This window comes from Lygodium microphyllum, chromosome 12 (assembly GCF_053477565.2).
Source record: "Lygodium microphyllum isolate KBCC chromosome 12, Lygodium_microphyllum_v1.1.10, whole genome shotgun sequence".
In the NCBI taxonomy this organism is placed as follows: Eukaryota; Viridiplantae; Streptophyta; class Polypodiopsida; order Schizaeales; family Lygodiaceae; genus Lygodium; species Lygodium microphyllum.
In genome coordinates this window covers 44,291,795-44,363,883 of record NC_141146.1, presented here as the reverse complement: position 1 = coordinate 44,363,883, position 72,089 = coordinate 44,291,795, and the positions used below count along the sequence as shown (strand labels likewise).

The 72,089-nt window shown below is 39.8% G+C and overlaps 1 protein-coding gene across 3 annotated transcripts; it reads right to left on the bottom strand.

Annotated features, from left to right (window-relative positions):
- Window positions 1-21,554: 21,554 nt before the first annotated feature.
- On the bottom strand, window positions 21,555-34,230 carry LOC148027695 (uncharacterized). 3 transcript variants are annotated; one of them, XM_087689387.1, is made up of 5 exons: window positions 33,822-34,227; window positions 33,508-33,553; window positions 28,204-28,322; window positions 21,855-21,908; window positions 21,555-21,753 (listed from the first exon to the last, which is right to left on the bottom strand). In XM_087689387.1, exons 1-5 carry the CDS (start codon window positions 34,187-34,189, stop codon window positions 21,708-21,710), a joined length of 633 nt encoding a protein of 210 aa, XP_087545513.1. In that variant the 5' UTR covers window positions 34,190-34,227; the 3' UTR covers window positions 21,555-21,707. The 3 variants fall into 3 exon arrangements, with proteins under 3 accessions (XP_087545513.1, XP_087545514.1, XP_087545515.1); XM_087689388.1 differs by lacking the exon at window positions 21,855-21,908 and having other exon boundaries at window positions 33,822-34,228; XM_087689389.1 differs by lacking the exons at window positions 21,555-21,753; window positions 21,855-21,908; window positions 28,204-28,322 and adding an exon at window positions 32,905-33,423 and having other exon boundaries at window positions 33,822-34,230.
- Window positions 34,231-72,089: the final 37,859 nt, after the last annotated feature.

Below are 72,089 nucleotides of genomic sequence, written 5' to 3'. Positions count from 1 at the left end.
CTGTTTGTTCAATTAGCAACCCACTGGAAGCTGGTAGACAGAGTGTTTTTCACAACATACACTGTTGAGACCATCAGAAGCTGGCATTACTATGATGATGGCACCACCACAATGCTCAGACGTATGCATTTTGACACCTTCCGAACCGAATACCTTCCTCTGTGCAGTGGCATGAAAGCAGAATTCAGGGACGTTGAAAGGAAAGAAGTAGAAGAAATGTTGGCAAGAGAGTCCTACAGAGACTGAAACCTTCTGTTGACCCTCTGTGGAGCACTAACAACATAGTGGAGCCAACCCCCTGATGAATGACGCAATAAAAAGGCAAGCGTTAGAACGAGTCCAGAAGTACGTGAGAAGAGAGAAAGCAAAAATCAAGGCTAAGAACGAGCTAGCAGCAGAAGCCGCCTTTGACGCCCTTGCAGAACTCTTTACAGAAGTCCCAATGGCACATCAAGCCCTTCCTCCTGCTGGAGGTCCACTTCCAAGCCAGATCCGTCCTGGAAATATTGATGACAGGCAAGCGAATGTAGTTCCATTGCCAGTTTTTAAGGGAGAGTACAATGAAGACCCCGATCTTCATGTAGCAGAGTTTATGGTAGCATGTGTGGCTAACAATGCTAGAACCCCCTGAGCATTGCTTGAGCACGTTGATCGTCCTCTATATCAACTAGATTTGCAGAGTTCACAACTCTATTGCCTTGAATGAGAGGCCAATACCCTCTCTCCATCATTTTGTATTTTATAAGTACCTGCTATGGGTGGAAATCTTTGCCATCAAACTTTCGAATTTGAGGACGGACATCAACATATGCTGTGGTCATTGGGAAGGTCTTACCACTTGTTAGGACAAAGGCCGTGTCTAGTCCCTTACAAATTTTCCACTGAATTCGGAAGCAAATCAGACAATTTGAAATCAAAGTTGCAATGAAGAGAAAGGTTGAAAATCATACAAATGTAATATTTCAAAGTATGATTGTGGTGGTCCTTTCTTATGTGCAAACTTCTTCCGAGGTTTAATAGTCTTTTTAGGTTTTAATGAAGTAAACCTAGACTGGACTTCAGGCTCCTCCTTGTGGTATGGCTTAGTGGATGAAGCTTGTGTTGGACAAGGTTGGTCTATGATCTCAATGCTTGTTTGCTGATGATTCCGAGGAGAGTACAATGACACTCATCCTTTTGATTTCATTGACCAATGTACTTGAAACAAAGTCACTCAAGGTATGCAATACACTTCTAGTGTATAATGGTCTATGTGTTTATAATCGTACACATAACCTTACAACAATATATGAAGAGGAATAACACTCACTAGATTTTAGTAAATACCCAACAAGAAAATGATTAGATGATTAATGATTAGTGTTTAGAAACACTAATGTCAAGCTTAGTGAAATGCTTGAATGAAACCCAGTTGGAAGTCGGCTTCCCGATGCACTTAGTAATGTCCATTGAGCATGCCCAAGAGCTTTTAGATCTGGAATAATCTTCAGAGAATATGCTTCAGTGATTAGAATCACTGTTAATAAAGCTCATAGTGAAAAAAGTGAAAAATGCCAAGCTTAGAGTTTGCTGGCTATGGCTACCACAAGATACATAGTTAGGGTTTGGCAGAGATCTCTCTCTGTGGAAGGAATTTCTTGAAGCCCTCTTGTGGGAGGATGGCCCACTAGGGTGTCAAGATTGTGGGAGAGAAGGAAGGAGTCTCGCTTGAAGCTTTCTTGCTTGCACAATGGGGGAAGACACACAAGGGTGGAGGCTGAAAACAGTTTTTCTCTTCTTAGTTGTGTAAGCCAAAAGAACTCAAGTACAAAGAAATAGAAGAACCCTCTATATGGGTCTCAAACCAAACTCAACTAACTAAGGTGGCATACTAACTGAGCCACGAACTAGAGTAGATAAGGATAGCTATCATGTAGCTATTATTCATGGGCGGTGTACCAACCGCATCTGTAACTAACACGTCGGTGACATAAATGCACAACGGTCACCCTGGCGTATCACGAGTGGAGCTCGATATCTCAACACTCCCCCTCGAGCTCAATCCCAATTCCTGCACACCAAGCAGGTCTCTGAACTTGCGCAGCTTCTCTGCGCCCAATGCCTTCGTGAATATATCAGCTACCTGATCCTCTGTGCTGACATAAACTAGATCAATAAGACCTAGTAAAACCCTCTCTCGCACATAGTGATAATGCACCTCAATGTGCTTTGTTCTAGCATGATAGACTGGGTTATTTGCCAAGTGTATACTACTCATGTTGTCACAATAAATGACAACTGGCCCATCTGTAGACTGATGCATATCATAAAGTAGCTTATGCAACCAAGCTACCTCACATGCAGCCATTGCTGCACCCCTGTACTCAGCCTCTGTGCTCGACAAGGCAACTGTAGGCTGTTTCTTGCTGCTCCAAGTGACTGCAGCACTCCCAAAAGAGAATACATATCCACTGGTAGATCGTCTATCAGAAATACTACCAGCCCAATCAGCATCAGTGTATCCATGCAACTGTATCTGAACCCCAGTCTCATAAAATAGTCCATACTGCAATGTGGACTTCACATACCTAAGTATGCGTCTAGCCGCATCCAAATGTGGTTTCCTTGGAGCCTGCATAAACTGACTTACCAATCCAACAGCATAGCTCAAATCTGGCCTGGTAATAGTCATATAAATCAAACTTCCTACTATGCGTCTGTACATAGTAGGGTCTTCTAGAAGCTCACCTGCATCTGTGCTCAGCTTCACATTTTGCTCCAAAGGAACTGAAATAGGCTTACAGCCTGTCATCCCATATTTGGACAGCATGTCCAATCCATACTGCCTCTGCAAGAGCTGTATCCCACTTGGTGATCTAATCACCTCAATGCCCAAGAAATAACGCAGCTCTCCCAAATCCTTCATCTCAAACTTCTGCTTCAATAGCATTTTCACATGAAGGATATCTTCATCACTATCACCTGTCATAATCAAATCATCAACATAAATGACAAGCAGCATAATACCTTTCTCTGTTTTTCTCACATAAAGTGAGAAATCTGCCTTGGAAATCTGAAAGCCAATAGTGACAAGATACTGTCCTATCTTGTCAGACCATGCTCTAGGTGCTTGCTTCAAGCCATACAAGGCTTTCTTCAACCTGCAAACAAACTCAGGATGAACAGCATGCACATAACCTGGTGGCTGCTCCATATAGACCTCTTCTTGCAAATCACCATGCAAGAAGGCATTCTTTACATCCATCTGATGTAAAGACCATCCCTTTGATGCAGCCATAGCAATGACTGCTCTTACGGTTGCCATCCTTGCAACCGGACTAAATGTTTCTTCATAGTCAATGCCATATGTTTGTGCATACCCCTTGACTACTAATCTTGCCTTGTATCTGTTCACAGAACCATCAGCATTGTGCTTCACCTTATAAACCCACTTACAGCCAATTGCATTCTTACCTTTAGGCAAAGGTACTAACTCCCATGTAGCATTTGCTTCCAAGGCATCCATTTCTTCATCCATGGCTTTCTCCCATTTTTCTTTTCCCATGGCTTGCTCAAAAGATGTGGGTTCTGGTTCCTGTATCACTTTGACCATATATGCATAGTGAATGGCTGTAAATCCATCATATTTCAGCCTATCCACAGGATACCTAGCTCTTGTAGACCTGCGCAAAGTAGGTTCACTCCCAGGTGCTCTCAAAACATCCCTGGTCTTCCTTACTCCAGGTGTAACAATAGAAGGAATACCCAACTCATCATCAATGCTCTGTTCTGAGCCACTGGATTCACCATCCACATAAGAGTGACCTGCATTCACATCAAACATGGGCTGATCAACCTTCTCTTTTCCTTTTCGTGATACCTGCATACCACTATCTGCATTGCTTTGAGAAGATTCTCCTGATCTCAATCTGCCTGTCCATGGCGAAGAATGTGAACCACTGCTAGGGGACGCTCCAGGTCCACTAATATTTTGTGACTGCTGCTGTGAATTCTGTGTAGCATTACCATTTTGTGCATCTTCATCATCAATCACATTTACTGGTTTATACCAGCTACTCATCTCATCAAAAACAACATCTCTGCTCACTGTAAACTTACGAGTAGAAGGGTTATAGCATCTATACCATTTTTGCTGTAGAGAGTAACCAATAAAGATGCACTTCTCAGCTTTTGGATCCAACTTGGATCTCAGCTCATCTGGCACATGTACATAGGCAATGCAACCAAAAATTTTCAAATGAGAAATATCTGGTTTCCTACCAGTATACCTCTCCTCTGGAGTCATTCCATGTATTGCTGCAGTGGGAGTCCTGTTCATTATGTAGACTGCTGTAGCAACTGCTTCAGCCCAATAAAAATCTGGCAAGTCTTTTTCATTTAGCATGGCACGAGATACCTCTCCAATATGCCTGTTTTTCCTTTCTGCAATTCCATTTTGTTGTGGGGTATAACTGCATGAATATTGCTGCTTTATGCCATGCTCCTGCAAGAACTTTGCAAACTCATTTGAGAGGTACTCTCCCCCTCCATCTGACCTTAGGCATTTTATCTGCAAGCCTGTTTCTTTTTCAACCATAGCTTTAAGAGTTTTGAAATGCCCAAAAACTTCACTTTTCTTTTTCATAAAATACACCCAAACTTTTCTGCTATAGTCATCAATAAAACTGACAAAATAATGACAGCCTCCAAGAGATGCAGCTTTAGTTGTCCACACATCAGAGTGAATTAATTCCAATGGCTTCTCACTCTCTTGAACATGTCTAAGAAATGGTTTCCTTGCCTGTTTTCCAAACTGACAGGCTTCACATACCTTATGCATTTCTGCAACCTTGAATTTGGGCAATCCTGCAACAATATTTTGGACCTGCATTGATTTAAGTCGCTGTACATTAACATGACCAATGCGTTTATGCCAAATATCAATATCTGCAACTACACCGGTCCCATGTGCAAACATTGCTGCACTCAATTCAGACATGTCTGCATCTAATGTAAACATTCTGCCCTTCTTCTTTCCTTTTGCTATCAAGCGACCTTTATTTTTCATATCCTCAACAAAGCATCCATGAGGATTAAATCTGACCTGCAAGCCCTGTTCAACCATTTGACCAACTGAAACCAGATTCTTGGTGATATTCGGGACATGAAATACATCGGACAGGTATTTCTTTTTCCCACCCTGCATAGACAAGGGAATTTTTCCAATCTGCACAATAGGATGTGCAGTATCATCACCAGTCTCCACAAATCCTGGTTTTTCCATTTTCCTTGCATCCTCCATCCATTCTGCATGACCTGTCATGTGGTTTGATGCACCTGAGTCAACATACCATACATCATTGCTTTCTTCTGAACTTGTCATAGAATTGTTCATGTGCTGCACCATGAACAAATGCTCATTTCTGTCATCACCCTGTCTACTAGAAGATGCATAATTCCCTTGTTGCAGTTTTCCATTCATGATGTCATTCTGCTTTTTATAGCAGTCTTTAGCCATATGACCCATTTTACCACAATAGTAGCATTCAACATTACTGTTTGCATTTTGGCCTCTTTGCCATCCACCACGACCTCTTTGGCTCCCCCTGCCTCTAGAGTTACCACGTCCTCCTCCATAGGACTGGTTTTCTTGAGTTTGCTGCATATTCTGATTTCTGCCACGGCCTCCAAATCGGCCTCCTCTACCTCTGCCTCTACCTCTTCCAGCATTTGAGTAGAAGACAGCTTCTTTTGAAATTCCTCCTGAAGAAGATGCACCACCATTTCTCTGTTCCTCAGAAATTAGAAGAGCAATCAACTCCTCAAAATCAGGAAATCTTTCACGAACTGAAATGGATGTCCGAAACTGTGCATAATCCTTTCCTAGACCATTCAAGGTCACGGAAACTAAATCATCATCTTCCACTGGCGACCCAATGGAAGCAAGTGCATCTGCAATCTTCTTCACCTTCATGTGGTAGTCGTTGATGCTCATATTTTCTCTTTGCACATTGTGCAACTCTTGCTTGAGCTGCATTTTCCTGGCTTGTGTATTTGTGCTATACATTTTTGACAAAGTATCCCATGCCTCCTTTGGCGTACTTGCATCTTGAATATGCACAATCATAGAGTCTGAAATGCTGATAGACAGCCAGTACATAACTTTCCTGGCTCTCTCATGCCATGTTTTAAATGCCTGCATTTGTTGTTGATTGGGAGCATCAGGAAGAACTGGTTCTTCTTCATTTCCTGCAACAAATTCCCAATATCCTTTTCCCATAAGGAAATTCGTCATTCTAAACTTCCATGCCTGGAAGTTGTTCTTGTCAAGCTTTTCAGTGACAATCTGTGAAAGAGAATCAGATGCCATTACAGAAGACTGCAAAAAATTCTGTCACTGCAAAAACCACAGCTTCAGCCTCACAAGGGCAAATCTGCAAAACTGGCGAAAGTGGTATTTGACCACACAGTCACTTCCTAGTGACGATTTTGCATAAACAGGAACCAAGGATGATTCTGAAACTCCCAATGTCTCTGCGCACAAGCATACGATGCAATTTCTACAGTAACTTTTCACCGACCTGTAGAACAGTGGTCGCACAGCATAAAACTGAGCCTTTTCTTGAGTGCGTGCAGAAAACTTCCGTCTGCAAAACAGGCCCCGAAATGGCCTCAAATCAAAAAAACAAGGTCGCCAAGGGCTAAAGCCCTCTCCCGCAGCATATACTACCCTCTTGCTTCACCGCGAAGGGCGTCTCAACCTGAGACAATGCACTCCTGCAATTTCCGGCTGTGCTACCTGCAGAGATCTGCTCCCAAAATAGGAAATGAAAGCAACACTGCTCCTCTTACCAGACCACCGCGAGCTTGGCTTGCTTTCTTGAGCTCCTTACCACGAACAAGGCTCTGATACCATGTCAAGATTGTGGGAGAGAAGGAAGGAGTCTCGCTTGAAGCTTTCTTGCTTGCACAATGGGGGAAGACACACAAGGGTGGAGGCTGAAAACAGTTTTTCTCTTCTTAGTTGTGTAAGCCAAAAGAACTCAAGTACAAAGAAATAGAAGAACCCTCTATATGGGTCTCAAACCAAACTCAACTAACTAAGGTGGCATACTAACTGAGCCACGAACTAGAGTAGATAAGGATAGCTATCATGTAGCTATTATTCATGGGCGGTGTACCAACCGCATCTGTAACTAACACGTCGGTGACATAAATGCACAACGGTCACCCTGGCGTATCACGAGTGGAGCTCGATATCTCAACATAGGGGGGCTATCAAAGCTCCAAGGTAGCCGGCATTATTGCGCCCTGTACCAGACAAGCTTCAGCTCAAACCAGTCACCTACAAAATCTGCACCAAATCTGGAAAAACACGCAATGTGAGCTCCTACATCGACTAATGTCCACCTCTGTTGCGCCAGGCTGAGTCGCCCTGGGATTGACAAGACATCCCTAGAAGAAATTAGAAGGAGATATGGCCTCCTTTGTTCTCCCCAAGTCCTCCAATGAAGGTAGGTTGCAGGCAGCTATGGAGGAAAGAATGATAAGATGAAAGAGATGATAGCTCATGTGCACTTAGTGATAGCTGAGGCTGAGGGAAGCTAAGGAGATCAGATATGGTTATGATAACATGTTAGAAATCAGAGTTGCAGCATTGGAGTGTGTGCACAAGAGGGAGAGGAGAGCTCAAAGTACAAGAACAAAATCTTGCTTACTAAGTTGCTTAGAGTATAACTTGGGTGCACTCTCCCACACTTGATAGTGACCCATAGGCTATTTATATAGCCTCTTCTAAGCTAGGATTAGGGTTTCCCCTACCCCTAGGACTATTTACACTCATCTTCCCTTATACTCCCTTGCTTATAGTGGATTCTTATGCCTATCTTCTAACATTATGGTCATGGATTCTCTTCCTCCAGAGCTAGATACTTCCTTGCATACTCATCTTATGTTTTAGTATCAAACAAAATAGATATCAAATCCATAGCTAGATACAAGAGAAGAAAGTTTTTACGTTACAGAGGAAAATTTCCTGAGGAGGATGAGGATGTAAAGGCTCTTAAAAGCTATCCATGTATATAATATTTTGAAAATAGTATCAGTATTTTAGATTCCACCGCATTTATTGTGTTCTCCATCGTTGAAGTTTTCTTCAAAAAAACCAAGTGAATAACTCTTCAAGGGCATTGGTTTTTGTTGATCCTCCTCCATGTCTAGTGCTTTGAAAGAAACACAAACATGCTTGGTAGTGAGATTTCTCCATACCTTGGCTACTATAAGTTGCTAGGGGCCCTTGCTCTTCCACAAAATAAGGCCCATGAATAAGAAGAATATGCTGTGACAACCCAACAAACAATAATCAGTTTAAATCATGAAACCTTATTTTCAAAGCAGAAAGGTTTAATTTTATGTCTATCTTACCAAGTAGAAAGCAATATCCTTTTCTCCCCAAGCTTCCTTAACTGCTTGAACAAGATTCACAATTGAACGTTTGTACTCTTCTGAATAGTTAGATGTTATCTTTTGTTCCCTGAGCATTTTTTAAAATATGCCAATGTGTCTCCAAACCTCCATTCGTAGGAATGCAATTCATGGTGTGCTTGCCACATTTTTTGTTGTTGAAAAATGTGCAATCACATCCACCATAGCCTCTTTGTATGGGACAAACAAGGCAAAGAAACAAACTGCAAATAAAGCCTTAGACTAGGTCATGTATGCACGGTTTATTAAAACCACGGTTGTTGAATACCATGGTCCCTTTTCACCTACCTTCACCTACCAATACCACCTACTATAAGCATATAAAAGGCACTCATCCCCACACTCATTCTATCAGTCATTATCAATCAGTTGTACTTGCATTATGCTTGGATAATATTAGTTGTTCTTCCTTTTCAATGCTTCTGCCTCATTATGATTGTCTATTTGCTCATCAGTGATCCTCCATAGTATGCATTCTCATAGTTGTGATTGCACACAACTCTCTCCAACACTCCCACAATGCATTCATTTGTTTACCAGTATGATTTCTTAGAAATCGTCTAGCTTTTGCACCCCCCATAGAGACATCTACTAAGACCTCTCTTGTTTTCCCTAAGGCTATTGGATTCTTTCTTAGGTGAACTTGACCTCCATGAAAACCCATTTTTGATAGTAAAGCCTCACATTTATCAACGTAGTCATCTGACAAAGATACTGGTTTTATTGAATATGCATAGTCAAGATGCAATCTAAGCAACTTATCAATTATTCTAATATTTGTATGTTATGTACAAATATGAACGTTCCTTAGAGAGATTGAGAGAATAGGATCCATAAGCCATCCACATTTTTTAACTTGCTCAAATCTATAGAGTTATGAGTTGGAGCTCTTCTTGTTGGCCGCAAAGTACTCCATTCTTTGGATCCCAAACTCTCCATGCAATAAATACAAGGATATTTTGCATTGGCCCCATTACTTACTCTAAGCATACATTTGATAGTTTTTAAGTCAGCACTCATATGCCATTCAACATTAAAACTACCAACACCATCGACTATCAACATTTCACCTTCACTTTGAGACTTTATAATATCAAGAATACATGTATGAGAGAATAACAATTTCAAGATTTCATGACTTTCAATTGGTACTTGGGCCGCACCAATCCACCAAAGCTCCATCTTGGATTATATCTTAAACTCTTATTCTTGCTCCCTACTAGTAATGTAATCCAATGCCCTGTTCATGATACAGATGCTGACTCTTTCTATCTATTGTCCCTTTTGAATCTATGCTTCATCCAATTTTAGTGCAAACTTAAAAATACCACCACATTCTTGGACAGTAAATTTATACATATGGACCATTGCAATCTGGACTCTTTTAAGATCAATCCAAATATTATTAAATGTGTTGTATTCAAAAAAGGCTTTTGTTTTATGTTTTTCATAGGGCATAAATCCTTCTATATGGATAGACTCCCCCAAAAACATCTAGAATACTACGATTCATAGATGTCCTAGCAATTGAAACTGCAAGAGGCCGAGGCAAACCAAATGCACTTATTCTATGACATTTAAGATTTTTCTAAACCACAATTTAGATAGAGCATGATAACCTCTACGACTGATACCCATATTGTCACATGTCTCCACTATTTCATTTGGTTTAACTGTTCCTTTTAAATCTTTCACTAACTCTTTCAGAGTTTGGCTTCTCAAGTCTACATTTTCAGGTGATTTAAGAATCCTTATAATGTCTTTCTTTGTCATGGTTTCTTTAATAAGCTTAATCCTCTCATCATTCTCTCAAATATTAATACCTCAAATATTAGAGACACATCTCTTTGCAAGATTTAATCTCATTTTCTTCACCCGACTATAACAAGTCCATTATATTTTTAAGTGGTCTTTTTCTCTATCTAAATCCTATTGGAGTTTCTTTCAAGTGCAGTATTTTTTCTTGCAATGACGGATTAGAGTTTTCTAGATTATCAACCTTGTCCATTAGCTCATAAATTATTTTTTGGTGCCAATGTTAATGCTTCCTTCATTTCATGCATTTGTTCTCTAAATGTAAAAGATGTATAATATAACCTCATGCAATAGCCAAGCATCCCATCACAACCATCTCCAACATACCGATGAAGTTTTGAATATTGTAAAAAGGAGGATGTTTACCCGTAGAAAGGTCCGGAGGATAAATATTTCCATCCACCCATAAGTCTACATGCTTTTTTCCTTGTAATCGCAACATATTAGCTTCATCCTTGTTGCCTTGCTACATTATCAAGTAGAAATATAGTAAATGGAATTGGATAAGGGTCTAAGATTGTAGCTACATTCAATTTCCTACAGTCCACACACACCCTAATCTTCCCATTTTTCTTATGTACTATTTCTTATTAGGGAAATTATGGACTCAAAAAGGTCCCTTTAGCTTAAGAGCTAATGATTCTTCTATTGACAAGAGATTTGAGGTGGACCAATGGGAGAGGGGGTGGTGTGCACATTTTATCCACTCCCCTTTTCCCCTTGTCATTACCACTTATAGCCTTATCCCCCCAATATCCCCTTTTATCTCCCCCCACCCCCCCCCCCCCCTTTACTTTTACCACCCCATGTCAGGTGGTTCCCACTGGGCATCCAAAAAGATGACCCAAAATTTAAAAAAAATTATCCCCCCTCCAAAGATGGCTTTTTTCCCCTAAAACCTCTTCTTGACATGTATAGTCAAAAAATGCATTTTTTAATGGCTTTTTGTAAGACATGCTTTCAGTTTGTCATTCTCTTACCTCCATTCCACAAATCTTCTTAGTATTTCTATACTTCCAGCTTCTCTCAACCATAGCCACACAACCCCTAGCTTCTCTCAGCCATTAGCCAAACAACATCCAGCTTCTCTCTTTCTTCCATGGTCATTCTCTTACCACCATTCCACAAACCTTCTCATCTTTCTATCCTCAAATAGCCATAGCCACACAACCCCTAGCTCCTCCCAACTATAGCCACATAGTACCCAGCCTCTCTCTTTCTTTTGCGCATGGCCATAGCCACACAAACCCCATATTCTCCCAGCCATAGTCACCAAGCACACAACTTTTTCTCTTTCTTTCATGGTAGTTTTCTTTCTTCCATTCTATAAATTTCTCATCTTTCTATGCTCACACAGCCTTAGCCACACTGCCCTCCTTACTTCCATTACCATTCCAATGGCATCTATATATCAACAAAGGTGACCCTATGATATCATATTAGTTGTTTATGTACATAATACAAAGGATGAACATGGTAAATGGGATTGAGCATTAGTCAAGAAGGATTCATAGGTTTACATGCAACCTTCATCAATAGGGCCTCATTGAGTTCATCATCATGGTGTACTATAAAATCATTGAAAGGGAAAATTTCTTGGGTTTCGATTTCATCATCATGGTGTACACATCAGTTCAACATGTGTATGGTGTAAAGGACTTGAAGCTACCTCTTGGGCCTACTCAATAATATTTTCTCTTGAATTATAAGTTGTTGATTTTGTGTTCTTAGCTTCTCATATGTTTCTGAGGCGTTTACTTCTTCTCTCTTGTCATGCATTTTCCCTTCAAATCTTGTTAAGGATCAACCCTTGGGAAGCTTTTCTAGGATATACAAAGCTTTGCATGTAGATGTGGGTGAGACAATGATGATTGGAAAGTCATCACAATATCTTTTACATTGCAAGATTTGTTTCTGTAAGTTCATGTATGTAGTGCCTACATCAGTTGATTTGTATGGTTCTCTTGAATTACTTTTTTGTCCACCTCTCAATTCTTTGGAATGGCCCATTCTAGATGAGTGGATACTTCAAGCATTAAAAATGAAAATCATATATGAAATTTATAGCTTGTTGAGATTCGAGAGAGCTTCAAGATCAACGGGCCTTTCATGGTTTGTGTACCAATTCATGTTTTTACATATATCTTCAAAAGCACTAATGTGCATCAATGTCCCTCCATGTTCATTTGTAAGGACATAAATGAGGACTTTCTTAATTCCAACTTTGGAGAAGGATGGAATGAGGTGGATGAGATACACAAAGGTGATGTTTTTTTGTGTAGAGTGGTGGTCTGTAGTGTTACCTTTCGTTTGTTGATTGCACATTCATCATTGTACATATGCTTCTATTACTAATGTTGGATGAAGAAAGTAGGCCAATGGATTCCCTTGGAGTCCACTCAAGATACGGGGCAATCATTCAATGTTAAAATTCATATGCCAAGTGGAATGATTGAATCGATCACAATGAGTGATTGTTCGAGTCTCCTAAATCTATGGGAGCATCTTGTCTTAATGGAAAGTGTTTGTATGGAGAGCTTCAACTTCTGTATTGGTGGTGGAAAGGTGAGGTTGAGACATAGTATTTCGAATCTTTTTTTTCTCTTTCAAAAGGAGCAAAAGAATGGAGAAGAATTATATGTTGTCAAGTGCTTTACAACAAGTCAAAATTTGTGTACAAAATGATGTATTGAAAATTAACAATGAATAGATCATGGGATTTTATTGTTTAATGCTACTCTCCAACCACTTCTCCTCTCCCAAGCACCCTTGCACTTCCCTCCTTCACCCCTTTTTCCATGATGGGTCGCACTCTTAATAGCTTCATGGGATCAAATCTTTACAAGTTCTTTCTTCCCAATATCAAGTACTATGATACGTTATTGTGGCATGGTCCAAGCTTGCAATAACCTATCAAGTACATGAACACGTACTTATGAGAATATACTATTGAGTTCAAGGATTCCAACAAGGAATGGGTGTCTTGAAATCTCCTCAAGTACATCAATGGCATGGAAGCATTTCGAAAACAACTAGGTCATTTTTGTGCAAATCTTATCCCCGCCTACTTCAAGTGAACACGACTTTGATTAGCATCGCACTGACTACCTTTCATGGACTACTGCTTTTATTTTGTTATCAAATGAAGGTGAGGACCCCGCTACAGTCATAGTGGATGCTGAAGATCAAGTGGGAGGCATATTGAAGGATGTCCCTGATCCAAAGCATTCACTAGTGTGGAGAATGCTAGAGAGGTAGCAAGGGCTGTAGAAGAGACAAAAGCTCTAGACATTATAGCCGATAGAGTTATAGTTGCTGTGGATAGCATCTTAGGAGGTGGATTAGGTGAGAAAGAAGCTACATTCTCTACCATCTATGCATGAGCAAATTCTTCATCGACAAGACAAAGAATTCGTGTTTCTCGATAATGTGGAGAAATTTTTTGGAGTGAGGGAGAATGAGACATTGTCAATACTGGCAATTGCAAATGACTTTGCCCTTGTGTCTGATGATCTTCCTATGGAGTACAGCAACCCGAAGCTAGAAGACATAGACGATATACTCATAGTAGATGGAGATGCCATGGATTTAGTGGAGAACACCACGGTTGGCACCCAAGAGTTTGAGGCAGTGCAAGCCAACTTGGTGGCAAGACATTGCCCTTGGAAGAGCAACAAGCCCTCTTGATCGATGAGTCCAAGTCAAGTGTATACTTGACCAAACCCTCAGAGATTGCAATCGATGCTAAGTAGGAAGTAAGTGTATCGACAATCCATCTAGACACTTTACTATGTATACTATTTTGAGCTAACTTCATGTCAATGTAGATCATGCTCGACATCGATGATTTTGCAAGTTGCTAGAAGGACTAGGGAACATTCAAGAGAAAAATGTATCCATAGGGCACTACATTGGCCAAATCCCCATTTCTAACATAGCCATTGTCCATACCACCTTCATCCCAGACAGACAAGCTAAGCTCTCTATCTTGAAGGATGTGTGTCAAAAGTGTTATGTGCATCCACCATTACCTCAAATGTGCACAAGATCATTCTTGTTAAAAAGGAGTTGGTGAAGCATGTCTTTGGTAGACACCTGCGTAGAAGGATACTACAAGTCGTCGGGATTGGCAAAGCCATAGGAGAGTAGGTGGCCATGCAGGAGAGTATAAAGGTAGGGTTGCTACTAGAGGCCAAGAAGAGACAGGAGCATGTCCATGAGAAAATCAGGCACTTGAAGATGGCCTAAAACTTATATTGAGCTTTAAGATTCTAAGCATAGCCCTATAAATAAAAATCCCTTTGTACTTTGCACTATAATACAAATATATTTTTCTTATAATCTATCTCTCAAGCATATTATCTATTTTTTTAGCATTCAAATGTGATAAGATTGAAGTATTTTATGAACTAACGCTACGTGATACTAGTAAGAATATTTTCAAAGTAAAATAGACGTAAAAAATACAATTAAAAAATTATCCATCAAAAATTTGTGGTTTGGCATACTAGAGGGCCTAGTTTTGGCCCAAAAAACCCAAAAATGCCATCAGAAAGGTGATCTAGGCAATGTAGGATGCCCTAGACACTGCAACATGTGGATGGGTAGAGCGGCACTCTACTCACTCACACACCATAGCGGCACTCTGCCCATTCACAAGTTGTAGCATCCATGGCATCATGCACTACCTAGATTACAAAATTTACTGATAGATTTTTAAAAATTTTCCTATACTTCATTGCTTGTATGATGCATGCTAACTTGTCATTCAGTAAAGCAGAAACATTAACTAGAATATTGGCTTGATAATCAATTGCTTATTCTACTTAATTGTCGAGTTTCAATTGATGTTGAAAATTTAATCATTACATCGTCATGCACAAATACAATATGAGATATTCGAGGCACAATAAAAAGCAAAGGTTTTTCATTACATGTCAAAGTTCATATATTACATTGCATTGTAGTGTATTACAAAAACTATAGGCCCTTGGCAGCTCAAATCTCTCTCCCCTCTTATCCATCTAGCTAACTATATCTCTATGCATGATGGTGACCCACTTGGCATGAATCACGCACATATATGCATCCTCAAAAAGGGTGACAAAGTATGCTTTTATAGCTTCGTGGATAGCCTCCACTATAATCCCTTGCATGCGGATTTGATATTTGTAAAAGTGAAGATTTTTCTTCACTAAGCATGCAAAGTGCACTTTCTTGATACACAAGTTCATGCTCTTCTGGTACTTGCAGATCTCCCTAAGAGCCACTAGGTGATAGTTCTTCCTCTACTTTAGCCTTTTCCCTAGGACTCATCTAGCTGGATGTTGCCATGGTTGCCATCCTTGTGCTTGTTGGGCTTCGAGTTGGGACTTCAGTGTGGGTTGCTCAACAAGGATTGGTTCTTGAGGAGCAGGGAAAAGGGATATTGGAGGAGGAGGAGAAAGTTGCATGGCTCGCTTTGTTTTTAGCTTTAGGCATCATATGGAGCCCTTACAATTTGTTAAGTGCCCCTCGGTTACATCTCTACTAGCCTCGGGCCATTCTATCATCCTGTCCTAGAGCCTATTGATGTTGTAGTCAATATTTTCCTCATCATTATTATTTCCACATTCCTTATCTATAGAGGCGTCACTCTCATTGTTCTCCAGCTCATTGTTGTTAACTTCCATATCCTTGCTTGCTTCTTCCTCTTTGGAAGAGTCTTCTTACTCATGAGCTCTTTTGAAAGTCTCCAAGGCCGATTAAGGGAGAGTCTTTGAGCCTTTGGATGGACATTAGGGAGAAGAACATGGTGATGACAACGTTATGCTGCTACTGGAGGCATCCCGTCAACTGGAATTGGGGATCTATTTGCCTTGCCATGGTGGAGAAGTGAAAACTTGTTCTTGGCCTTGGCTTGGTAGTGGATGTCAACGTGCAATTTGCTTTGTACAGGCCATGAGATGGATTAGAAGAAAAGAAAAGAAGACAACAATAGAAGTATAAAATAGGAAATGAACTAAAAGAGCTCCATTTATATAAAACATAGTATTAGGGTTTAAGGGGGGGTTCACACATGGTTTTACATACATTCCCATTTTGACACTTTCCTTCACCTTTTCATGCTCCATGCTACATGTGTATTCACTACATATGTGTTTCGTCACTTTTCCTTATTACACACATGGATTTGTTTCCTGAGAGATTAATCAAGCATATCTATAAGGTAGCTTTTCTTCACGCGGCCACCTCCACGACAAGTGTACTTGAAATATACACCACAAACCCGATAATGATACTTGTCCATACCTTAGGTGCTCCACATTTTCAAAGACTCATATTTCTCTAAAATATATGATCTATGAGTATATAATATATGCTATAAAGGTATGGATCTTTGACATTAGATTTGGAGCATCAACATATCTAAACATAAAAGAGCATGCAAGTAGTAGAGTTGAAGGTGTACCATGTAGTGGGCGATGTCAATTTCTCCCTATGCATTGACAACTAGCTTTGTAAAATCATCAACCACTGTATGAAATTCAACTTGAGTGGAACGATATGTTGATGGTTTTAGCATTATACACACTAGCTTATCAAAAGAATACCAATCTTGCATTCTTAAGACTAGGATCTATTTCCAAATCTGTACTGCATTTGCATAAATATTTCCATAGTTCCTACTTTAAATTTGGATGGCTTGCCAATCATATTGCTCAGGAATCTCTTTGCCTTCATTCCACTCATTGATATTTTATGTGCTACGTCATAAGTTGGGGCCTGATGTTTTTTGGTCCTTTTTAATCTTTGTCTTTCCTCTGTGTACACCTAATGAATTTAATAGCTCCTCGACTTTCTCAATAGTGGCTTTACATCTGGAGTGAGGCTTGATTACATAATATAATTGATATGAAACTTCAATAACTTGTGAAATATGCACATGAAACAATGCAAAGTGTAAAAATTGAACGTTCTCAATGTTAATTGAAAATATGGCTTTCCACTTCTCGTCATGATGTGACCTATTTGGTGGTGCCTTTCTATTACATGTCAGTGCTTCTCCCTTCCACGTAATATTATCTATGGCCTTAGAAGAATTTTTTGTTTCCATGTAAAATGAACAAGGCAATGATGTCGATGCCTTAGTGTCACAATTGAACATACACTTTAGAGAGTCTTGAGATCATTGCTCAGGTGCCAATTAATATTGAATTCTCCAACCTCTTCCATGTAGAGCTTCTCGCTACTTCTTTGCTTGGAAATTGTATCCAAATATAGAATACATTGGAAGATTCAAGAGAGAACATTATGAGTTTCCTTGGGCACTTTGGCTACTGCTAGCCACCAAATTTTATTATCTCACTGCACACTAAACGATTAGACAAACATGCTATCTTTTGCATAGGCCATGATACAATTCATCAATGTAAGGCACACCCTCTTCACCATACATCCCTTTATGATTCAAGCTTAATAATAAATTCCAAGGTTGAAACAAAACTTGGAAATCATATTTGGTACAAACTTAAAAGAAAGAAGTGTACTATATTGAATCCATAATGTTAGATTAGGACAAGTTAATACCTTTCAAGCATTTCACCTTGTACAAATGAGCCATGGCACATTGCAACTTAAGCAAGTCAAGAAAAATATTATTGAAGTTATCATATTCATAAGATATCTTTCCAACTTTAGTTCCATCCACTTCCATTTTGCCAATGATAAAAAGACACTCTCATAATGAATCAGCAATGGATATATGCCGTACTCATCTTATAGCTCTCAATTAAAATGGACAAGGCAAATTCATGTGCTTTATTTTACTACAAGCCAATGCAGTTGCTATCATACCATATATGGCCTCATAGCCTTGTCAACTAATCCCGGTTGTATCACATGTTATTTGAACTTCTATAGATAAACTATTAAAAACATCTATAAGAACCTCATTCAAAGAATTATGCCAAAGAGCTTGATACCTTGAGTCTCTCAGATTTCCAATCCAATACTTATGTTTTAATAATAACTTTGGAAGTTCCATTTGCTAACCCTCACCTTGGCCTCTAACATCATTGAAAAAGTTTCTAAGAAAAAATAGACATTTTTAAGAAATAAATTAAATTCAAATTCAATAAAAAGTGACAAACCTTAATGATTTCACACGTCTTCCTCACACTCCACCATTCAAGGATAATGATAGCATTGGAAGTAATTGATGTTTTCTTTCCTTATAACCTATTTTATTTTTGCATTACCCCTTCTATCTAGCATAATGTGTAACCAACCTCGAGGAGGACTTTTGCTAGTCCATTTATAGGTGGCCAATTGATAAGAAAAAAATAGCATTAGCCCTTATATTTGGCACAATGTATAACCATCCTCAAGGAGGACTTTTGCAATTCCATTTATAGGTGTCCAACCAATAAGAACATTTAATATGGTTTATATTGCCATATACAAGTTTTTGCTATTGGATTCCAACATCAATACAATAAAAGAAAGCACACACTATTATAAATGACGTATGTGCATTACACAAGTGGCAAGTACAAACAATTTAAGTTTGTCAAGTTTTCTAATAAAAAGACATATGGGCATGAGAAATGATAGACACAAAAGACACCCAAAGGAGAACCCAATAAATTGAGATTTTAAACTTTCTATTTTGCATATAAGATAAAGGTTATGTTTTTTCATGGATTAAAGAGAAGATAGAATTGCTATTTTCAACTTAGTCATGCTTCAAGTCCAATTTATTATTCCCTAAAGAGTGGTCCCAGTCTTATGTGAGGCTAAGGTGATGCTCATGATTGATGAAGCTCTATTTACTTCTAATTGTGGATTGAGTTTTGATGTTTAGCTAGGGTTTGGCTAAATCATTAAAAGACATCAACTAGAGGCTTAGTCAAACATATCCTAAATGAATATATTATCACACCATTTTTGCATAACCTCCGTCACCATAGACACCCCGTTATATGTAAACCATACCTTCAAAAGGTGTTGATCATATTTGAAATAGATCAATAATAACCTTTAAATTAAAATATACTTAATATGGAAACTAAAATATAGTCCATGTATAGCATTTAGATTAATTTTATTATATAATTATGTTGCTAATATAGTAAATGTGAATAGTAAAATAGAGTCCCTTTCTTACATTTAAATGATTGTGCTTGTACAATTTCATGGTGGTTACAATGTAGGGAATCAAAATATATTTGTAGCTTGTTTATATGGTCACATATGATTCCCTAAACACTCAACATAAGCGAAGCTACCACAATCACAATAATGTAGGTTATTTCAATGGAAATCTAGGTGACCTCTTCCTCATGTGGTTAATATTGGAAAGGATTACTGACCAAGTTACTCATTACACAATCTTTGAAAAACAAACTTGGGTTATCACAATCATAAAGGGCAAGGTTTCTCCTACAATAGTCTATGTGGCCCTCTACATGCTTAATGCAGTTATTGTGACAAGGGCTACCATAGTTGTATGCATGGTTGAAATTGAGGGGCTATTTTGTAGGGTATAAAACGTCACTATGCAAGCAAGGGTATGAGTACAAAATGTATGAACGCTATATATAGCACAAAAGCTACTATAGTCGAATTAGTCATTCACCATCAAAAATTTCAATGTTCATAAACGACTAAGATTCAATATAAACCAAATTGTAAACTATTCCCAACAATCAAACCCTACTTTATACATGTATAATATAATAGTAAGGCATGATAAGGACTTATGGAAATGGTGACACTAGGTAGAAAGGAGCATATTTGCGTAAGAAGATCAAGACTTGGATAATCTAGCTACCAAAGTCACTATGCATGAAGCAAACTATTCATATGCCTTTATTTTTCATTTTAGTGCAAATCATCTAGTACACTTTTTTACCAATGTTACCTACATGTAGCATGCTTTTCCTTCAAAGAGAACCTCACAAGGGGGTTGTTCACATGTTGTATCTCTCTCATGTGACATCTTTAACTACCATTTCTTAATTCATTGGAAAACGTTATGGCTCCAATTATAAGTTTTTCCACTCCTTTAAATGTGCTTCTTTTGTCAACTTCATCTAGTATAATAGAGAGAAGATTAGATACATCATGCATGGACATATCCTCTCATTCATTAGCAATACCTACTACATTTCTCACTGTGAGAGAGAGAGAGAGAGAGAGAGAGAGAGTACACATAACAATGCATACACTAGACTATATTTATTGTATAGCCACGAGTTTATATCATACCTTCTACAATGGTATAAAATATTGCATAATCTAGAGCTTCATCAATGATAACACCTTCTGTTAGTCACACCCTTTGTAGTAGGTGATGATATGTGCCCACAACTAGCTTCCATCTAAGAAGGCATATGCCTAGGTGAGCAAGCACAATATTATGACTTTATGGGTAGGATGCCATAGTATGAATTCATGGTGGTTTAATCTACTCATCTCACCTTTATGGCTAGCTTGTCTACTTGGATTCCCTTCAAACTTGTGTCCATCTCACATATTTGTGATTGCATTTGCTACTAATTTGTATGGCATATTCCCATGTGAAGACATCTAAGCCACCAACACTATGGTTGGATAGCATAGAGGGGCAATATCATCAACCTTCTACTCCAACATGTCACCGTCCCTTTGAACCTTCCACTGACCATGGACAAATACCCATACAAATCAAAACTTGTATTGATGAGTTTTCTCATTGTTATTTTTCTAAGGTGCAAATATGCCCCAAATATGTTGGGGGCAATTGAGGTGGCTAGTCCCCTACCAAATATTCCTTAGAGTCATAGTACAATCAATTATAACATTTGCAATCACATAGTCTTAGCTTGCAAGCTCTTGGTTCAAACTATTGTCGTATATTTAAGTAAGGTTTACATCTTTGCCACCCTTTGTGAGTCATCTCATTGCAAAACAAGGTCTATAACCACAATCACATGTTATTAAGAAAGCCTGATCAATGTCATTCATTGTTTGTTAATAGCAAAAGTTGTACACCTACATGTTGCAATCATACAATCCCAACTACACATTCTAGCAATCAGAGTTGCATCAATAACATAGCCACAACAACATAATCTCTATTGATTACAAGTTCATTACAATCCCAAAAACCCATGATTAAGGCATCTTCAACTGTATATTATACAAAATTTGATATTCATTAGCATTCCCAAAAACTCATGTTTTTATATGAAACAAGAATCCATTTCTACACAAATGAGAAGCAATCTAATGAAACATAAACACCCTTAAGATAACAACAAACTCCTTTGAATAACCTAGTGCCATTATACATCACCTTGTGATTTCGCATCTAAACTTTCAATCCGTATGAATTTAACAAAATTCCTTGTTTTTATCCCTCAAACATCACGATCATTTCTCCTCCTCTTCAAAGATTTGTATCGTTATCCATCATAGTATTTCTTCTCTTCTTCTAGCAATTGAGTAGTTCTATAAAAAGCTCAAAAATAGGCAAAATGAAGTCAAAACAAGGAAGCAATTCAATTTCATTTTGAAATAAATGCAAAATAGGAAATAAAGTTTAGAAAAACCTTGAGTTTATCAAATATGATAATGTAGGACTCCAGTAATTCATTCTCGAGTACCTATCAAGAACCACCCTCATAAAAACACACCCCTTTCCACAATCCTACATTATCTTTTAAATATAAAGAGGGAGAGGTCCAAAGAAGAGGGCATGTCTCACAGATTTTTGACACCAACAAAATACACAACAAACTAGCTATACCTAAGGCAACACACACAAACTCCTTTTTTCCATGATTTTTATGTTAGGTTATCAACCCATGAACCTAGATTCAAATCTTTTTCTTTAATACTCTTATTAGATATTAGATTACTAGATGACTACGCACATGCATGCTTATACGTTGCCCCCACACCTCTCTCTGTGCATTCCTAGCTCAACATAGCTCTTATTCTCTCGATGCATACTCTCCTAGAACTTCTTGAAACCATAGTTCACACACAAAGTGAACCCTTTGTTTCAAGCATTTCCATCACATCCCCCTTCCAATGCAAGTGCAACACATAGGGGAGAAGGTCTGACTTAAATTCCTACCCTAACTTCGAGAAGCACCCAATGACTTTCTCAATGATCCTCATTGCAATGTCCAAGCCCACCCAAGAGCCAAGCCCATGTGAGAAATATTTATGATAATGAGTTCACAACTTGGAATTTCAAAATATGCTCTAAAGAACTCACTTGTCAAAGTGCACACATGCTTTGGTTGAGCTAAAGAAAAAGTTGGCTACAGAGCTGAATAGTCAACAAGAAGATTAAAGATAATGTCCAAGGAAATGACATTAAGAAGGTGCTACAAGAAATCAACACAAGGAGGAAGACAAGGTATGCCATACACCATTTTAATAATAGTCAATGCAGCCACATCACAAAAGAAGATTGCATCTCATGCATGTCTAAGAGGCCTCCCTAATTGGTTGTATGAAGAAGCACAAGAGAAACTAGAAGATGAAGGCTACCAATAATGTTGGAGCATAAGCTTGAGACTAAACTAAGGCCATTATCGCAAAAGTAAGGGTTTAATGGGTTCCACATAGCACATTACAAAGCAAGGAAATAATCAAGGAACTTTGGAGTTCAATTAATGCAAGATAAAGTTGAAGCACTAAAGCAATCCAAATGTCTCAAGAGAGCCAAAATGAGCTCACTAACACAACCTATTAAGATTGCCACAATAATGGCATCTGAAAAGAGGGAATATGGGAAATTTATCGTCCTAGAGGAGTTCAAAAATCTGAAAGCACCAAGCTACTTTGGGGTCATTGATTGATGCAATAACTCTTCTAGCTCTAGCAATCAGTTTTCTTTTTTGCCATTAGTTGGTCTAATAGGCCGTTTTGACTATTTGCATATGTTAATGAACCATTTAATTTCCTTTCTCCATTTTTCTATTTGTATTAATGCACAAAGTTCACAATCATTACAACCATGCCTATAATGCCAAAAACAAGGGGAAAACATCTCCCAAGTCAAGATAGAAAATGTGTCATGCATATGAAATGTATCAAAGAGCCAACATCATATCGCTAAATGTCCTTCAAGAAAAGCAAGTCATAAAACTTGTAAGCATGGCCTACAACCATCCAAGTTGAGCATACAAGACAAGCTTCCAAATCAAGCATATATGAAAAGCCCTTGGCTTGTAGATAGCCTACAAGGGTGCAAGGCATACATACAAGCAATATGCTTACAAGTCATGTTTGCCTTGAGACAAGTATGATATCGAAGGAAAAATCCTAATTCGCATTCTATAAACATGCATATGCATTCATATTAGGCATGCTAGAGAATTTTCTTGTGCAACGACTTTGAGTCGTGGACATTGCCTAGAATTTTAAGGTTCCTAAGGGCAACTATGTAATAACCATCATAATGGATGAAGCATATTTGTTGACTATGAACAAGCACTTACAAAGCCAATGAGTGAACATTTTGTGCACACATTCCAAGTGCAAGAGACCAATGATCTATTCCATTCTTATCTTTGTGGTGTGCAATTCATACACTATAGTATAAGAGAGCTCAATCTCCATATAGAGACTCAATACATGCCAAACCAAACTTTTTCACAATTATGCTTCATTGACTAGTTTTATTAATGTGTGCATTACAAAGCATTCAAAGACCTCCCCATGAACGATGCATTGGACCACCAACCATCTTCCATTCAAGTCATTCCAAGTTGTCACAGGGTGTAACCTATCTGGCTCTCGTAAACACAAAGGAGACTAGAAAAATAAATAAGAAACACACAAAGAACTATGAAAGATAAAAGAGAGGAAATAAAGGAAGAGAAAGAATGGATACAAATGTATAAACACAAGCATGTACATACACATGTACACAAGCACATACCTACACACATACACACACACACACCAATCACATGTATGAGGTGAAAAAAAATGAGAAACATGGAACTCCAAAAAACAACAAAATAGATTAGAAAAATTATGAGGGAGAGAAAGGACTCACACTTACGAGACCACACAAATGGAAACACACGTATTAGACACAAACATTTATATACACACATATGCACACACGCACATAGAGAGAATATATACAAAATAAGATGTGTGTGTGTATGTGCATGCACACATGTGAGTGTGAAAGAAAGAAGAGAAGGAAAAAAAGAGAGGAGAGAAATTTGATAAGCTTATGAGACCAAACAAATAAACACATGCATATAAATCACACACATACATACATACATGATTGGCTTCTTTGTGTGACTGAAACATTGATAAACATTCTTGCCACATGAAATGTCATCACCTGCAAGTGGTGGAAGGGACGAGAAGAGACAAGCATCGATTAGCGTATTCGTGGCTTGGTACTAAGCTTAAATAAGAATGAATCCTAACCACCATGATTCCTCTGACCACTACCAAAAACACAAAAGACGAGGCAAACTAGAAAACCTAACCCAAGGCCACCACCCAATCGCCCAACAAGATAGTAAGGTGCATTAACCATGGAAAATGGCTTATGATAACTCATTAAGAAGACCGCCTCATGTAGATAGCAAACCCATAAAGTACAAAGAGCACCATCACATCCATAAGTGTCAAGTTCCACAATTTAACCACTAGGATTAATGAAGCATCCAAACGTCCTAGGCATCGAAACACTTGTTCGTCCAAGAGAAGGATAGTCATGTGCACCTTCATAATTATCTTGCATGCAAGGTAAACGGGCGGTATCTAACAAGATCTCCTCTCTCGTACACGGTAAACTTAGCACCAAATACCATAGCAATACAACCACAATTCTTGAGCAAAATCCAAAAGACTAAAACACCTCACCGCAACGCCCAACATGCTACGAGGACAAGGAGATGTCCAATAGGAAATCAAGAGAACCCATAATGTATTCGAGTATCTAGGCCATGCAGTTTAGCCATATAGCGCCATTCCAATAGGAGATCAAGAGAACCCATGATGCATTCGAGTATCTAGGCCATGCACTTTAGCCATATAGCACCATTCCAATAGGAGATCAAGAGAACCCATGATGCATTCGAGTATCTAGGCCATGCACTTTAGCCATATAGAGAACCCATGATGCATTCGAGTATCTAGGCCATGCAGTTTAGCCGTATAGCGCCATTCCAATAGGACATCAAGAGAACCCATGATGCATTCGAGTATCTAGGCCATGCACTTTAGCCATATAGCACCAAAAAATCCCACTCTTGATCACAAGACAGCATCAAAAGAGGACAAGTTATATGCATGTATTGGTGTACCACAATCACAAAACTCACAGGTTCTCGGGAGCTACAACAAAACTCAACACGGTCTCAAGATATCTCCCCATCTTGCAATTGGACAAAAGGGTGATAGATTGAAGCTTTATACCTATTACTACTTCATAGAACCAACGTTCCATAAATAGAGATGCAAAGAGAAAATAGCATAAACATGGAGTAGAGAATAACGAGCATCCCTTCTTGGAAGGCAATGATGAATTGTTCACCTTCAATTGCTCTGGACGACTGCCTCTGCAGTCTTTGCATTGCAGACAATGGCTGCTTCAAAATCACCGGCAGTCCCAAGATCAATCGCAGCGCCTTCAAGTTGATTCCCCAACCCATGATGCTGCCAGTGATTTTGAACCCCAACTTCTTCTTTTGACGAAAATCATGGCATGTTAGAGGCTTTTGATGTTGCCTCGGGACAATCATTCCCCCCTCATGATCATGATGCCTGCTATGGCCCTCTGGAACCCACGATAAACGAGAGGCTAAAAACTACTGCACTAGAACCAGTAGCCCAGAATAGAGGCTTCGCTCTCGAAATCCATTAGTTTTTTCTGAGCAGCAAGGCGTTCGAATGCCAGCGATGGCCCAGTCGTCATTTGCCTCACCCGTTTAGGGGTCTTGGCATCCAAAACAATATAGATATATGTATGTATGTATGTATGTAAAACCTTAGTGCCAAAGCCTTTTACTACTTTATTCGTACCTTGTAAAAGTATAACCTTAGCCACGGGTGTTCAAACAACACCTTATTACTTGGCCATCCATGATGGCATGCCACCAAGTGGATTTTACCATAGTTATTTTGTGCTTAGACATTCATACAAAAGCAAAGTTTACTAGGTATATTCATGTGCTTGTATATGCAAACTTTACTAGGTATATTCAAGTTTGGCAAAAGATACTTGAAGACTCCAAATGGTTGGGGGCCCAAGATAGGAGGGGAGACACATCATTGAAGTAGCTAATATGGACTTTCAAAGAGGCTTATGAACCCCCATATAGGCCCATGAAGGAGAAGCCTAGGGTGGTTAAGAAGCTAGCTGGAAAAGGTCTCTACAGGTGGGAAGCCTCTTCAATGGAGTTTATGAAGCTGGACAAAACCAAGGAGTGCTTCCTCTTAACTCCTGCCGAAGAAGCCCTTGTCCAGGAAGTCTTGATGAAGGTCAAACCTACATGGCCAACCTCAAAGGTGGTTTGTGAGGTGAAATTGACCAGGTTGATGACCAGCCCAATAGAGAAACCACTCTAGAAATGTAGGAAGTCAAAGGATTATTCAAGGAAAGATCTATCTCACATACATCGAACTGCAAACTACTGGCATAGATGGCACCCAAGGTCAAGAAATAGAACCTGGGTAAGGAGGTGCTGCAATGTTTGGAGGGCTACCCCTTCAAGGAAACTTAATTTTATGCTATGGCGTGTTGTCATGAACAAATTGCCTACTAGGGAAAGATTAAGTAAGTTGATGCCGGTTCCCCCATGGTGTAAATTCTGGAAGATAGAGGAGTCTACAAGACATCTGTTCTGGGACTACAGAGAAGTCCGGGGCTTTTGGAAGCAACTCCAATCATGGGTGCGAAGCGCTAGCTTCTTTGACATGATTAACATTAAATTGGTACTTTTTGGTGAGCAAGGCAAGATGGATGAACAATCTCTGAAGTTGTTGAATGTGATTAGAGCGGTTTCAATGCAAGAGATCTGGAGGCTAAGAAATGGCAAGCTCTTTTGTAGGGTTAAAGTTCCCTTGGTCCCAAAGGATCAATGGCCTAGGGTCAAAAGTGAAATTCTGGTGGCCCTTAAGGGCTGTAAACTAGCTAATAGAATTTTTAAGGTTTTTTGTAATGCCTTAACAAAGGCCTAAGACAATTATGTCTTGAAGAAGCCTCTTAGTAGGCTATGTAAATACCTTTTATTCATAATATTGATATTCTCTGTGCATTATAAAAAACTTTACATTATTTATGGGGAGTCAAGAAGTTTAGTTTTGTAGATATAGTCTTTTCGAAAAAATGTGGCCAAGTTTATTTAGTAGATATAGTATTTTGAGAAAATGTGTACCAACATGAATTAGGATACAAAGTTCCCTAATTGTTATTGATGTTGGTACTTTGAACCTCGATGCAAAGCATCAAAAGAACACCAATGCAAAGCACCAAGAAAATCTAAGTGCAAAGGACCTCATATAAATATATGGAAAATCTAAGCGTGGAGCACCTCATATAAATGCGTGGAAGTAGAACCAAGCTCTCGACTAGTCATTTTAGCATGTTTTAAGCAATTCCTTTCTTTTTACCATATCTCTTTAAGATTGATCCAGTAATATTCTAAACAATCTATAAAAGATATTGATAGTGATATACACACATGTATCACACTCACATTGCACCCTAAAAGACATAAACACCTAACACAAGTTGCAAACCCAAATGTCAAAAAGAGAATATAGAGAAGAGAAGAGGACACAGACATCAATCAAAATTTATTCCAAGAAACTGAAAAAATGGATACAATTTTCAAAATTACATGCAATAATACGTATATATACCTTACAATGGATAGAAGGAAAAACAAATAGTGAGAATGCAAGTACCTTCTATCTAGCCCTGATAAGTCACATTCAACAATTGTGTTGTTTCTAAATGCTTCCTTCCATTCCTCTTCATTTGCTCCAAAGCTAAGAACCATACCTTGCTCACAACCAAGTCTCAACTACAACACATAAGTTAGCATCTCTCTCTCTCTCTCTCTCTCTCTCTCTCTCTCTCTCTCTCTCTCTCTCTCTCTCTCTCTCTCTCTCTCTCTCTCTCTCTCTCTCTCTCCAAAAAATGTTATTTTTAAAAGAATCAAGCATACCATAAGGCCAACATGCAAATCCCATGTAAGTGACATTGTTAAGATCAAGTAGAGAATAATACACCAATTGCATAAATGTAACCACCTAAAACTACGGTTGAAGCTTCTCATTTCAACCACCCCAATTGAAGAAAGTTGCCAAAGTGTAATCCTTGAATCATTACCACACAAGAAGAAATAGCCAATGTAGGATAAAAATGAAGGCATTACTTGTGATCCGTATATTCCATAATCCCCAACAACAAAAAATGTACCTAGTAATGCATCTAAAGATTGGCTAGTGAGAAAGCTATCCAAAACTGCATGACCTTTGGCTTTGACCATGTACTCTTAGCTTATGTCCAACTAAAACAAAGACTTGATTTTGTATGACACTAGTAACAAAAAACATGTCATTTTCCACAAAGTTGGCCAACATTGTGAGAGATTACGATAATACCCTCGAGGCACAACAACCGTGTGCCAAAGAGCTTAATTCTTGCAATATCACCACATGGTTAGCTTCATCAAAAAAAGCTACCACTAGTGTAGGGGTCTAGTGGTAGCCCATGAGGACGAGCTCCTACAAGCCGACATCCAAGATGGGCATGGCACTCCTTATGCATGAACTAGTTAAGATGGGGCATTTTACCAAGTGAGGCTTATGGTGATCCTTCCTCAAGGCCCAAGTTACATGGGCCCCTAAATGAGTACTTAAGCCTTGATGCCTATCCTCACCAACATAATACTAGTCTCCACAAAGCTATCAACCAAAGGTAGTGAAAATTAGCAACATAGTCTAACAAAACAAACCAAGGGTTGAAGGGTTTGGCCCTATGATAGCATTTGCGCCTCCTAGTTATGCATACCCAACTTACAAAACAAAGCTAGCCAACATGCCCAATTGCAATCCACTTCTTGCTATGGGCTAGCAGATATGTTTTATTAGGGAATGTAATTTACATTTTAATCACGTGTGCTAGATGTTCCTCTAAGTTCAATAAGATTGTGTTCGTCAAGTTTTTGTGGTTGCATCCCTCATCAAGTGTGAATATAATCCTCAACATTTAAAGGTTTTTGCTATGAACTTGTGTATGTTTAGGACTTACCATACATTAAGGGTGTGCCGATGCCAATGACCATCGAGAGATACAAAGGTATCCATCATTCACCCCTAACTAGCATAATATACAAAGAGGAAAGTAATAAATATGCCACTTGTGTATATTCAAGATTTGAAGACCATTACACCTTTTGAGGCTTGGAACAGCCGCAAACCTTCTGTTGGCCACTTCCGTACGTTTGGGTGTCTTGCCTATGCCCATATTCCACAGGTACTTAGAAAAAAGTTGGACAACAAGGTTGTTAAGTGCATTTTTATGGGATATAGCCGTGAGAGCAAAGGCTACAAACTTTATGATCCCATTACAAAGAAGGTTTTTGTCAGCAAGGATGTTGTTTTTTATGAAAAATCAGAATTTTCCTTGGCTAGTTTGGACACATATCAGGCTGCCCATGATGTTTTTGAAGGGCTGCTACCCATTACTTTTGATGATTCAACTGGAGCTTCAGAAACTGAACCTAATGTTCAGCCAACTGCTCCTATGGAAAGTGTAGAAATTCAGCCATTGGCTGATCGGAATATTCAGCATAATGCTGAAACAAAAATTCAACAAGAGCTTACACACAGTCAGGAAGCTAGATAGTTACCTAGATGGTATTTGCAAACTATGCAAGATAGTCCTTTGGATGCACCCATGGCTGGTCGTACTATAAGGCAAACTCGTCTACGTGATTCAGCACATACCATGGAGTTTGTTATGGCAACAAGTACTTTTGATAATGAAGAGCCTGAATGTTTTGAGAATGCACAACACAATGTGCATTGGATGGCAGCAATGCAAGCTGATTTAGATTCTATCACTAAGAATCAAACTTGGGATTTGGTGTCTTTGCCATTTGGGAAGAAAGCCATTGGAACGAAATGGGTCTACAAACTGAAAAGAAAAGCAGATGGATCCATTGATAAATACGAGGCACAGCTTGTAGCTTAAGGCTACACACAAAAAAAGAGCATTGACTATGAGGAGACATTTGCTCCTACTTCCCGTATGACGACCATCAAGTCTATGATTGCTTTGGCTACACATTATGGTTGGACAGTGCATCAGCTGGATATCAAGACTGCATTTTTACATGGGAAACTTCAAGAGCAAGTTTATGTACAGTAGAGCAAATCCTTCGAGTAAGTTACCTTATTTATATTTTCCAAGTTATGGATGAGTTGGATGTAATTAGATGAGTTACTTAGACCAAATTTCAAATTAAACCAAGTTCCTTATACTTTGCAACTTTCATTCATTTACTAAGAAAAGGAACAAATCAACATAATTATATGAGAAAGCTCTCAATAAGCTAACTATCAAAACTTGCTTCCTAAGTCTCAGATCAAGTATATCCTTATGAGACTCAATGGTACTATAGTCTTTTTAGAATAAGATCCAAAGAGTAGACACTATCAAGTACATTTCTTTAAGGGAGATCTTCAAAAGTCTACTCTCAAGTCTAAGCGTGCCCATCTTTGGCTTGTGGTGATGTCTTTTAGACTCATCGATGATGGTGACAATAATAGTCACAATAAGATAATTATTCAAATGATTTTCCTAAATGACGTTTCTAACATTTGTAATTTCAAAAAGAAACATGAGAAGGATGTGGAGTTTCTACAATAACCAAAGGACACTAAGCTATACAACAATGCCAAAAAGTATACCTTTGGTTCACACAAGTCCACTATCTAGGATAGTGCATTAACTCCATGGTGTCATGTTGGACCCTAAAAAAGTTCCCACTTGGAATATGGCATGGTGTCAAGTTGGAACCTTAGAAAGCCTAGGATATTACACAAACGGTACATGTTTTGTATTCTTTCATGTGTCTTCATCAAGCTTAACCTACCACATAAGTAAATCCTTTACGATCTTAGCTCCCCTTCTAAAATTTTTAGCCTTTTTATGGATCTCTATTTGTTTCAACAAGTCATTTTTTTTGCTCATTCATTCAATTTCTAATTGCTGTTTTTTCTAAACAAATCAAACACCACATGAGATGGCTCTTGAACTACATTTCCAATCTCTGCTGCAAACTATATCATTGGTTCTACAAGCTAATCACATCAATGAAACCTATGCAACATTCATGGAGTCTATCAGGATAGTGAGAAGTAATCACTCTAGGGAAGATCCTTCTCCACTATCAAAAGCATAATCTATGCAAAAAACTAAGACAATTTCTCACCAAGTTTTAAGATCAAGGGACTCGTGAAGTTGAACAAGAAGTTGTTCAAGAACCTAGGACCAAAAGTTTCCATGTGTGTTGGCAAATTGCATGAACACCATGCAACTACCACCAATGGATGTGCATCCTCTTGCCATCGGGCCACCCGAACATATCCAAACAAGTAGTGAGTATCAAGGGTCCCACTTATCTCAATAGATTGGGCACATTTGTATTTGTGGTGCATTGGGCTAGGCTAGATTCCACCTTGAGCCACCGAGCAAATCAAACTGTCTTAAAACACATGCGAGATTTTTGGATGACAAAAAAGCTTGGACTTATTGCACTCTAATTTGAGTGGGGATATAAAGTCAAGACCTTTTAGACCATTTAAAACCTCACTTTAAAGAGCTTGAATTTTGAATTTTGAATAAGAACCATGGCTCGAATTTGAAAGTTACATTACCCTTTAAAGGGGATTTAATCCTTGACCAAAAGAGTAGAAATAAATTTACCCATCAAACGATGGGTAAGGATATACCTGGGATCAGAAAAGTGGCGTATCCTTCCAAAAACTTGATGAAAAATTTGAGGTTTTAGTAGCCCTTCAAATATTCTTATTTGGACTGTCCTTCAAATGCTAGCACTGTCAAGATTCCTGATCCAAGGTTGAGGAGTCTTAATAGATATCCACTTGTCGAGCCAGATATGAGTGGATTTGGTAGTTCTGTTTGGATGAATCTGACTGCATATTCATGTGTCAGCCCGCGTGTGCGCCTATATGCTCTAGTGTTGGTGGTGCGTGCTATCCGAATTTCTTGGTTGCAATTCTCTAAACGCTACACTCCTCCATTTTCCCCTCTTTTGATGGTTCGAGGGACAGGCAAGTAGAGAAGTAAGCCATTCGCTCTTCTAATCGTACGACGGATAGGCAGATAGTGCACACCTAGGTGAGAAGGTAAATGATGCACTTGCCACATGATGCCACCGTGAGGCCTAAAATCTGTATGAGATACGATAGGCCTTGAAGGGAAGCAGGCTTCTTTGATGGCAAAATTACTTACAAGTTGCAGAGTAATGCAAAGTCGTCTTGGGAGGGAATGCCCACCACCATTCTTCATCACTCCATTCTCGTAGGGAGATTCTTCAAACAATGGACAAATGAATCCATCGACACCTACAGTACATGATTCCCAAAAAATTCCGTTGACATATCTGGGCAAGTTGATGAGACTGACACTGTAGTGCACTTTATAAACGGTTTGCAGACTATTGTCTAGCCTGATGTCAAGCTGCACAACCCCTCAAACACGAATTTCACTGTAAAACTCGCATATTCATTTTGGCAGAGAAATCATGGAAGAATCCCCAATCTGAATTGCATCTGCAGACTGACGATTCGTGAAACCATTTGACACTAATCAGTACATCTGCTAGCCATCTAATACTGCAACCAGTGTGGAAGAGACTAATCAGTACATCTGCTAGCAATCTAATACTGCAAACATCTCATACTGTGGAAGATGACTAATCAGTACAGGTTGGACACTAATCAGTACATCTGCTAGCCATCTAATACTGCAACACCTGTGGAAGAGACTTGCTACAAATGGATTCAAATCTTCATTGAATTTGAAGACGAACGTCTGGAAAACTGGAAAACTCCGTCACTAAGATCAAGGGAAGCTATTGAGGGATACTTCTGATCAAGACATTGCAAGCTAATTAATGTAAAAAACCAACGGCTGGAAACGAAATGGATGAGAACGCTGCAGCATTGTCATACCTCAACGGCATCTTCAGGAGGTAAAATCCGGACCTCATTACGGTAACTGCAACAAGAAAGAACACACAAGAATCAGCCTTGAATCCAAAAAGTTCCATGCAGATGCGAAAATGTCAGGGTCCATTAAGTCCATCTCAACAGATAGGGCAACTCTCAAGGTGAGCAAACAGAGAGGCGCATGCAAAGACCTGGATGTCTATCTTAAAAAGATACATGGAAGCTGCAAATAAGCAAACCCTAGGAAAGACCTAAGGCCTGAATGTCCATCCGAAAGGACACGAAAGCTCTCAAAATGAGCAGATATAGGAAAAGACCTCAATGTCCTGCAGGGAGCTTCAAGCTTGATGAATCGATCCCTGCTGCGAGGACAAAACTGAAGGACAACCGATCCATCTCCGGGCGCATCCTGCTCTTGAGAGATGCAGAAATCTCGTACCGGCGGCCCCCGCCGGGCATAATGAGTGGCGGCGGGAAGGATGATGTCGATAGGACCTGGTCTACCTATCCTTCTGCTGCTCTTCCTGCCGCCATGGAAGCGACTGTCAGGCGGAGCGATCGCGATGCGGAAGAACGACATACAGCCAGCCGAGCATCGACAATGGCCAAAATACAACCACGCATGGCGTCCCCTGCAGCGTCGCCTTCTCCTTCCTTCGAGAATCGAAACGGTGTCTTGTCTCATCAGTCGACTTCATTTCGAAGGCTAATTAAAATTTCAAGGGACAACGGGTGATTAGCTCTACTGTAGGCTCTTCTCATGAGGTATATCACCTACATCGATATCTATATCCACCCTCTTTTTTGGGCATGCCCTATGCGCATAGGGTTCACCATTCCTTAGCACTTAAAATGAAAAAAGTGGGAAAATGATTTATTATTTTATTGTGTATGCCCTTTCAAATCTTGAAGGTAATTTTTCATTCAAATGGCTTTACGTGAAAATAAGATTACACGACTTGGGGAGAGAGAGAGAGCACGTGAGGTAGAGCGAGAAGCAAAGGAGAGAAGGTAGCCAGTGGCCACGACAATGCGCTTCAAGAAGAAGAGGAAGTAGAGAGGGAGCCAGAAGAAAGAGGACACATTGGCATGTCTTATGCACATGAATTATATTCATTCATGTGATTTTGCTCATAATTTGTTATGAATCACTCCGAATGTGACTAGCAAGTTTGAGATCTTGAATCATGTATCAAGGGGCAATAGCAAGTGATGTCGACACAAAGTAATAGTGATGGCTTATGCAGTGCATTGTCAGCTATGATTATGTTGATCTAACCATGACAAGGTGGGCAGTGTATTGGATCATCATATGCATTTGATGATAGCCATCAATAACTGGTGCTTATGATAGATGTACTTGGGCAACATGTGGCCTAAGTTTCACTACAAATAGATATTGTATCATCACATGAAGATGACCAAATTAATGAAAGTGCAAGCTGCTACATGGCAGGTAGATCACTACTACTCCATCATGATCATCTACATATGATTCGCATTCCTTCTACCCTCCATTATAGGATCATGAGCATGATTACAATGTCCATCACATCCACCTTGCTGCATGTTCTTCTTCTAGCTACTACCCACACTTTCAATAGCATTGTCACTCACTACCTTCTTCTTTCTTTACTGCCCTCCTTGTTGTGGCTTTCTCACTAATTGGTGTTGCCTCAACCATTGCTCAGTATAACATATCAAAGCTCCTTGTGTGGGCACCTTTTATTGCTTCCATGACCTCCTTAGTCTTGATGATGGTATTAAGGGCATTTGAATGTATCTAGTTATGATAAACAATATCAACGTCACGTGAAGATGATATTGTATTGACGATGTAAATAACAATGGTTCAACTAGAGTGATGTGTCCTCCGAGCTTAGATCATGTGAAATAAAGATTCTGATAATGAGAATTATCTCATGGAGAGGATATTCGTTAATCAAATTTAGCTTTATTTTGCTAATGTGTGCCCAAGTAGATCATCCCTATGAACTCTTTTCATCTTCTCATACCATATTATTGTTAGGACTCTAATGCCTTAGGAAATTGTGCCTTAAAACTTCATAATTGGCTTCGTTTGGCAAATTACAAATGAATTCTCTAATTTATGGCAAGCACACAAACTATGCCTTGTGTGAAACGTTTTATAGCACTCAAGTTTCCACTCAATCATCGTTGTTTCTGAGCAAGGTCCAAGCAATGGAGAGCTTTGATGTGCAATTAGATGATGATGATGATGATAAAGATGGGGTATAATTAGAGGCATGATTGAGGGAGTAGCTTCCCAAGGATAGGCTATGGTTGGAAACGTCACCACAATGGCCCTGTTAGAGAGGGGCAACCATCTATACTAGTTTAAAATATCATTCATTCCATCACACTCTGATCAATATCATTATTGTATGCATTGATAAGTGAATCATCACTACCTCCCTCGTCTCTTTCTCCCAACCCAACAAGCCCAACCCCACCCACCATGTGATAAGCACTTGTAGGAGCATTCCCCCATCAATCAATTTTGGAGAACTTACAACACACCTAGCAAGGATGAATGGCAAGGATGGGATATAGAAAGATATGCTCATAGTGTGCTTCAACTATTCATCTTGAAAAGTAAATTCCCCAAAATAAACTAACAAGGAAGTCTCATCATTACTCAACCTTATATGTGTATATTTGCCTATCTTGAACAACCCTACCTAGGTCCTTGTGGATCAAATTATTGTTTTGTTATTTCTTCACCATTGAGGTTGCTTTGCTTCAACAATCTCTTCATTATTACCCTACTCATGTGTCATCGAGATGGTGACGAGATACGATCAGTTTAACTTCATTGTGACTTGGTTTTTTGAAGCAATTGTGGCAATCTTTTATTACACAACCATCTTGCATTGAACACACAAATTTCGAGATTGTCTCAGCAACTAAGTGTCTATGACTTCTTCATAAAATACATCAGTTGTGATAAAAAATTGAAGGCTTGGACCAAGGTGCGATATGAGAGTATATTGGTCAAAAGAGTACTAATTACAATTCGTTATAGAATTTGTCACTGGAGGTAGTAAGAGTTTAGATATACAAAGAGGATAGAGAATGTGAAGGACACCTCCCAAAATTGGGTTTTATTTTTGCAAATATTCACACTTTGCAAGATAGGGTATATGAAGGCATGTACACTTTGCAAGGTGTGGAGATTTGGACACTTTGAGTTGTTGATGATTCTTGATCCCCACTTTCACTTGGCAAGGAACTTAACATATTATTATCATGTTTCTACTCCATTGAAACCTCTATAGTTTGTTTTGTGTCTACATGAGTTTCATGAGGAGTGCTCAATGGTTGCTAAGATGGATTATTGCATGGACATGTGAGTTGGTATGCATTCGAACAAGAATACTCTTTCAAAAAGGCATCTTTAGCAATGTTTTTTCTTCCTCTTTTGTGATTGTTGAAAGATCAGTAGCATTATATAACAATTATGCTCCCTAGCAATGATCACAAATTTATTCTCAAAAGACATAATGATTTCTATTTCTTTGTAGTGTGCTTTACAAAATTGGGACTACTATTGGTATTCTGCCATCCAATGTACCAGTTCTACAATTATCACCATTAAATTTGAAAGTTGTCAAAGAAGGATTCTCATATCATTTTGAGGAGCAATGACTTTAAATTTTTAAAAGACACTTTGAAATATTATATAATAAGCAAAGAAGACCCACATGTTAATTAGAAAGATACAAGAGCTACAAGCAAGTTAGCTTATATGATAGAGTTGCTATATTAGAACATTTACGTTCTACAATAACAACTTACCTTTTGCAACGTAACTATCTTATGTGAACATTGATGGAGTTGCCATATCATAACATTTGAATCTCTCACATTACTACCTATTTTTTGCAATGTAGTCATCTTATCCAAATATCAAGTTGAGGGAGCTATTTGAGTCTAGCTATATATACCTTTTCAACTTAATGACAAAGAAAATTAACATAGTAGGTTATTATTCTACACTATAACCATTCTATGCAATTACAATTTCTAAGGTCTCAAGCTTGAAGCCTTGGTATTACATGGAACACCATCTAATTTTGGTTTTGATTGAGGTTCTAACATTCACATTTTTTAATGGGGAGATAATTATTTCACCTTAATACATCTTAGTATTATATTTTATAGCTATTTTGGTCTATGCCAAATCATTATTTTATTTTAAGTGGCTTTTTTCTACATCACCTTGTCTTTTTAAAAAATATGACCTTTCATTAAGGGGGGTAAATAAAGAAATAAATACATTTGCCAACTAGTGGTGACACGTCAACTGACGCTCAGTTGGACAACTTCAAAAACCTATGAAAGAATCTATAGCTTGACCTCCTCTTACCAAGTTCACTAAAAACCATCAAAACACTCTCCTTGCATAGTGCAAAGTCTAGGTTGTAGCATCTCTTCTCAAAAAGCTTGGTATTCGTAAGACTCCATACTTGTTTGATTAGAACCACTCTGATTACATTCTAAAGCTCTACCATTGAGTCATTCATACTTCCAAATGATCCAAAGATGGATCCTTTATAGTCAATTTTCTCATAGAATCACGCATTCTCCAACCATTTCATTGCTTTACACCACAAGGGTCTCACTTCTTGGCAGTCTCAAAAAAGGTGATGCAAGGACTCCATGTGCCTCTTGCGTAGGCCACACATGGGGAGAATCTTCCTAGCTTATCAAACCTCTCCCTAGTTGGCCATTTGTTCACAATGGTCTTTCGAAGCACTTGATTTAGTTAGTGTGATGGTGGGGTACAGCTCAAGATCCTCCTAACCCTCCTTTTCCACATCCTCAACTTGGTTTTGGGGTATCTTCTTCTCCATTGTTTGCATAGGTTGAAGATAAAGTGCCCATTGATCTTTTGAAAATCCTTTCTTCTTTTGCTATTGGCAATCATGACTCCTCTTTCAAACTGCAAACATTTCACTAATCCAAATCCTTTAACATATGCGAAGTAGGTTAGCCTTCCATGTCATTAGTCAATACTTCTCCCAGCCATGCAACCTCACCTTCATTCAGACTATACTAGCACCACACATCCTCCCATGTGCACCAATCCAAAGAGTGGGATTTCAAAATGTTCACCTAGGTCCTAAGGCCTTTGTTTGTAAATGTTGCATGCCAGTTTGGGGCGATCCCTTAATGGCGTGTATCCTTCCCAAAGGCTTTCGACAAGAGCCATATGACCCTTGATAGGCTTGGTCCACACCTTCCTTCCTTTCTACCTACCCAATCCACATCATCTATCACCTTCTTCCACTTCTTCACCAAACTTTGTGCCATCTCTAGTCCCGTTGAAAGGTGGAGTAGAGGTGGAAGCACCAGCGAAAGCAAGAAGGGAGCAAGAGCTATGGAGGTTCAATAAGAAAAAAGAGATCGATGTGTGGACACTCCAATAGTCACAATGTGTGACTTGCCTTCCCTTATTATTTTTCCACTGAAAGAACAGAGGATAAAGTGGCAGTTATGAGTGCCCTCCACATGTAATGTATAGGTGCACAAATACAATATACAAGTAAATGTAAGTAGCTAGGCATTGTCGACCTTTAACTTCCAATAACCTCTCACTTAAAAGGCGAATGTGCCTGAGCAACGAGTAAAAGAAAAAAGAGAAAAAGTACAACGTGCACATAGAGTACAATAGGATGAGGAACTATGTCATCTCATCATGCGCCCATCACTTTCTAAGGAAGGTGTAACATTCCACTAGGAGACTTTTAGTGAGTACATCTGTAGAATTTATATCCATAGGGATCTTAACAAGCTCAATGGACTTCTCCTCTACCATCTCTCTAATGAAGTGTGTCAGGAAAAAAAATGGGCCTGACACTAACTCTAAGGCTCTAGCAAGGACTCTATGCTCAACCAAAACACCCCACGGCCTTGCGGCCAAGAGCGTATGAAGGATACACTCTCTAATCTAACTTATATACGTGTTTGTATCGTTTATAGTCCAATGGATCCCTTCTCAACTTCTCAAAGGGAGTGGCCAAACATAATAGTGCCTAGCACCTCATAGAACATACACATGGAGCACCCCTTTGATGACTGCCACGGCCCACTATGGCTCTCTTATACCTCAGGGATTGGCCCTAAGATGCGCCACTCAAACATATAATACATATGACACATAATCCTCTCTTTATAAAAATTGTTCCAAGAGATAAAGTACAATCCTCACTTTATTAGTCCCCAAAGAAACGTACATACTAACCTATAGCTTGGGACAATGAATAAATTAGATTCAAAACAATGATCAACACTCATGAATCCCCCTCTCTCCCTACTATTTGATGTTATGCTTGCAGTGGTAGGTGTAGAGAGTATTTTCATGTCATCATCATTTTTTTGGTATAAAAAGCAATAAAGCACTCATTATAACATAGAAATAGGGCTAAACTATGGCTAAACCTCATGCCTCAATCCTATTATATATTCACAAATAGATTTATAAATTTTTGTAAGTTTTTGGCACATAAAATCTATTTTTTCTCATTTTTATTTATTTATATTTACTATTATTTTATACTTTTTTTATTCAACCTAATTAGGATTACTGATATTCACCACTATCTCTCATTTCATCCCATAAGAATATGATTTTTCCACTCAAAACAAAAAAAAAAACTCTTATTTTTCCACTTAAATATTGCATTTCGAGCTTTAAATTATTAATAACGACGACATTTAACTATAGGTTCTGTGTATTATCTCTTGCAACCCTCAAAAACATGTCAAACAAGGTTCATAAAAAATTTCACCCCATATACACTTCATTTGGACCATAAAATGTAAAAAGCAAATAAATTTTATTCATAAAATGGACATACCACTAAATTGTGTGTTGTGGGTCACAAAAATTGAATGCATGGATAGCCATTGGACTCACCATCAATCTCCACATAGTGTTGGACATCACTTCTCAACGTCCTCTCAATCTTGCATCAATCCACGGACAAGCATTCTTCATCTCGTTCTTCTCTTTCTATTTCATGCATGAATGATCTCTTGGAGGAGAGAGGTGGAGGAGAGAGAGAAACACTAGATTTGGAACTCCACAACCATGCAACCATTTTTCATGCAAAGACAAGCGATTGAGAGCAAAAAAATGGAGAAGTTGACTTGTGTCTTCAGATCAATGGGTTGCTTTCAAACCCCAAATCCCCCCTCTCCATCAAATCAACATGATGCCTCTTGTTTGCCTATTGCCGTTTGAAAAAATACCCACGCCTCCCATAATCGTCAAAAAAAAAAAAGGAGGCCCACCCAAAGTGCTTGATCTTTAGTTCTTCTTGCATTTGGTATCCAATTCTAATTTTGAAAATTTTTGTGTGTTCATTTTGAAGTCTGAATTGCCGAGAAGTTGTTCTACTTCAATCTAGCACTTGAAAAAATTATGAAAAATTCACAACCACTACAAAGGTCTATCTTTTGAAGTCCTTTGAATTCTCATCTTTCATGGCCACTTAAATTTGTCAGATTTGCATCTTTTGCTTCCGTGGATCTTTAAATTTCACCTTAAATTTGCATCATTTGATACTTGCAGCATTTTTCCGGTGTTTAAATTCCATTCTCATTTGGTGACCATGGATAGGGCGACTCAGCTTGTCGAATCCATGAATTGATCTGCACACTTAAAAAAACTATAAATAGCATCAAGCTGCTTCAATGAAAAATGCATCGCAAAACATAAACACAACTCTCACCTGACCCCCTAACAAAATCAAGGAACAAAAATCCACAAGGGATAGGCCAAGTATAACCTGATAGAGATCCAGAGCTAGTTGCTGATCAACTTCTCCAACACAAACAAGCTGAAGAGGACTATCAAAGAAGTCATCCTAAGTGGTGGTCTGAACTACCTACCTACCCTAGGACAACTAGACCAAGAACTCCTATTAGGCAAGGCCTCTTATAGCCTAGTCTTTCATTTTTAGATAGTTTTGATTCATTGCTTTTTTATACTTTTGAACTTGATACTCAGGCCTGTAAAAAAGAGGGAGCTGAGTGTAGTGACCTAAGGAGAACATGGCGTTGGTCTCAGGTCCTGACTCGGTACTTAAGAACCTACCAAGCCCTCGTAAAAGGTGACACTAAATCCTTTTTTTCCTTTCGCTCACTTTTATTTTCGCTCCAACCATGCTTATTTATTTTATCCAGCTAGACATCACCCCCAGGAAGACAAGGCATTGGCCTAGGAACTTGACTTGTCCCAAAGAACCTACTAGGCCTTCACAAGGTGATGATTATCCACTCATTGATTTTTTTTGCTTCTTTCATTATTCTGGTTTAGGGGTTAGAATCTGGTTTTTCACGCCTCCCATACTATAGTCTTCAAATATATGCATTATTTCTTCTCCTTCTTTTACTTGCCAGGCTTCTCAATCTGCCTCACAACTAATAGAAACTCCTAGAAACAGTAGCCTAGGAGGCTAGTAGAATAGGGTCACTAAAGACTACCTTCTAGATGCTTGAGAATGTCTTTACAGGAGGCAACCAATTGCTTGGATCTCCCCAGACACACCTAACATAAACTTTGGGACGTCGTGCCTTGATTGCTAGTTCCCAACAAAATAAAAATCCCCATATACACATAACCATTCATCATACAAGAAAAAAGCTCATAAAGGAAGGGTACTACCTAAACTTGCCACAAGAAGCATCGGCATAGCAAGAGGCTCACTCCAAGTACTCCATCAAATCTGTCTGGTATAGCACTAAGACAAGATAATATTAAACTCGCACCCGCACTTAACAAATACATGGCCCTCATGACCTACTGAAATAAAACATTAAACTCAATGGAAATGGCCCTCTTGGCCTAATGAAATAAAACATTAACCACACCATTCAGTAGCTTACTACTGAAAACAAACCCTTGGTCCCCACATCACTCTACTGAAGCACGAAACTAGACCAAGGATATGGGCTACTTAGGCCCTACCCTAAGTGCATTAAATTATTGGCCAATCCCCTTGCATAAATGACAAGGAGTGTTTGATGAAAATGACATTGAACAATCATATGCGTCCATGAAAAAATAGGAAGGTGATCAAGTGCTATTTGACTCATAGCCCAAACTAGCCACCATCGGTGGCCAAAACAGGACATGTCATCAAGAAGTCCCCCATAGTAGTCCTGGGATAATATCTAAAGATAAATGCAAGAGCCCCTCATGACCATGATTAAAAAAGACATCTTCAACAAATGCATAATTGACCAGTGAATCTGCAAAGTGATTACACTATCGAGGAATTAGCTAGCAAGTCACTATCTCAAAAATTTGCAACATATCCAAGGTTGCATGATGATACATTCACAAAATGAAATCCCTCACACTATAGGTCCCATTCAATTGGTTGATCACCAGTTGTGAGTCACCTTTTACTGATAAATGACAGATATTGCCATGTTGGGCTATATTCAGCCCCATGATTAAGACTTTGTATTCTTCCATATTTTTAGTAAAAGAGCTTCCTAAATATACTCCCATTTTTATAACAATTCTACACCGGGGATCTTTGATAACTACTCCCATACTCACACGTTTAGCGGACCCTCGAGAAGCTCCATCAAGATACAGAGTATAGACCTAGTCTTCATTGATAGGCCACTCCATATCAAACAGCCTACCCATACTTATGATAATCAAAGTCAAGCCGAGAGAGAGGATGTATAATAGGTACAATCCATCCTTCCTCACCAGACTCAATAGGGGCACTAACAAGAACCCTGTGATAATGGTGGTAGTAGGCCTTAATATCTGAAGTAAAAGATCTGTCTTGCCACTCAATGATATGATAATCTTTACTCCACCAGATCATTTGACCTTGGTAGTAATGCTACTCTAAATATAGATGTTCAAGATATGGAATGATTCTACCCATCCGATTGTCTTGGTACTCACTATAGGTTTAAGCTGGAGCTTGGAGGACTTGCAAAGGCACCAAATCCAATGTCAACCCTTACACATGGTAAGGCTTCAACTTATTAAATTTCTCTTTATTTTTTAACTCTACCCCTTGCAAATCCGCTAAAAGGGTTGTAGATCCATTCTTTCCTATTTGAACGATCTTATATGGACCATTCCATTTAGGTTCTAGCTTGCTAGGAAATAACTCATGATGAGCATCATAATATAGCACCGACTGACCCTTCACAAATTTAAATCTTTTAGCTTGAAGGTCATAGAGTTCTTTCATCCTCTTCTTCCCTACTTCTTGATGTAACAAAGTTTGCAATCGTATTTCATCAAGATGCGCAAGAGAAATGCACCTTTCTTGTAATGCTTTTCCCTCACCCAATGAATGATTTAGAGAAAACCTTGTTGAGATATCGAGCTCCACTCGTGATATGCCGGGGTGACCGTTGTGCATTTATGTCACCAACTTGTTAGTTGCAGATGCGGTTGGTACACCGCCCATGAATAATAGCTAGATGACAGCTATCCTTATCTACTCTAGTTCGTGGCTCAGTTAGTATGCCACCTTAGTTAGTTGAGTTTGGTTTGAGAGCCATATATAGGGTTCTTCTATTTCTCTGTACTAGAGTTCTTTTTGTCTTACACAACTAAGAAGAGGAAAACTGTTCTCAGCCTCCACCTTTTTTGTGTATTCCCCCATTGTGTAAGTGAGGAAGCTACAAGTGAGACTCCTTTCTTCTCTCCCACAATCTTGACATGGTATCAGAGCCTGGTTCGTGGTAAGGAGCTCAAGAAAGCAAACCAAGTTCGCGGTGTTTTGGTAAGAGGACTAGTGTTGCTTTCATTTTTCGAGTTTGGGAGCGTCTCTACAGGTAGCACAGTCGAAAAGTGCAAGAGTGCATTGTCTCAGATTGAGACACCTTTCGTGGTGTAGCAAGAGGGCATTACATGCTGCGGGAAAGGGCTTTCGCCCTTGGTTGCCCTGTTTTTTTAATTCAAGGCCATTTTGGGGCTTGTTTTGGAGGTGGAAGTTTTCCACACGCACTCAGGAAAAGGCCCTATCTTTTGTTGTGCAACCATTGTTCTACAGGTCGGTGAAAAGTTACCGCAGAAATTGCATCGTATGCCTGTGCGCAGAGACATTGGGAGTTATAGAATCATCATTGTTGCCTATTGATGCAAAATCATCACTAGGAAGTGACTGTGTGGTCAAATACCACTTTCATCAGTTTTGCAGATTTGCCCTTGTGAGGCTGAAGTTGTGTTTTTTTGCAGTGATAGAATATTTTGCACTGTACTGTAATGGCTTCCGATTCTCTTTCACAGATTGTCACTGAAAAGCTTGACAATAACAACTTCCAAGCATGGAAGTTTAGAATCACAAATTTTCTTATGGGAAAAGGATATTGGGAATTCGTTACAGGAAATGAAGAAGAACCAGTTCTTCCTAATGTTCCCAATCAACAGCAAATGCAGGCATTTAAAGGATGGCATGAGAGAGCCAGAAAAGTTATATACTAGCTGTCTATCAGTATTTCAGACTCTATGATTGTGCATATTCAGGATGCAAGTATGCCAAAGGAGGCATGGGATACTTTGTCAAAAATGTATAGCACAAATATGCAAGCCAGGAAAATGCAACTCAAGCAAGAGTTCCACAATGTGCAAAGAGAAAGTATGAGCATCAATGACTACCATATGAAGGTGAAGAAGATTGCAGATGCACTTGCTTCCATTGGGTCGCCAGTGGAAGATGATGATTTAGTTTCTGTGACCTTGAATGGTCTAGGAAAGAATTATGTACAATTCTGGACATCCATTTCCGTCCGTGAAAGATTTCCTGATTTTGAGGAGTTGATTGCTCTTCTAATTTCTGAGGAGCAGAGAAATGGTGGTGCATCTTCTTCAAGAGGAACTTCAAAAGAAACTGTCTTCTACTCAAATGCTGGAAGAGGTAGAGGCAGAGGTAGAGGAGGCCGATATGGAGGTCGTGGTAGAAATCAGAATATGCAGCAAACTCAAGAAACCAAGTCCTATGGAGGAGGACGTGGTAAATCTAGAGGCAGGGGGAGCCAAAGAGGTCGTGGTGGATGGCAGAGAGGCCAAAATGCAAACAACAATGTTGAATGCTATTACTGTGGTAAAATGGGTCATATGGCTAAAGACTGCTATAAAAAGCAGAATGACAACATGAATGGAAAATTGCAACAAGGGAATTATTCATCTTCTAGTAGACAGGGTGATGACAGAAATGAGCATTTGTTTATAGTGCAGCATATGAACAATTCTGTGACAAGTGCAAAAGAAAGCAACGAAGTGTGGTATGTTGACTTAGGTGCATCAAACCACACGACAGGTCATGCAGAATGGATGCAGGATGCAAGGAAAATGGAAAACTAGGATTTGTAGAGATTGGCGATGATACTGCACATCCTATTATGCAGATTGGAAAATTTCCTTTGTTTATGCAGGATGGGAAAAAGAAATACCTGTCAGATGTATTTCATGTCCCGAATATCACCAAGAATCTGGTTTCTATTGGTCAAATGGTTGAGCAGGGCTTGCAGGTCAGATTTAATCCTCATGGTGCTTTGTTGAGGATATGAAAAATAAAGGTCACTTAATAGCAAAAGGAAAGAAGAAGGGCAGAATGTTTACGTTGGATGCAGACATGCCTGAATTGAGTGCAGCAATGTTTGCACATGGGACCGATGTAGTTGCAGATATTGATATTTGGCATAAACACATTGGTCATGTTAATGTACAACGACTTAAACCAATGCAGGCCCAAAACATTGTTGTAGGATTGCCTAAATTCAAGGTTGTAGAAATGCATAAGGTATGTGAAGCCTGCAATTTGGAAAATAGGCAAGGAAACCATTTCCTAGACATGTTCAAGAGAGTAAGAAGCAATTGGAATTAATCCACTCTGATGTGTGGACTACTAAAGTTGCATCTATTGGAGGCTGTCATTATTTTGTCACTTTTATTGATGACTATAGTAGAAAAGTTTGGGTATATTTTATGAAAAAGAAAAGTGAAGTGGTTGGGCATTTCAAACTCTTAAAGCTATCATTGAAAAAGAAACACGCCTGCAAATAAAATGCCTAAGATCAGATGGAGGGGGAGAGTACCTCTCAAATGAGTTTGCAAGGTTCCTGCAGGAGCATGGCATAAAGCAACAATATTCATGCAGTCATATCCCACAACAAAATGGAATTGCAGAAAGGAAAAACAGGCATATTGGAGAGGTATCTCGTGCCATGCTCAACGAAAAAGACTTGCTAGATTTTTACTAGGCTAAAGCAGTTGCTACAGCAGTCTACATAATGAACAGGACTTCCACTGCAGCAATACATGGGATGACTCCAGAGGAGAGGTATGTTGGTAGGAAACCAGATATTTCTCATTTGAAAATTTTTGGTTGCATTGCCTATGTTCATGTGCCAGATGAGTTGAGATCCAAGTTGGATCCAAAAGCTAAGAAGTGTATCTTTATTGGTTACTCTTTGTAGCAGAAAGGGTATAGATGCTATAACCCTTCTACTCGTAAGTTTACAGTGAGCAGAGATGTTGTTTTTTATGAGATGAGTAGCTGGTATAAACCAGTAAATGTGATTGATGATGTAGATGCACAAAATGGTAATGCTGCACAGAATTCACAGCAGCAGTCACAAAATATTAGTGGACCTGGAGTGTCCTCTAGTAGTGGTTCACATTCTTTGCCATGGATAGGAAGATTGAGATCGGGAGAATCTCCTCAAAGCAATGCAGATAGTGGTATGCAGGTTTCACGAAAAGGAAAAGAGAAGGTAGATCAGCCCATGTTTGATGTGAATGCAGGCCACTCTTATGTGGATGGTGAATCCAGTGGCTCAGAACAGAGCATTGATGATGAGTTGGGTATTCCTTCTATTGTTACACCTGGAGTAAGGAAGACCAGGGATGTTTTGAGAGTACCTGGGAGTGAATCTACTTTGCGTAGGTTTACCAGAGCTAGGTATCCTGTGGATAGGCTAAAATATGATGGATTTACAGCCATTCACTATGCCTATATGGTCAAAGTGATACAGGAATCAGAACCCACTTCTTTTGAGCAAGCCATGGGAAAAGAAAAATGGGAGAAAGCCATGGATGTAAGTGGGTTTATAAGGTGAAGCACAATGCAGATGGTTCTGTGAACAGATACAAGGCAAGATTAGTATTCAAGGGATATGGCATTGATTATGAAGAAACATTTAGTCCGGTTGCAAGGATGGCAACCGTAAGAGCAGTCATTGCTATGGCTACATCAAAGGGATGGTTTTTACATCAGATGGATGTAAAGAATGCCTTCTTGCATGGTAATTTGCAAGAAGAGGTCTATATGGAGCAGTCACCAAGTTATGTGCATGCTATTCATCCTGAGTTTGTTTGCAGGTTGAAGAAAGCCTTGTATGGCTTGAAGCAAGCACCTAGAGCATGGTCTGACAAGATAGGATAGTATCTTGTCACTATTGGCTTTCAGATTTCCAAGGCAGATTTCTCACTTTATGTGAGAAAAACAGAGAAAGGTATTATGCTACTTGTCATTTATGTTGATGATTTGATTATGATAGGTGATAGTGATGAAGATATCCTTCATGTGAAAATGCTATTGAAGCAGAAGTTTGAGATGAAGGATTTGGGAGAGCTACGTTATTTCTTGGGCATTGAGGTGATTAGATCACCAATTGGGATACAGCTCTTGTAGAGGCAGTATGGATTGGACATGCTGTCCAAATATGGGATGACACGCTGTAAGCCTATTTCAGTTCCTTTGGAGCAGAATGTGAAGCTGAGCGCAGATGCATGTGAGCTTCTGGAAGACCCTACTATGTTTAGATCCATAGTAGGAAGTTTGATTTATATGACTATTACTAGGCCAGATTTGAGCTATGCTATTGGATTGGTAAGTCAGTTTATGCAGGCTCCAAGGAAACCACATTTGGATGCGGCTAGACGCATACTCAGGTATGTGAAGTCCACATTGCAATATGGACTATTTTATGAGACTGGGGTTCAGATACAGTTGCATGGATACACTGATGTTGATTGGGCCGGTAGTATTTCTGATAGATGATCTACCAGTGGATATGTGTTCTCTTTTGGGAGTGTTAAAGTCACTTGGAGCAGCAAGAAACAGCCTGCAGTTGCCTTGTCGAGCACAGAGGCTGAGTACAGGGGTGCAGCAATGGCTGCATGTGAGGTAGCTTGGTTGCATAAGCTACTTTATGATATGCATTAGCTTACAGATGGGCCAGTTGTCATTTATTGTGACAACATGAGTAGTATACACTTGGCAAATAACCTAGTCTATCATGCTAGAACAAAGCACATTGAGGTGCATTATCACTATGTGCGGGAGAGGGTTTTACCAGGTCTTATTGATCTAGTTTATATCAGCATAGAGGACCAGGTAGCTGACATACTTACGAAGGCATTGGGCGTAGATAAGCTGCACAAGTTCATAGACCTGCTTGGTGTGCAGGAATTGGGATTGAGCTTGAGGGGGAGTGTTGAGATATCGAACTCCACTCATGATATGCCAGGGTGACCATTGTGCATTTATGTCATTGGGTTGTTAGCTGCAGATGCGGTTGGTACACCGTCGATGAATAATAGCTAGATGACGACTATCCTTATCTACTCTAGTTCGTGGCTCAGTTAGTATGCCACCTTAGTTAGTTGAGTTTGGTTTGAGAGCCATATATAGGGTTCTTCTATTTCTCTGTACTAGAGTTCTTTTTGGCTTACACAACTAAGAAGAGGAAAATTGTTCTCAGCCTCCACCTTTTTTGTGTATTCCCCCATTGTGTAAGTGAGAAAGCTACAAGTGAGACTCTTTTCTTCTCTCCCACAATCTTGACAAACCTCACCATGGGTAACTCAATTTCCAAGGATAAGACACACTCCTCCCCATATGCCAACTTGAATGGGGTGTGGACTATTGCTCTCTTGAATGTCGTGTTATACGCCCATATAGCCACATGAAGTTTCTTATCCCAATCGCACTTACCCTCAGATACTATCTTAGATAAAATCTCTACAAGCTATTTGTTGGTGCTCTCCACTTGTCCATTGCTTAGGGATGATACAGGATAGTTTTATTTGTGTTTAATTTTTAATGCTTCTGTCAAGGCTTTTATGACCTTGTTTAAAAAGTGGGTCCCACAATTAGACACTAACTCTTTTTGTGGACCAAAGTGGTAGACAATATATTCCATGATTAAATTGGGCATCTCCTTGGCATTATCATTCATCATGGCTCAAGCTTCAAACCAATTTGTAAAGTATTTGGTCACCATAATAATATAATGCTTATGCGTAGTCGATGAAGGACGTATAGGTCCAATGAAATCAATGCCCCACTTCTTGAATGGTAGTATAGCCATGATAGGAGTCAGTTGCCATTTCTTGTTCTCCCTATTGTCATGTCTCTAACATGTATCACATCTCTTGACATATGCCAAAGCATCCTAGAAAATGGATGACTACCAATATCTAGCTCTCAAATCTTTCTATGGAGTTAGCCATCCAGCAAAGTCTAGGCAAATTTCAAGGCTTGTTACCTAATTTTTCTCTTTCAGACTTTGATAAAGCAACTCTAGTCTCTCATGTAGATAGATAATGTGTTATGGTAGTACACCAGGATGGGATGGAGACCATATCAATTTTGAATAGACCCTAGAGGTCAGTACCTTTAGCCAAAATTTCCTTCAGCTCCCCAAAATCCACAAGACATTCAATGATGCCCTGTAACTTTGGTAGCTTTTACACATTTTGAAGTCCAAGATGAAAAAGCCCCAAAAAGTCAAAAATGGAAGACAACCCAAGGCAATAAAAATGGAAGAGAAAGGCAAGCTTTAAAAAATGAAAGAAAAGCCTCAAATGTATAAGAAAGTACAAAGTAATAATTGTAGTAAATATTCTAGCAAGGAAAGCATTGGGTGCATTGTAATTCATTTTGTAAAAAAGCGCTGTGCTCCCTCCTATGCAATTTGTAAATGTAGATGGATATGGGTGAAGGAACTCTAAAAATAGAAAGGAATAAGGAAAGAGGAACTAGGCTAAAATGGCCATTCATGTAAAAATGGGATGGACGTCCAAAGAGGAGGAGGACATGTATAAAAAGACAAAAAGTGAATAAAGAAGATAATTCTTGTGTGTGGTCAAAATTAGCTCCTCTCTTCTTCTTCTTCTTCTTCTTCTTGCTTGTGCTTGTGCTTAAGAGAGGGAGTGAGCCTGTGAGGGTGAGGGACCATGGTAGAGAAGCTTTCCATCTTCTCCTCTCTTCTTTTTCTCTTCTCTTCTCTTGTCTCGTGTGTGGAAATGGAGCTTGGAGCTTGAGGATCGAGCTTTCTTGGACTTGCACCTTAGATTGTGGAGCTACCAGAGTGCTTGAGGGAGGAGGCAACTCAATCAAGCATGGAGGTAAGCTCACTATACTTGTAGTTGTGAGAGTGCACATGGCTATGTGAGAGGTAGCCATTGCACTTGGCTTGAAATGCTTGAAACAATAAGCAGTTTGTGGGTCTTGACAGTTGAGTAAGAAGCTCCACATTTTGATTCCACTGTTAGGATAAATGGATTCTGTAATAAAGCAATTTTCATGCTACTTTAATTAGGCCAATTAGTCTATTTAAGGCTAGAGTATAAAGGCAAGAGAGTGCAAATGTAACACATCTTTTTCAATTCATTTCTTGAAACTCCACTTCTTGGAGCTAGAAGGTTTCTTCCTTCCCACCATTGCAAAGGGTGTGTACCTTGCAGCAGCCATCATCATAGTATTCTCAACAAGCAGCCATGGCTTTAATATTTGTACTTCTTCTTCTCATTGAATATGAATGGCAAGCTATGGTTTGTTTCTAGAATTTCTTGGAAGCATTTCTTATTAGTTTTCTTGTATTTTCTTGGATATGGAAAAGTATCATTTCATTGGTATGAGAGCATGGAATTTGATCCATGGGAAGGGTCATTTTCATAGTGAATTTTAGTCATAGACTTGTTACAGGGTAATTGAGAGGACGAGATTTGGTCTCAGGTTTAGTTATAGTTCAAACTGTAACTAGCCATGGCTATCTGCATCAAGTCGTCACTATTTTTGAGGTTCTTCGAGGTTCTATGGTGAAAATAACACCTCGTGGTTAATTCATAGGTCATTTTAGAGGGAGATTGGACTATATAGAGTTAAACAGGGATTAGGGAGGAGTAAATAGGTTTACTTTTTGCTAATCAAGGGTTTCTTCTTCTCTTCCCTCTTTCTCTCAAGCTTCCATAGCCAAATTCCTGCTCTCATCTCTCAATCAAGACTTCATCTACATCCATGGTTTCTACGGGCTAATTCTCCATCTTCTAAGCATCACATGGAGTATGCTTAAGCCCTGCTTTGCTCACGTGATCCTGAGGGACATGAGCCTGCATTTTTTGCGCTATTTGCACTAAATCCATGTTTCCATACTCACGATTAAAAAATGGAGTTATTAAGCTCCATGAGGCTTGGCCATAATGCTTGGAAGTCTTCCACTTAGTCTCCTTCAACTTTGGCATGAATCATTGGCCATTCTTGAGCTCTTCTTCCTCATACAAACCCTAGAAGTGGACTGTTATTACAATAGAGAGAAAATTTCAGAATTCTTGATCAATTTCATGGGGATTTTGCTTAAAACTATTCCCTGAAGCTACTACACAACTCTCTTGACCGACATTGAACCTTCTTCAAGCTTGGAGCTTCATTTTGACATGGCTATGGAGTCAAAACAAGGCAGCAAGCTATAGCCTTCAAAATTTTGGTCTATTCTCTTTTATTTCGTGGGGTTTTGGTCTTAAATGACATTAGGGACCTTCCTACTACTCCAAACACTCAAGATTTTGAAGGCTTTAAGCAATGGATTCAAGATTGACGGCCAATCTTCTCTTGGACTTCAAGCATGACAGGGATTGAAGAATTTCTTGGAAATCTCAGTCAAAGAGGCTCCAATTACAAAGGATATTCCATTCATTTGGCTTCTTGGAGTTGAAGACTCACTCAAGGCATCATCCTTGGATTATATTTGGAGCTATTGTATGGAATTATGGAGTATTACTCTCTCTTGATCAATTGGAGGACTTATGAAGATGGGCTATCACTCTTTATGGCTGAGGTTTAAGATAGGCAGCATATTCTTCTTCAAGCATTGAAAGAGGTATTTCTAATACTCCCTTTTAATCTCTCCAATCATTAATCCACTTGATGACTGCATCTCCTATTGTTGAAGGAGAGATTAAGAGAGTAATCAAGCAATAGCTTGCTTCATAGACTTTACCTTCAGCATTGATTGATATAATGAACCATCAAATTTCATACAATGAGCCTTCAATTTGGATTGTCAAGCATTGATTGAGTATCTACTCAGTCATTCAGCCATTCATTGATTGAGTTTTGACATCTCATTGATCTATTGTATTTGATTGATTGAAGACTTCAAAATTCATCATATAGTCATTCATATTTTGATTGAGATTTACCTAACCTTAGCCCATGAGTTTGTGTTGACCTAATCTTTGAGAATTTCCCAAAATAAATTTGTAAAGGTGAGCATTGTATGCAGTGAGTCACTGATACTATTGGTAAGCCTATCTCAGCCCATTTTCATTCATGATACTTTTCCAATTCATGCATATCATGAAAGGATCAATGTCTTGATTCGGTCTTGCATATCATACCTTGTTTGTTAGAATACTAGCTCTGCCATGTTCAATACCGATCGAGGAAAAAGGTTGAAGTTGGACGAGATAGCAAGACAATAGTGAGGTGACCCTCCCTTGCTATTGATGACTCTCTAAGGGTGCACAACCTGGCCCGGAAGGAACTTTGCACACCTTTCGGAGTTTCAGAGCCCATTTAGGTGTCTATTCCACCATTTTATCCCTCATCACAGGTGGTGGACCATGGAAGACCACTCAGGATGAGATTGGAAAAGATTTGAAGACACTTGGTACAAATAGGGGAAAATAGGGTAGTTTGGTCACAGTTTTGAACAGTTTGATAGGTCTACAGGTGCTACAGATTTGATTCCAGGTGGTGATAATGGCCTATAGGTTGCCCTTTAGTGCCCACACAAGTTTTACCATGGTCTATATACATATGGAATGAAACAGTGCTCAAACAGTGCTTCTACAGGGTTTTACAAGGTGCAGTCCCATTCTGGACAGTCATAAAGAACCTGTTACAAGAAATGTATTTTTAATTCTATAATAAGGGTTCTTGTGCTCAGTACGTAGAGCTCAAATTCCTCTTCGATCTTATCTATAGCACGCCTCATTTGGAGTAGCGGAGCTCAAGTTATAGCCCATTTTGTGACAGGTGGTCACTGTAAATTGCACTTTGACAGGCAGGCAGAGACACATTGTTTTGGTTTGGAACCATTATATACCTTTTCCAAAGTTCTTATTTCAGTAAATCTATTTTAATATCCATTTGGAGCTATAAAGCACTTGGATCGGGGAAGCATAGCTCAAGATATAGACTAATCTTTGACTGACAGTGCTGAAACTACAACATGGCAAGGAACAAGAAGAAAGAGCAAATGTTAGACCACATTGAGGAAGGCTTGGAGGAGTATCATGCCAAGACAAATGACAATAATAGAGCCACAAATCAGAGGCTAGAATTCATGGGAGTTAGTACCACCAATGACGAAGTGCAATGGCCAAAGAACCCTCATGTCATCATCAGGGGAATGAAGTAAACATCTCACGTGATTCTAACGATTTCCCATGAGGGGTCAAATAGACTCTTCCTTTGAACCAAAGAAGTCCATTTTGCCACTTTAATTTGAGAAATTTAGATCCATTGTCTTGCTATAATTTATTCATAATGTTGGCAGTATGTTCATCCAAAAGATATTCTTCTTGAATGTTTTGAATCCAATCTTTATGTATGGTAGAGATAGTAGAAACGGAACATGCCCACATCCTGGATAAGGCATCAGCCACTATATTATCCTTGATTGCCATATAGGATATCTCAAAATCATATCCTTGAAGAGTAGCTAACCACCGTCTTTGTTTGGGAGAGAGATTGGGCTGAGAAAGAAAATACTTCAGCACTCGATGGCCACTCTTCACCTTAAAATGGCTGCCATAGATGTAGTGATGCCACTTCTTAATAGCATGAAGAAAGGCTAACATTTCTTGCTCATAGACATGGAGTTCCCTTTCTTTATCATCTAACTTCCTACTTTCATAAGCAATAACACCATGATCTTGGCATAAAATTGCCCCAATACCTCTGCCACTAGCATCTGCATAGATGGTAAATTCCTTGGAAAAGTCTAGGCACACTAAGATAAGTGCTGAAATAAGAAGACTTTTCAGCTCATTAAAGCTCATAGTGGCTGTAGCATCCCAAAAGAAAGCTTCTTTCTTCAATCTATTAGTAAGAGGACATGCTATATGGGCATAATTCTTGATGAATCTCCTATAGAAGGAAGATAATCCAAGAAATCCTCGCAATGAAGTAGAATTTTGTGGTATGGGTCAATCTTTGATGCACTGTACTTTCTTTGGATCAACCATGATTCCTTTCTCACCAACAATATGACCCAAATATTCCACTTCATCAGCCATAAAATTACACTTGCTTTCTTTTGCAAAAAGCTTGTGTCTTCTCAAAGTAAGGAGAACTTCTCTAACATGTTCCAAATGTTCTTCTCTATTCTTGCTATAGATGAGAATATCATCAAAGAATACCAAGACTGATTTAAACAAGAATGGCTGCAAAATCTTGTTCATAAGTGCTTGGAAGGTTGCAGGTGCATTGAAAAGTCCGAATGGTATGACTAGGAAGTGTACCATGCTAGCAGAATAAAGATTCCAATTTATTGCCTAGTGGTTTACTTCAGACTTTGCTTATTCCTCATGGTAAATGGACTGATATCAATATGGATTTCATTACAGGACTTCCTACCACTAAGCAAGGCTGGAATAGCATTTTTGTTGTGGTTGATCGTCTTACCAAATCAGCCCACTTCTTACCTACCAAAGTCCAATATTCAGCCAAACAGGTGGCAGATCAGTTCATGGAAGGAATTTTCAGACTTCATGGATTACCTATGAAGATTGTTTCTGATAGGGATTCCAAGTTCATGGGAAATTTCTGGAAAAGTCTCTTTACTTCCATGGGTACCAAATTAACTCCAAGTACTGCCTATCATCCACAAATAGATGGCCAAATTGAAAGGGTCAATAAATGGTTAGATGTCTATTTGAGACATTTTTGCCATGATACGTAGAATGCATGGGATCATTGGATTCATCTTGCGGAGTTCTATTATAATAATACTCATCATATGAGTATTGGTATGTCACCATTCGAGGCATTGTATGGATACAAAGTCCAAGTACCTTCAGCATTGTTTCATGATGAAGTGAATCCTCTTTCTCGAGAAGAGTTGGAAAAGATGGAAGCCTTAATGAAGCAATGCAAAGAAACATTAGGAAGGCACAAGAGACAATGACATTATATGCGGATGATAAGAGAAGGCATGTGGATTTTGAAGAAGGAGAATGGGTATTTTTGAAAGTACCTAAGTCTCGTTATGCTTCTCTCAAGGGCGGACATAATAAGCTTGCTCATCGCTATTATGGTCCATATCAAAGCACAAGAAAAGTTGGAGAACTTGTTTACCAACTTGATTTGCCTTCATCCACACGCATTCATAATGTTTTTCATGTGTCTCAACTTAAGAAGTATATTGGCCCTAACATACAAGTTCTTGAAGAACTACCTCCTCTTGATGAAGATGGCTTAATCATCTATGAGCCCGAAAGGATTATTGGCAAGAGGGAAAAGGTTCTAAGGAACCGTATTGTTATGGAATACCTTGTCAAATGGAAAGGATTGCCTATGGAAGAATCATCTTGGCAGCATGCTTCATATTTGGATCAATACCCATGGCTTCTTCAAGAATATACTTAGTTCATTACACAGTGGACAACTTGTTGTTATAAATTTTTGTCATGAAAATAATTGACCTATCGACATCACAATTGGATTTTGATGACATGGATGGATGCCTTATGAAGTAAACTTCATTTCTATACCTCACATCCATTATTCCAACATTTCTATCCAAAGTTATGGGTCATTTACTATCACTACCCTATTCAAGACAGCATTCTAGATTTCCACTGTTTTGAGTTTATTTTCAAGATTCTTTTCATGGAAGAGTATCTTCTTCAAAGGACAACTTCAACAAGGATATTCAGCATTGGTCTCTCGTTCCTTTACATTTACCATCCACTTGCCATTTCAGTTTTCAAAGTTTTGAGGACAAACCTTTTGGGTAGGGATGGATTGTAATAAAGCAATTTTCATGCTACTTTAATTAGGCCAATTAGTCTATTTTAGGCTAGAGTATAAAGGCAAGAGAGTGCCAATGTAACACATTTTTTTTAATTCATTTCTTGAAACTCCACTTCTTGGAGCTAGAAGGTTTCTTCCTTCCCACCATTGCAAAGGGTGTGTACCTTGTAGCAGCCATCATTATAGTATTCTCAACAAGCAGCCATGGCTTCAACATTTGTACTTCTTCTTCTCATTGAATATGAATGGAAAGCTATGGTTTGTTTCTAGCATTTCTTGGAAGCATTTCTTGTTAGTTTTCTTGTATTTTCTTGGATATGTCAAAGTATCATTTCAGATTCAAGCTTTGAGTGCTTACATGCTCCAAATTGAGTGATGAAGTAAGATTTTAGCTCAAACCGTTTTAGGTAGGAAGCAAGGGAGTTGGAGGCTATTTGATTTCTTTTGTGGATTAGTTTAGGTTTAGGAAGCTTTTTGTGCATTGGTTAGAGTAGGATTTGTGCATTTTGATTAGACTTGAGACATTAAGGTTTGGGAAATAAGGAAAAAAACAAGGAAAGATAACTCTCTAGATAACTAGGAAATAAGGAAACATGGAAGGAAAGGAAATATATTTTTAATGTCTAGGAAGGAAAACAGAGTGTAAAGGGAGAAAGAGAGAAAACAAAATGTGAAAAAGGGGGGAGAGAGAGCTCATTTGCATTCAGTGAGATTGAGAGAGAGCTAGTGAGAGAGACACAAGGAGTGGTAGGCCCACATGATGCATCACCAACAATTCTTGCCTTGGATGCTTTGAATCCTTACTATTAAATGTTGCATTGCTTTGGAATCTTGGGTACATTAAATGGTGTGTATTAAGGTATAAAAAAGCATATTTGTGCCATTCGATGGGTTTTCAGGCATCAGTTCTTGGATGGCGACCACAGGCCTTGGACAATCGAGTCGTGACTTTGGCTCGGACATCCAAGCCACTTAAGTGACCCTCTTAGACTTCTGACTCGGATAGACATGACCACTCGGCCTGAAAAGGCCACTTGGATGAGCACCCCTCATTCGAGTCAGAGTTTGACCACTTGGATGGCCGAATACTTTAAAACGTCCACTTTGATTGAACCCACGACTCGGATGGGGACTAGTTTTTCAAAACCTTGTTAGAGCCTATTCCCAACTAATTAGTAGCCACAAACATGTAATTGAAACCATAGGACTATTTACACTTTTAAAAAAGGGAGGAACCTCAACCTAGCACTCTGTGGGGGATTGAAAGATCCAACCATTGGCTACTACTTGATTAGAGACCCAAGTTGAGTCACTAGACTGGGGACACCCGATAGACCACCTATCATGACTCGTAGAGAAACCAATTTCAACTAATTGGGAGTAATCAAAACTCCTTACAAAAGCATCAAGAACAGGAAATTGATTGATGTAGTTGACTCCATCAAAGGTCACACTCGGTAGCAGTGTAGGCATTTAAGCATGTGTGAAAGCTAGAAAGCTTGATTTCACACAACACACATTGAGACACACAGTTGGTGTATAAGTGCTACATGTTTGTAAATTGTTGGATTAACAAGGAACACACTAAGGGGAATTAACCTTAAAATGAACCCACCACTAGGAGTACAACCCCAAGAATTAGACAAGGGACCTAGAAAACTAGGAACAAAGATATAGAGGAGACTAAACCATCACATTGTTGAGATATCGAGCTCCACTCGTGATATGCCAGGGTGACCGTTGTGTATTTATGTCACCGACTTGTTAGTTGCAGACGCGGTTGGTACACCGCCCATGAATAATAGCTACATGACAGCTATCCTTATCTACTCTAGTTCGTGGCTCAGTTAGTATGCCACCTTAGTTAGTTGAGTTTGGTTTAAGACCCATATATAGGGTTCTTCTATTTCTTTGTATGAGAGTTCTTTTGGCTTACACAACTAAGAAGAGGAAAACTATTTTCAGCCTCCACCCTTATGTGTATTCCCCCATTGTGCAAGCAAGAAAGCTTCAAGTGAGACTCCTTCCTTCTCTCCCACAATCTTGACATGGTATCAGAGCCTTGTTCGTGGTAAGGAGCTCAAGAAAGCAAGCCAAGCTCGCGGTGTTCTGGTAAGAGGAGGAGTGTTGCTTTCATTTTCTATTTTGGGAGCAGATCTCTGTAGGTAGCACAGCCGGAAAGTACAGGAGTGCATTGTCTCAGGTTGAGACGCCCTTCGCGGTGAAGCAAGAGGGCAATATATGCTGCGGGTGAGGGCTTTAGCCCTCGGTGACCTTTTTTTAAAAATTTGAGGCCCAGTTTTATGCTGTGCAGCCACTGTTCTACAGGTCAGTGAAAAGTTACTGTAGAAATTGCATCGTATGCTTGTGTGCAGAGACATTGGGAGTTACAGAATCATCCCTGTTGCCTGTTGATGCAAAATCGTCACTAGGAAGTGACTGTGTGGTCAAATACCACTTTCGTCAGTTTTGCAGATTTGCCTTTGTGAGGCTGAAGCTGTGTTCTTTGCAGTGACAGAATTTTTTGCAGTGTTCTGTAATGGCATCTGATTCTCTCTCACAGATTGTCATTGAAAAGCTTGACAAGAACAACTTCCAAGCATGGAAGTTTAGAATGACGAATTTCCTTATGGGAAAATGATATTGGGAATTTGTTGCAAGAAATGAAGAAGAACCAGTTCTTCCTCATGTTCCCAATCAACAGCAAATGCATGCATTTAAAGCATGGCATGAGAGAGCCATGAAAGTTATGTATTGGCTATCTATCAGCATTTCAGACTCTATGATTGTGCATATTCAAGATGCAAGTACGCCAAAGGAGGCATGGGATACTTTGTCAAAAATGTATAGCACAAATACGCAAGCCAGGAAAATGCAGCTCAAGCAAGAGTTGCATAATGTGCAAAGAGAAAATATGAGCATCAATGACTACCACATGAAGGTGAAGAAGATTACAGATGCACTTGCTTCCATTGGGTCGCCAGTGGAAGATGATGATTTAGTTTCTGTGACCTTGAATGGTCTAGGAAAGGATTATGCACAGTTTCGAACATCCATTTCCGTCCGTGAAAGATTTTCTGATTTTGAGGAGTTGATTGCTCTTCTGATTTCTGAGGAGCAGAGAAATGGTGGTGCATCTTCTTCAGGAGGAACTTCAAAAGAAGCTGTCTTCTACTCAAATGCTAGAAGAGGTAGAGGCAGAGGTAGAGGAGGCCGATTTGGAGGCCGTGGCGGAAATCAGAATATGCAGCAAACTCAAGAAAACCAGTCCTATGGAGGAGGATGTGGTAACTCTAGAGGCAGGGGGAGCCAAAGAGGTCGTGGTGGATGGCAAAGAGGCCAAAATGCAAACAGTAATGTAGAATGCTACTACTGTGGTAAAATGGGTCATATGGCTAAAGACTGCTATAAAAAGCAGAATGACATCATGAATGAAAAACTGCAACAAGGGAATTATGCATCTTCTAGAAGATAGGGTGATGACAGAAATGAGCACTTGTTTATGGTGCACATGAATAATTTTGTGACAAGTGCAGAAGAAAGCAACGAAGTGTGGTATGTTGACTTAGGTGCATCAAACCACATGACAGGTCATGCAGAATGGATGGAGGATGCAAGGAAAATGGAAAAGCCAGGATTTGTGGAGACTGGTGATGATACTGTACATCCTATTGTGCAGATTGGAAAAATTCATTTGTCTATGCAGGATGGGGAAAAAGAAATACATGTCCGATGTATTTTATGTCCCGAATATCACCAAGAATCTGGTTTCTGTTGGTCAAATGGTTGAGCAGGGCTTGCAGGTCAGATTTAATCCTCATGGATGCTTTGTTGAGGATATGAAAAATAAAGATCACTTGATAGCAAAAGGAAAGAAGAAGGGCAGAATGTTTACATTGGATGCAGACATGCCTGAATTGAGTGTAGCAATGTTTGCACATGGGACCGGTGTAGTTGCAGATATTGATATCTGGCATAAACGCATTGGTCATGTTAATGTACAGCGACTTAAATCAATGCAAGCCCAAAACATTGTTGCACAATTGCCTAAATTCATGGTTGCAGAAATGCATAAGGTATATGAAGCCTGTCAGTTTGGAAAACAGGCAAGGAAACCATTTCCTAGACATGTTCAAGAGAGTGAGAAGCCATTGGAATTAATCCACTCTGATGTGTGGACTACTAAAGCTGCATCTCTTGGAGGCTGTCATTATTTTGTCACTTTTATTGATGACTATAGTAGAAAAGTTTGGGTGTATTTTATGAAAAAGAAAAGTGAAGTTTTTGGGCATTTCAAAACTCTTAAAGCTATGGTTGAAAAAGAAACAGGCCTGTAGATAAAATGCCTAAGGTCAGATGGAGGGGGAGAGTACCTCTCAAATGAGTTTGCAAAGTTCTTACAGGAGTATGGCATAAAGCAGCAATATTCATGCAGTCATACTCCACAACAAAATGGAATTGCAGAAAGGAAAAACAGGCATATTGGAGAGCTATCTCGTGCCATGCTCAATGAAAAAGACTTGCCAGATTTTTATTGGGCTGAAGCAGTTGCTATAGCAGTCTACATAATGAACAGGACTCCCACTGCAGCAATACATGGAATGACTCCAGAGGAGAGGTATACTGGTAGGAAACCAGATATTTCTCATTTGAAAATTTTTGGTTGCATTGCCTATGTACATGTGCCAGATGAGTTGAGATCCAAGTTGGATCCAAAAGCTGAGAAGTGCATCTTTATTGGTTACTCTCTGCAGCAAAAAGGGTATAGATGCTATAACCGTTCTACTCATAAGTTTACAGTGAGCAGAGATATTGTTTTTGATGAGATGAGTAGCTGGTAGAAACCAGTAAATGTGTTTGATGATGTAGATGCACAAAATGGTAATGCTGCACAGAATTCACAGCAGCAGTCACAAAATATTAGTGGACCTGGAGCGTCCTCTAGCAGTGGTTCACATTCTTCGCCATGGACAGGCAGATTGAGATCAGGAGAATCTTCTCAAAGTAATGTAGATAGTGGTATGCAGGTATCACGAAAAGGAAAAGAGAAGGTTGATCATCCCATGTTTGATGTGAATGCAGGTCACTCTTATGTGGATGGTGAATCCAGTGGCTCAGAACAGAGCATTGATGATGAGTTGGGTATTCCTTCTATTGTTACACCTGGAGTAAGAAAGACCAGGGATGTTTTGAGAGCACCTGGGAGTGAACCTACTTTGCGCAGGTCTACGAGAGTTAGGTATCCAGTGGGTAGGCTAAAATATGCTGGATTTATAGCCATTCACTATGCATATATGGTTAAAGTGATACAGGAACCAGAACCCACTTCTTTTGAGGAAGCCATGGGAAAAGAAAAATGGGAGAAAGCCATGGATGAAGAAATGGATGCCTTGGAAGCAAATGCTACATGGGAATTGGTACCTTTGCCTAAAGGTAAGAATGCAATTGGCTATAAGTGGGTTTATAGGTGAAGCACAATGCAAATGGTTCTGTGAACAGATACAAGGCAAGATTAGTAGTCAAGGAGTATGCACAAACATATGGCATTGAATATGAAGAAACATTCAGTCCGGTTGCAAGGATGGCAACTGTAAGAGCAGTCATTGCTATGGCTGCATCAAAGGGATGGTCTTTACATCAGATGGATGTAAAGAATGCCTTCTTGCATGGTGATTTGCAAGAAGAGGTCTATATGGAGCAGCCACCAGGTTATGTGCATGCTGTTCATCCTGAGTTTGTTTGCAGGTTGAAGAAAGCCTTGTATGGCTTGAAGCAAGCACCTAGAGCATGGTCTGACAAGATAGGACAGTATCTTGTCACTATTGGCTTTTAGATTTCCAAGGCAGATTTCTCACTTTATGTGAGAAAAACAGAGAAAGGTATTATGCTACTTGTCATTTATGTTGATGATTTGATTATGATAGGTGACAGTGATGAAGATATTCTTCATGTGAAAGTGCTATTGAAGCAGAAGTTTGAGATGAAGGATTTGGGAGAGTTGCGTTATTTCTTGGGCATTGAGGTGATTAAATCACCAAGTGGGATACAGCTCTTGCAGAGGCAGTATGGATTGGACATGCTGTCCAAATATGGGATGACAGGCTAGAAGCCTATTTCAGTTCCTTTGGAGCAGAATGTGAAGCTGAGCATAGATGCAGGTGAGCTTCTAGAAGACCCTACTATGTACAGACGCATAGTAGGAAGTTTGATTTATATGACTATTACCAGGCCAGATTTGAGCTATGCTGTTGGATTGGTAAGTCAGTTTATGCAGGCTCCAAGAAAACCGGATTTGGATGCGGCTAGACGCATACTCAGGTGTGTGAAGTCCATATTGCAGTATGGACTATTTTATGAGACTGGGGTTCAGATACAGCTGCATGGATACACTGATGCTGATTGGGCTGGTAGTATTTCTGATAGACGATCTACCAGTGGATATGTGTTTTCTTTTGGGAGTGCTGCAGTCACTTGGAGCAGCAAGAAATAGCCTATAGTTGCCTTGTCGAGCACAAAGGCTGAGTACAGGGGTGCAGCAATGGCTGCATGTGAGGTAGCTTGGTTGCATAAGCTACTTTATGATATGCATCAGTCTACAGATGGGCCAGTTGTCATTTATTGTGACAACATGAGTAGTATACACTTGGCAAATAACCTAGTCTATCATGTTAGAACAAAGCACATTGAGGTGCATTATCACTATGTGCGAGAGAGGGTTTTACTAGGTCTTATTGATCTAGTTTATGTCAGCACAGAGGACCAGGTAGCTGACATATTCACGAAGGCATTGGGTGCAGAGAAGCTGCGCAAGTTCATAGACCTGCTTGGTGTGCAGGAATTGGGATAGAGCTCGAGGGGGAGTGTTGAGATATCGAGCTCCACTCGTGATACGCCAGGGTGACCGTTGTGTATTTATGTCACCGACTTGTCAGTTGCAGAAGCGGTTGGTACACCGCCCATGAATAATAGCTACATGACAACTATCCTTATCTACTCTAGTTCGTGGCTCAGTTAGTATGCCACCTTAGTTAGTTGAGTTTGGTTTAAGACCCATATATAGGGTTCTTCTATTTCTTTGTATGAGAGTTCTTTTGGCTTACACAACTAAGAAGAGGAAAATTGTTTTCAGTCTCCACCCTTATGTGTATTCCCCCATTCTGCAAGCAAGAAAGCTTCAAGTGAGACTCCTTCCTTCTCTCCCACAATCTTGACACACATTGTCGAGAGAAGAAAAGGCTCACCAAGATTAGGGATACATCTCTAGCCGGCTTAGTTGACCTCATAGATGCACTAATGGGTCAAGAGGCAACAACTATGGTAGGCACAAGCTCAAACGAGCACATTCTAGACCTTGACCTTGACCTTGACATGGTTGAGTACCTTGATGACATCCGATGACTTGTTACAATATGACCAGTAGATGAGGATAGCACACCATGGAAGACCAGTGGTCAATGCCATAGATGACCTTGAGGAAGAGAGGAGATTGGAGAGGATGGCATTGTGGCACATTGCAAGTTATAGCCAAGAGCAAAGGGCTCAAAGGTTGCATCATGAGAGAGAGCTCAATGAGGCTCATAGAATCCTAGCCATATCATGTAGGAATAGAATGGAAGGTAATGTTTATAGGGAGAGAATCCTGGAAGTGGATCTTACAATAAGTGAGCTACTCACCAAAAGATTACTAGATAATACCAGTTGAGAAAAGTGGGGTAGCCTTGGCAACATCATTGCTAGCCAGGCTTATCCCAAATGCCAAGAGCCAAATGAAAATACCCATAGTTACAAAGCAACTTTTGATAAATACTAGGCATGCAATGATCCTTACAGATTCATATCAAGTACTTGAGTAGGTGGAGCCCCAAGAGGAACACCAAGGAAAAGGGAATTCTCTTGCAAGAAAATCTATCTTGTAACATCAACAAGCTTTTTTATTATGTTTCATATGATCACAATGAAGAAAAGAACACCAGGCACAACAAATCTTCATGCAGCATCATGTAGATCTCCCACGGATTTGATAGAATCAACCATATTCTTCAATATCTTCATAAAATCCATCAATATAACAAAGAAAGAAAAGAAATACACCATCTTTGAATGGAAATACATCACATAGTATTCATCTTCAATATCTTCATAATCTTCTCTCTCAATCTCTCATATACAATCACTCTGTTTTAGTAGAATTGGCTATCTCTGACTCTCTCTCTCTCTCTCTCTCCATCAATAATACATCATATCCTCACTACAATATCTCAAAATCACTCTCAATAATCCTTCTTAGGTCATGGATACCTCTCCCAAGAGGTATGTATGATATGAAGAGTCACTAGAGCCATTACAGTGTCTTTTCATAGCTCACTACTGTCACTTCACTCCAATCTTCACTTGAGTCTTCAACAGCCAATTCTTTCACTTCTTTCAGCTCTTTTGCACTTGTATTCACCTCTTTCCAAGGCTAGAAAACTTTCCCAAGCTACACTCTCATCCATCAGAACACATACAGAAGCATACAGAACAGTCACAGTACAATACCAGAACAGCTATAGTACAGAACAGAACAGAAACAGAAGCTCTACAGAAGACCTACAGAAGGTCATCAAAACCTCATAACTCATACTCAAACCATTCCAGACATTCAGACCATTAAATCTTTCTCTCTCTCTCTCTCTCTCTCTCTCTCTCTCTCTCTCTCTCTCTCTCTCTCTCTCTCTCTCTCTCTCTCTCTCTCTCTCTCTCTCTCTCTCACAATCTCATCTTAACCAAGTGAAAGATCAACAGAACCTCATATCTCCATTAACAAACATCATGAACTTCCAAAACCTAATCAATATAATCCAAAACACTCTCAAACCACTTCCAAACCAATCAATCATCTCATAAAATCAACCATTCAGCTCTCAAAAACAACAAAAATCAGCCAAAAAACAAGTCATTTCAACACTCAACATATCCCCACACTTAATAAGGAAGCGTCCTCGTGACCCAGGAAAAAGAGAATACAAGCTCATTCAAAAGCTCAACTTTGATCTTCAATAAATCTTCAAAAACAATCCATCCAACCACGACCCCAACTTATCACCTGTATCTAATATAAAAATACAACGAAAGGAAAACCCTTTATACATTAACACTGCTTATCAAACTAGAAATCACAACAAACTTGTAAAGGATATAAGAGGTTGTCTTCTTCTTCTTCATCAGTATCTTCAACTCTCCAACCACGACCCCATCACCACAATTCTCCAAAATGTAGCTCGCACGAAATCCAATCCAATAGGCAATCACGACGTTCTTTTTACATAAATTAACCCACAACACAAACACTATACACAACACAACCATCTGAATGACTCCTCCAAAAAGAGATTTTCATTAAAAAGCATCCATCATACATTGGAAAAGGTATCAATGAAGATGATCCCTCTTGAAAGATTGGTGATTTCGGAAACAATCCATAGACAAGGATTCATCTACAAATGTTTTGGGAGGATTCTGAAAAAACTGAAGGTAGCACATCCTTTCCAACAGGACCAGGTATCTGCTAGGCAAACAAAGGGCATGAAAATACAATATATCCAGCTACTGGGAATCAATGCTCACATTGACATTCATGCACAACTTTGGAATAGGATTTGAATCATTATGACAATGCCTATGCATATACGCCAAATACCAAGCAAAGTGAGCAGTTAATCGCACTGAAGGATCTGCAGACGGTGAATACTGCTGAGCAAAATGAATATAGTTCTGATAAGCTTGATTAGCAGATGTTCATTCTCTTGAAATGACTGGCCAGTTGATCTGAGGTCCCGTAAGGGAATCATTCGAGCTCCATCCCCGTCTTCGGAAAATCTGATGATCAAACCTATCATAGTCACGAACCAACTGAGGTGGTTGAGATATAGAGGTGTTAGGAGAGGGAAGTGGAATAAGGAAAAGTGGATGAAGTAAGGGGTAGGCAAAATCATAAAAGGAAGAATGATTTAAAGAAGAAGTGGCAGAAATTTGTATGGAATCACTTAAGAAGGGTGTTAATTGATAAATAGGAAAGGTGGAATATATATGAATGGATGGAGAAGGACATGGTGGAGAAGGGGAAAATACTCTATCCTCAATAAAGGAGCAGTATGTAAAAATGGGAATTTGAGGAAAAGATGAAGGTTGGAAAAGAAGGGGTAAAATGGTTGTGGAATTAGATTGACAAAGGGAAAGATATATATCATATCGGTGAGCCATTTGTTGGTAATACAGGAGGGTAGGAACAGAAGGTCCTAAGAGAGATCTTCTATGATAGGCATAAAAAAAGGTAGAATCAAACGGATAATGTTTTGAAAGATAAGCTAAGAGATCCACCCTCAGTTGATTAGTACTCTGGGCATAGGTAGGGGCTATGTTCTGTCTTTGATTTAGGACCACAGAATCAATCATGGTATGCTAGGAATTATCAGAATAATTAGCCACTTTGGAGGAGTAACTCTGAAACATGTCATCTATGCACAACTCCAAATGGTTGACATACAAAACAGCTTGTAGAACCACGTCTCCCACATACCATGCCATATCCACCTCATCTGGAATCAACAAGTCTCCACGTAGATACATGTAGGACATCAACATGGTATCTGTCGTGATAGAATCCTCAAACACCATCCTTATCACCTCCGTCAGTAACTCAGCAGACCAAGCCCCACTCCATCCATCCTCTGGAAGAGGTAAATCCATCGTGGAAAGCTTCATGTAGAAGGCCAACTTCTGTAATTGGTAGTGGACAAAGAAAGAATGGTATGGTTGAACATATTCCTGAAACTGCTCAAATGTAGACCATAACAAATCCATTCTGGATTGCAAACGTTCCACTTTATCTTGGAATAGAGGACACAAGGTAGCCTGTCTCTGAAGAGCAGCCAAGTCCTGTTGTGAAAAAGAAGGGATCAAAGGAACATTAGGGCTTGGAGGAACAGACCGTGACTTTGCCACTTGATCTTGCAACTGCTTGATTTGGGAAGCTTGGGATTCCACTGTGCCATTAGCAGTCTGTAAGGCTGAAAGTTTGTCATCTAAAAAAGTTTGGAACTCCTGCGCTTCTCTGGACATCCTCTCCTTCTCCACGGAAGGCTAGTAACCTCTGATTGAGCCTCTGTTAATTGAATCTTCAAAGAAGAGATCTCATCTCTTTGGGTTGCAACCAGTTGGGTTTGTTGTTCCATCTGCTTAAACAAATCTGCTAGGGTATCCTTTAGCAGAGGCTAACTCGGATGTCGCCTTATGCAACTGGTCCTTAGACTACATCAGTTCTTCATAAAAGGAAGCGTACAGCTGTTGAACACAGGCTGTCACTGACAATTCAATGGAACTCTGAATGTCTTTACAGAGGAAAGGAATTGCATCTCCCAAGACTAGACTGTTCAGTGAGGGAACTGATATGTCCAACGAACCTTCTCGATGTGCTCTAAACAGGTTATTACAAGTGAGATACCTAGGGAGATCACTTCTAGAGGTAGCAGGAATGGGCACTGAAGGAAGAACCGAAGGAGCTTTATCTGCTACCCACTTCAAGCGTTTGCGCTGGATGACCAGGGGAGGCGGAGAATCATCATCCTTTATATCAATGGGTTTTGAATCATCTAAAGGTGGAGGAGGAGGAACTAGATCTGATGGAGGAGATGGAGGCACACTCTTCTGTAAACCTGAATAGGTCAAGAAGGTAGACAAGTACGATCCATAGGTGACATTGGTAACAATATTGCCCCTGGTGACTTTGATGAAATGTTGATCCATTTTAGTGAGGAGGTAAGTGCTCCAATCAATAGCGACTCCTTTCAACACCATCCTTGAAGCTGTGAAAAGCTCTTTGGACAAGTACTGGGATGGCGTTTTGGCAGGCATAAACATGTCCTGGAGAAACTGACAGACCATCTTCCACACCGGATCAGTGATCATGGAAAGGAAACTCCTGAAGAGTTTATCACATTCTTAACATCCAGCATTTTCCTTGTCTGTTTTTGTAACAGCTTCAAAATCTTTTCATTAGAGAAAAGGTGGCGAGTGGTAACAAAGGGTTCACCTTTGAAGGGAAGAGACAGAGCCTTCCCTAGGCCACGAGGTGTCAAAGTCATAGAAATACCCTGGACCAGTCCCGACTTCTTGCTGTAGGAGGCCAGAAACTCATCACACATCGATGGATCCTCTGGAAGCAAGGGAAAGGAGGTAGCTACAAAAGCAGCGAGTCCCGCCTTCGTGAGAGGCTCAAAAGTGAGTAGGGAAGAGTAATCCCTACTGACTAGTGGGACATACTGGATAGGGGGAGGAGCGTGAAAAGGCGCCATTCAGATGGTTACACACACACCACAAATACAAACAATCAAGGAGAATGCCTGCAAAGCAACATACAAAAAAACCAAGGATAAGATAATAACCAAAACAATAAAACGTGACTCGACCAACTATCCCCAAGTAAACCACAGCCTAGAAAAATTCGACATGACCTCGAGACATATGCGATCGAAAGCTTCATGCTATGCATCATACAAACACCCAAATCCCTATATCAGGAAATAAAGAAAAAAACTACACACCGTACCCTTAACCATAACAAAGAAACTGAACCAAAACAATACAACAACCTACACATATCAAGACCACAACTTTGATAAACCGGTGTTTGACCATGGAATAACTCCAAAGACTTCGCATACCCATCCCACGAAACGGGGTTTATTAAAAAGGGGAATTAAGTGCAGTGAGGGGGAATTAATTTAATGAAAGGTTCATTTTAATAAATTATTAAGAAATGGGTGAATTTTTATTAAGTGATAAACCTTAGCAAGAAAACGGCGGTTCCTTCTTAAAAATGTAATTACCAATTATTAGGTGAAAACAATGCTTTAATTCGAATCCCGGACTTCGATACCCAGACGTGGTCTCTAAATGCAAGTTCATTGATTACAAATTAAGGTGATGTGGAGCGCTTTTTTGCCAGCGTGTGCTCTTGTGACGACTGGTTCATTTTAATTAAAAAATATTAAAGTGCCTCTTTAGCGCACTTAGCACGTGCTAAGTGAACGGTGGGTTTATTTTAATATTTCTTAAAAAATGGTGTGTTTAGCATGAATGTGCGTGTCATGGTGGTGTTTAGGGTTCATCATTTTGTTTGGTGTTTTTTAAAGAAATCAATCGTGATGTTTGGGGGTAGCTGAAAAAAAAACAAATAAAAGGGAAAATACCTGGTAGTGGGTGTATGGAAATGCAAAGAATGCACTCTCCGCAATCCAAAAATATCTGGATTTTTTTCTAGATGTTTAGTTGGTGTTTGGATGAAAAATGTTTTTTTTAAAATTTATTTTTGATGAATTTAGGTGTTTCATGAAGTATTGTGACAACTTAGAAAAATATGCCAAAAATAAGTAAAAATGTTAATGGAAGTGTTAGGAATTTTTCGGAAATTAATTTGGAATTGTTTAGCATTTTTATTTTTATTTTTTGCATTTTGTTGAGTAGGTTTAAAAGAATTTTGAATTGTAAAATGGTTTGTTTTTTTTTTTGGTTTTTTTTTTTTGGAAATTTACATGTTAGGAAAAATAGGCAATTTGTTGCAGAAATAGTAGGAATTTTGCTAGATTTGCTGTATTTTTGCAGAAATTTTAAATGAGTTTGTATAATATTTCAATGTTTTGTTGTGTGTCTTTTGTGGTTTATTTTTTATTTTTTTGCTTTTTTGTTTTTTGTGTTTTTTTATTTTTAAAAGGGTTGGTGGGATTTTGAAGAAAAAAAGCTGGGAAAATACCCAGAAATAAGCCGCGTGGCAGCAACCGACGAACAAACTCCCGCACCCACGCACGATCACGAACAAGCTCAAGCCCCCACGTGCGCGGACAGACCTACACGTGTGTCGATGTCGCGAGGGTGTCGACGGGTGGGACAGGGGTGTATGGAAGGGGTGGGATAAGCGGCTGCGGGGGAACAGGGGGCTTACAGCAGGGTAGGGTGGTTTGTGGTGGGAAAGGGGGCTTGTGTAGGGGGGTGTGTTAGTGGGGGGGAAGGTAGGTGAGCAGAGGGTAGGGTGTGTGCAAGTGTGTAATGGGGGGGGGGGGGAATTTGTGTAATGGGGGGGAATGGGGGTTTAGAAGGGGGGTGGTGTTAGTGGTTGAGGGGAAGGGAGGTGATGGGGGGGAATGGGGGTTTAGAAGGGGGGTGTGTGTTAGTGGGGGGGAAGATAGGTGAGCAGAGGGTAGGGTGTATGCAGGTGTGTAATGGGGGTTTAGAAGGGGGGTGGTGTTAGTGGTTGAGGGGAAGGGAGGTGATGGGGGGGGGGAATGGGGGTTTAGAAGGGGGGTGTGTGTTAGTGGGGGGTTGGATGGTGGGAAGGTGGGAAAGGGGGGTAAGGGTGGGTCTGACAGGGGGCACGTGGCAAGGAGGTGGGGAGGCAGTGGGCTGTCGGGGACAGGACGGTGGCTTGGCGGTAGAGGGCGGATACGGCGTCAGAGGGCGCAGGACGATAGGAAGCAGGCGGGGCGACGGCCAGCGGTGGGCTGCACGGCGACCTGGCGGGAGGCACTGTCGAGGGCAGCCATGGCAGGCAAACGACGGCTCGGGCGGGGCGCTGTCGAGGACAGGCATGGCGGGCAAACGGCGTGGAGGACGGCGGCTCGGGTGGGGGCGCCTCAGCGCAGGCGAGGGGCGGCACAAGGCCACACGGGCATGGAAGAGGTAGGGGAGGAGGGCACTGTCGGGCAGGAGAAGGAGGGTAGGAGTGGAGGAGAAGCAGGGGAGGAGGAGGTAATGGAGGAGGAGGTAATGGAGGAGGAGGGGGAGGGGTAGGTTGGAGGACGCAGAGGAGGGGAGAGGTAGGGAGGGAGGCGGTTAGGGTGGAAGGGGGCAGGGTAGGATAGGAAAGGGCATGGGGGGGGGGGGGGGGGGGTGGAAAAGGGTTGGAGGGGATGGGCAGGGGCCCAGGGGGGGTGGGGGGTGGAAAAGGGTTGGAGGGGATGGGCAAGGGCCCAGGGGGGTGGGCGGTAGGTTAGGAGGTCACGGGAATGGGCGGGGTAGGATAGGGGTAGGGGCAATGGGCAGTAGGGGTAGGTTAGGGGGAATGGCCCAAGAAGGAGGCATACCCTCGTCCCGCGTGCGTGCGCGGGGCAGGGTAAAAAAATTTACCGTGACGGGATTGAAAGGGCGCCCGGATGCTGGGACGAGGCACACGGACGCAACCGGAGCGCGTTAAGACGCATAAAATCGAAA

Excerpts from the sequence above, each read along its gene's own strand:
- LOC148027695 (XM_087689387.1), bottom strand. The coding sequence starts at position 34,189 with ATGAGACAAGACACCGTTTCGATTCTCGAAGGAAGGAGAAGGCGACGC. Across the intron at positions 33,554-33,821 it reads GCTCCCTGCAGGACATTGAG|TTACCGTAATGAGGTCCGGA; the intron begins GTCTTTTCCTAT and ends TTCTTGTTGCAG. Across the intron at positions 28,323-33,507 it reads CTCCTGAAGATGCCGTTGAG|TTGAGACTTGGTTGTGAGCA; the intron begins GTATGACAATGC and ends TATGTGTTGTAG.